Genomic DNA, 60,941 nt, shown 5'->3' with positions numbered 1-60,941 from the left:
AATATTACCTGTATACATTCACCGCCGATGTGACCAACGATCCCAAGTTACATGTCGTTTACGAGTTTTGTTAAATAAATGTGTGTTGGCGTGATTTCCAAAATGAACATGGGTACAAGTTTTATCTGGAGCTATTGTTGTTGCAGATGCATTCTCTCTAACACCCATTTACCTTATCCTCCACTAATTGTACCAATATTACCTGTATACGTGTACCGCCGATTTGACCAACGATCCCAACGATCGCGGGTTGCATGTTGTTTACGAGTTTTGTTAAATAAATGTGTGTTGGCGTGATTTCCAAAAAGAACATGGGTACAGGTTTTTTTCTGGAGCTGTTGTTGTTTCAGGTTTATTCTATCACCCCATTTATCTTTTCCTCCACTAACTGTACCAATATTACCTGTATACGTTTACCGCCGATTTGAGCACACGATCGCGACTTTTGGATGTCAAACTGCAATTTTTAAGATAGTCATTGACTAACCCGATACTTTTTTAACGCAGCAAGGGATCTTTCATATGCACTTTTCTGCATACCACGGGCTTTATCAGTTGAACGGATCCACTGAGGTGGTTCATTAAAGCAGCAAACACCTCTAAAAGCGCAGTTGATATGTAAATCCGTCCCTTTTCCAGGAATATATATATTTTAGAACGGTTCATACCAACATTTGCGCATATGGTTTGTCGATTTAAAAAAATTGATGGAGTTATTATTGAAAAAAAATTTAAACAAAGGGGGGGGGTTTTTTTTTTTTTGAATCAAATTTAGATAACGTTCCGATTCTTATCGAGTCTTACCCATTGTTGGGTCCCAGCGCGAGGAATTCGCACCTCAGTTGTGGGTACCATAACGGCCTAGTTATGCCTCATCGCCGGCCCAATGTACACCTATTTTCTGTCCCACCTTTTACAAACAAGTTCCATCCGATATAACACGCCACATAAATGGGAATTAACACCCTTGCTCTTTGTTGTTAATTCAAGATTCCTTTGGGAGCATTCTGTGTTTTATTTCGAGACATTATGGGGTCGGTTAATTCTTTAACCATTGGTGGTTTTTTGTTAATATATCAAAAATAATTTTACCGTAAAAGAGAAATACATAAAATACTTCAGATTGTAACGGTTAGGTTGTGGGGAGCTTATTATTGGCTTTTAACTTACTGTATTAAATACCTGAAAAAGAGAAAGAAATCTTTGACAGTCCAAATATCATAAATTAAAAACATTTTGTTAAATGATGTGTGGATGAAGGTACTATGCTATAGATCTACACAGTTTTTTTTCAGTATGTGAGTAGATTGATTTCTAGGATATTTGATTTCATTATTCATAACTACAGTCGGAAAATATAACTAGATACTAAGTTATAAAGGTCTTTTTTCATCTTAAAGCAGTATTAAAATTTCATTTTATGTAACCGTAGCGTATTTCCAAACACCTATGGGGGGGGGTCCAGAAAGTGAAAATATAAAACAATAAATATAGCGTGGATGAATCCAATCTTCAGACTGCTGTTGTTTCTCCACTCCTGCTGCACTGAATTTTATGTGCTTAAAAAGGAACAGCTGCGAGACAAAATTTGAATTAAAATGTTGTTGTTTGGGTTTTTTGTTGTTGTTTTTTAAATCGTCACAATATTAGAAATACTAATCAAAGTCAAAACTGATATATTTGAAGAAAAAGACCTTAATAAAAATAAAATAAAAGTAAATAACACCTGAAATAACCCCAGAACCCCTCTATCTGTGTGTGTGTGTGGGGGGGGGGGGGGGCGGGTCGCACACACCAGACAAACCTGCACCCAAATTACTTTCGTAAATCGGGTTGGTAAACGCACAACTGTGCATGTACGGTTATTGGAGAGAAATGGCCTATTTTATGATTACACGTTTTTCCAAATCAAAATCAAATGAACATGTAAATGACAGCCCTATATAAAACGTACACTTGATCCTTTTAATTGGTCGGCGCGAATTGAGTTATTAAAAGACCAAGCTAGACAAAAATACCCATCAGGAACAACAACGGTTAAAAAAGATATATTTAAATTTAATGGTAGAAAAGTTGGAACCTTTAGGTAATTTGAGGGGGGGGGGTATATATATACCCGTCGCACCCCCCCCCCCCCCCCCCTGCGTACGGGCCTGCAGCCCTATATATATATCCCGCAACAACGATCAGTTTTGTAATTGCTGTACCCACGTTTCTTTTTATTCACGCCAGCTCCTAGACAAAATAACATAGGACCGTTGGGAGTTATGAAACGAAAGCATACAGGTATCAGCGTTGGTCAAATCGGCGGTAAACATAATATTTGTACAGCAAGTGGATAAAGGGTAAATGGTGGCTAGAGAGAATACACCGTAACAACAACAGCCCCAGATAAATCAGTACCCAAGTTCCTTTTTGAAATCACGCCAGCTCACATAACTATTAACAAAGCATGACACAAACGACAGGCAATCGTTGGTCAAATCGGCGGTAAACAAGTAACATGTTATTGTACAGCAAGTGGAGAAAGGGTAAATGGTGGCTAGAGAGAGTAACCAGTAGCAACAGCCCCCAGATAAAACCTGTACCCAAGTTCCTTTTTGAAATTACGCCAGCTCACATATTAACAAAGCAGCACACAAACGATCGGCGATCGTTGGTCAAATCGGCGGTAAACAAGTATACAATGTTATTGATACAGCTAGTAGAGAAAATGTAATTGGGGGTTAGAGATGATATACCGGGCCCATAACAACAGCACCAGATAAAACCTGTATCCAAGATCCTTTAGGAAATGACGCTAACTCACATTAATTAAATAAAACAGCTCGCAGACGAAACGATGGTTCGGATCGTTGGACAACTCGGCGGTAAACATGATATTGATATTGGTACAGCTAGAGCAGAAAGGGTAAATGGTGGCTAGAGAGAATATTCTTGCAACAACAACAACAGCCCCAGATACAACCTTTACCAACGTTCCTTTTGGAAATCACGCCAACTCTCATATTGACAAATCAGCACACAAACAAACGGCGATCGTTGAGATCGTTGGTCAAATCGACGGTACACAGAATGATATTGGTACAGCTAGTGAAAAGGTAAATGGGGTAGATATAACATATTGGTACAGCAACAACATCCCCATATAAAACCTCTTCCAGGCACATGTAGCACACACCTCTCCCACTTGTGGACGAATATGTACGGGTTTTTTGTTTTTGTTTTTTGTTTTGTCCTATATATAAATACAGATTTTTTTTAAATTGACTTCTGTTCCCTCCCCCACTAGAGACTGAGCCCCCTCCATTAGAGATTGTGCTCCAAACCCTCACACCCGGATATTGTTACCACGTGCCTGCGTACGTTCCTATCGAAAATCACTCCCAACGCAGCCGAAACGACTAACGATCATTTGTCAAATCGGTGGTAAACATACATGTATAATGCTATTGTTACAGATAGTGAAGAAAATGTAAATGGGGGCTAGCGGGAATATATCCACAATAAAAACAGCCTCAAATAAAACCTGAACCCTAGTTCCTTTTAGAAATCGATTAACAAAGCAGCTTGCAGACCCGCGATCGTTTGGGCCGTTGGTAAATTAAGCCGCAAACATTATATTGCAGGCGCGTGTGCACAGGGGTGTGCTTCTGGGTCTACCCTCCTCCCCCTTCCCGAATTTTCTTTTTAAAAAATATTTTTTTGCGAAGCATGACCCGACATTCCCTAAAAAATCTCACCAGTCTAGACACCGGTACTCAATTTTCTGCACATGCGCCTGTGTACATTGTTTTTGTAACCCCCACCCCCCCCCCCCCAATAAACGTAGCTCGCCAGTCTAGACCCCCCCCCCCCCCCCCCTGCTAACATATTATTTCATACGCGCCTGCATTGGCAAAAACAGAAAAAGAAAAAAAGAAACGAATTAAAAAAACCCACCCTAAATAATAATACATATAATAATAATTTTTGTTAGCCGCTTGTGACAGTCGTCACGTAGGCAAGCCACATGCACATTTATTTGTCGATTTCACTTATCTCTCAAAACCGCAATAACCCCCCCCCCCCCCCCCCCCCCCCCCCCCCCCCCCCACATATGCAGTGACGCTCCTTTTCCTTTATAGTTTTCCTTTTTCAGCTGTCTACAGGGGTTGTCGGTCAGTTAAATTACATCATGTGTTTTGGTTTTAAAATTTATTATAGTCAGTATAGAGTGAATGATTTAAGATGCCAATCGGAATATATCAATAACAGAAGTTTTAGGATAATAATTTAATAATTCTGCTTTTAAAACGTATGTCAACGCTGCGGCATACAAGGTTGTTTTGTTTGTTTTTTTTTTGTTTTTTAAAATTAAATTAAATTTATAACATATCGGCAGTTGACAACAACCGACAGATAAAGAGGTCACAGATTCGCAGCAAAGTGACCGGTGCGAATTTGCAGAATCGCAGCAAGTTGTTACTGGTGTGGAACAAAATAGTCTGATAGCCAATTTGGTTTTAAACATCCGTCCCTCAAACCACCCCCCTCCCCATTTTTTTTTTTTTTTTTTTTTTTTAAATCGGTGGCACATCGAAAAGTCAAACTGATCAAACTGATCCCCATCATATATAATGAATTCTTCCACAGCTGACGCAAGTTGCACGTGAGTCAGTTTCACAATTTATTTATTTTTAAAAATTGGTGTTTCACTTTTATGACTTGAAGCTGTTAATAACAATGTGCATGTAAACATGGTCAGTATAATCATAATGAACAGTTCTACGCGTTGGATGAAGTGCAAACGTAATTCTTGTTGAAATAAATATTTTACAAAATTGCCGATCGGCGAATGTTTGGAAACATTTTTTTTTTCCAAGACCGCCGAAACCGCCGAGCCGACCGCCGATATTGCCACTATGGTTGCTTAGTGTACTGTAATATGTTTGAAATATAATCTGTAAACGTAGAAAGTTTTAACTAATAATGACTGTATATAAGTGAGAAACAATATGTATTCCTCATGGGTGGGTGCCACTTCGAGACCATGTGACCTAGATTTAGAAAATTTGTTTCTAATTTTCATTATTATTCATACTTACCTTGCCAGATGTATAACCTACACCTTCGCATGGGTAAACCGTATATCCTCGTTATCGATTCAAAGTCCGGAATGACTGAATAAAAAAAGACCTCCCTCGGGGTGGGTGGGAGGTAACGGTTGTTGTGCTAGTACTAGGTAAGTATGAATAATAATGAAAATTAGAAACAAATTTTCTAATAGTCTTATTCAACTTACCGTACTAGCACAACAACAATGCTATAACAGACGTGATATAACACCGTTAAAGCACGAGAATTTAACATTAAAGGGAGGAGGTAAGAAAACAAGGAGGACTTACCCATTCAACCAGTAGTGTTCGTCTCAAGTAATGATACAGTGAAAAAGCAACCCACATCATAGGAGGTATAAAATGTCAAAGTGACTTTAAATTGAAGGACTACAACCCCAATTAAAAGTAAACCAAGTTAACAAGGTGAGGAAACCCGCACACCAAGTAATGGTAAAAGACACTCAACTGCCTCAGATAGTCAACCACCCACCCCCCACTCTCCAAACAGGAGGTGGAGGACTATCTCCCAGAAAGACTGCCACTAGCGACAGGACAAAATAAGGGTCGCCCTGCGCACCGAAACGACTTGCTGCCCTGCAATGACTGATTGAATCCGCCGAGTTCCGTCCGGACCAACAGCCATATCATGGAAATAAAACTGGTCAAACGTGTGTCGACCTTTCCAAAACCCCGCACTCATGACCTTGAAAATGTCCAAAGAATCATGGAAATTAAGGGAAGCAGAAATCGCCCGAATCTTATGAGGTCGAACAGAGAAATTCCGCAGAACATGTTCACCCGCCTTCTCATATGCCAGTTTGATGGTTGCAGAAATCCATCTTGACAAAGCATTTTTCGTAATGTCTACCGGTTGGCGCATTAAAGAGAGAAACGCTCCAAATAGAATTTCAAAGCCCGCATCGGACAAAGAAGTCTATCAGAATTATCCGCAGAAAGCGTATGAGATAAACACTGAATGATGGCCGGAGAAAACTCTACCCCTGGCATCTGGTTCTTAGCCACGAAAACAGGATCAGTACTTAACGTAACTGACCCGTCCGTATTGTAATCCACCACATCATGCAAAAAAGCATGAATTTCACTAATACGACGGTAAGCCCCTAGTGAGACCAGAAACAAAGTTTTCCACGTCAAATGACGAAGACTGGCAAATTTTAAAGGCTCATAGGGCTTGCCTTTGAGTGCATGCAGAACCAGAAAAACATTCCATTTAGGCAAATGGAAGGCTTCTCAACCATGTTTTGCAACGACTTAAGCAAGTCATGCAACACGAGATTCGTTGAGAAATCTTGACGTCCACACTGCCTCATAGTAGTGAAAATGGATGACCGGTGACTTCTCAGTGTTTGAACCTTCAGCTGTCTTTCTTGGACAAGAGCCAGAAAGTACTCAGCTAAGTCATAAACAGTAGGCGACAAGGGATCCACATCCCTCTCAGTCGCCCAACGAACCCAAGCACGCCAGTGACACTGGTAGACCCTCTCCGTAGACTGGCGCTTCGAAGAGGAGACGAGCTCAGCAACCCGTTTAAAAAAGCCTCGGTTTCGGAGGGAAACCCCGACAACCGCCACGCGTGAAGTCGGAAAAACTCCGGTTTCGGATGCCACTCTGTCCGACACAGTCTCTGACTGAGCAGATCGGGTATCAAAGGCAACCGCACCGGCTCCTGCACTAAAAGTGACAGGAGCGGAGGAAACCAGGCTTGAGCTGCCCAAATCGGGGCTACGAGCGTGACACGACAAGGTTGCTGTCTGATCTTTGCCAGAACCTTGCCAAGCAGAACCGGAGTGGATAAGGCGTAAAAATCCAGTCCCGTCCAGTCCATGCTCAACGCATCATACTCCAGTGCCAGTGGATCTGGTACCGGCGATACAAACACTGGCAACTGACTGTTCAGGCGAGTGGCAAACCGTCCGGTGCAATATCCACTCCGTCTGAATCGGGGAACGACGACTCAAAGCGTCCGCCAAGACGTTCACGGATGAAGGAATGTGGTTGGCCGATAACACCACTCTCCAATCGTCGCACCATTCCAGAATCTCCAAAGCCGCATGACTCAATGACAGGGATTTGGTACCTCCCCACCGATTGAGGTACGCAACAACCGACATGTTGTCCGACCTCAACAAAATTCGACGATGTCGAATAACAGTCCTGAAATGGAGACAAGCGCGACGCACTGCTTCCATCTCCAACAGGTTGATGTGACGACTCCTCTTTGAAGAAGTCCACATCCCTGACAGATGTAAAGTAAAGACGTGAGGGCCAATCGGAACGGCAGAACTCAAAACTCATAAGCTCTGCCGTCATAGAGAAACCGATGGATTGGAACATGCAGGTAAGCGTCCTTCAAATCGATGGACGCCACCCATTCCCCCACCTGAATCAAAGCGCGAACAGACTGAATCATCTCCATCTTCATAGATGGAATAACGACGTAAGAATTCAGCGGCTTCAGGTTTAGAATTGGTTGCCACTCGCCATTCTTCTTCTGGGCGAGTGCCCAAATCTACCTCCTGGATGGCTTTCTTGTCGATAAACTCAACAACCATCTTCTCCACAAGTACTCGTTTGTCAACAGATGGTACCGCAGGTAACCGGAGGGAGGACGTCAGTGGAGGGGGTGATGAAAACGGAATTTTGTGTCCATTGCGGACAACCGACAAAATCCATGGGTCCAGATCTGTCCAGAACAAAATGGCGCAATCTGCCCCCCACAGGAAGATCTGCTAACGGAACCTCCGTAAGCAGATGTCGATTGTCCACACACCCTCATCCTGGCTGCTTCCCACCCCTGGGCGCCTTGCCCCGAGCGGAACAACAAAAACGTGCCGGCTTCCCCCAAAAATGTTGCTGTTTCGACGAACCACGGGCATTACCCAACTGCACGCCCGAATCAGACACCATAGGGATCTGATAACTGTCAAGAAAAGTCGATTTCTTAACAGGTGGAGGCTTAAAAGTAGACGACGCCTGGCGCTTACGAGCAGTTCGGGACTGAGTAGCAGGGACAAATTTCGCCGCTTCTTGGTCCATGACCAAGTTAAAATTGGTCCCAAAAAGTAAGGTTTCTCTTACTGAGCGACTACGAAAGTAGGTTTTAACCACACCCGTCGCTCTCAGTCCCGCCAGGTAGTGATCCCGACGCAGAAGTAGACTGTTGGCAAAAATATGCCCAGCAAGCTGAGCAATGTGAAGCTGCCAACAAAAAACCTTCGGCGGAAGACCCGTGACTGCTTTATCTAACCCAAATAGGAACGTACCTAAATGATTATTGACTTGAAAAAGAAATTTAGATAACCTCTCCAAAGTCTCTAAATCCGTGAGTGGCACACTGACATTAGGAGATGGGTGGCAGTCTGCCTTCACCCTAGCGGAAATGACCGCTGGATGTGAAAGGAAGGAAGCTCCCAATGTCTTATACGAAGACGTGGACAAAACCTTCGCAGCAGACAACAGTTTCCCGGTAGCTAATGCTGCCGGAAACTCTTCCACCACCGCCCCCAAAATACGATCGCTACCCGCAATCAAAGCATCACTCTCCGCAAGAGATTCATGCGCCTCGTGCGCTAACGGCAAGCTGAAATCCTGCCGCGGAGCGTCCGTTGCTAAAGGCCGGTTTCCAAACGAAACACCCTTGTAAGACTGAACAGTCTCCTCCGACAGAATTGCATCCGCGCACACCAGTCGGACCTGTTCCCGTACAAAACCAAGAACAGCCTGGTAATCATAATCGCCGTCTGGCTTACCATCGGCCAAAATGGGAATCTCATCGAGCACCGAACATGGTGCTGACCCTTCCCCCAAACCACACACTGATTCGGAGGGGGAAATCCTCTTCCGAAGAAGAAATTTTCTCAAACGACGCACCATGTGCTGACCGTAACGGAAACAAAACTACATGGGCAGGACGATGCGGAACGGCCGAATCCGCAAACAGGTCCAACCCTGGTCTCGCTGGAAACCCCGGCGGTGGAGGGACTGGTGGGACTGGTGGAGGTGATTCCCCTAGCCAGGCCATGAAATTCTCAAAAAGAGAAACATAGTCCCCCGAGTCCGCCCCTGAGGGCCACCCAAAACCATTCGGACCCTGAACGAAAGGTTCCGCCCACGCAGTCGTGGGATAACGCCTGGAAAAATCTACCCCGATCTGACAGGTCCGGATTGACCATCGGTGTAGACACAGGCGCACCCAAGAAAGCTGCAGTTTCCCTGATCCCTGCCGAAGCAGAGAACGGGATCCTGCGCCGAATTCTGAACCCAACGAACCACATGTGGATTAGCCAACCCAGTTGACGTAGCCACATGCAAACGATCTAAAAGTTGATGACGCTGTACAGGCGCCCCAACAACAGAAGGGACGCCCACTGGCGTCGCACCTGAAACAACGCCACCCGGCTCCGTGACCGAGACAACCAAGTGGCTCGATCACTGAAGTAGCGCCGAAAGGTGCATTGGCCGAAACAGCGCCCTCGGACACCACGACCAACCCTCCACCAGAAGTCAGGTGAGACAAACGGCGCCGCAAAGCGGACTTCATTCTAGAGCTAATCGACCCCTCCACAGAAGGACAGATAACCCTGCCCCCATCAGCAAGATGGGAGTCGGAACTGAGAGACAGTCATTCCTGCCACGACTGCACTCCCTCCGACTGACGCCCCCGTTACAACCGTAACAGGCGCTGCCTCCACCGACGGAGGCAAAAGCAAATCCCCAGGTTTACTGGTATCACCATGAAGATGGCGAACAGACGAGGAGGCGCCCTTGTGCCTACCACTTGTCTGCGAGCTCTTTGAACTGAACACCAACTTGCCAACCGATGGCAAATCGGTATGGAGCACGACCCTGGAGGTCGCCACTGTGCTTCGCCCGTCCCATTCACGTCTAATTATCCTCTTACGCTTGGTGTCTTTTGACAGCTTTTTAGCCTTCCCCCACGTGGAGGGGGACCAATTCACACAGATATGACACTGGCGTTCAAAACAACAAGAACGGCATGCCCGACATAACAAATGCTGATCAAACTGGGGCAGTTTTTTAAGACAACCCCCCTCGGCACACACAACCAACCGGATGGAACCCGAGGAAGCCGTGTCAGACATTAACCACCTGTGCAAACCACCCAAAAGACCTTGTATGACACAGTAAAACAAAATTACAAATTAATAAACAATTTGACAATTTGACAAACATTTTACTACAGCAAAACTCGAACACGACTGCAATGTAGGACTGCAGAATCAAAACCGAGGATATACGGTCTACCCATGCGTGGGTGTAGGTTATACATTCGGAAAGGGGAGATAATTCTGCAGTGAAGGTTATAACTCAGGGTCATATAGCATTGTTGTTGTGCTAGTACGGTAAGTTGAATAAGACTATTATAACATTAACCGGTATGACAAAACATGACTAATAAAGAGTAAAACTTGTAGTCGATAGTAATCAAACATTTAGTATCAACAATGCAACATGTCTTAAACAGTATTTCATTTTATTTAATCACGTTTTCTAGCTTTACGACAAGCAGCTAGCAGTATGCTACTGAATAGTAGACTGGCCACGTGAACATGCAAATAATGCTTATTCACACCGCGAGGCGGATATACTGAACAAAACTGGTTGAACACGTTTGGTTCTAAAAATCGGGATGGAAAAAAAATCTTTCGCAAAAAAATTCGCCAAACCGAAAATTCTTTCGTAAATTATTTTTTATTTTTCGCAATTGGCGACTTTGGCAAACGACAGCATGAGCCCTGACTGACGGTCTTTCAAACAAGACCAACAGCACAGCTACAAAACGTGTGTCTTTGCATCATAGCTGAACATTACAACCATCCTGCGCACAAACTCTTTTTACGCTGGACGTCACATAACTCAAGTCGGAAATGTTTATTGAAACAACACGAACTCCCAACCGATACAAACCACATGCCATGTTCAGAAAAGAAAAAGAAGAAATAAAAGCAAACACAAAGTTACAGGGTAACAAAAACTTACAAAAACTTTTGCCTGAGCTTAACAAACAGTGTCTTCTCAGGTGGACTGCAGAATTGAGAATGAGGTTACAGGAGATAATTCTGTAGTATGAAGGTTGAATAGCATATTTGTTGTGCTAGCACAGTAAGTTGAATAAGACTATGTATTTGCAATATTTGGCAACAGCCATTTAAAAATTTAGCAACCTGATCAGAAATGGTGTTTACTATTTTTGTGACCACTAATTTTTGTCCTTTATGTCAGTCACTAGTAGTGATCTTTTATTAATATTGGGGCGAGATGTAGCACAGTGGCAAAGTGTTCGCTTGATGTGTGGTCGGTCTGTGATCGATCCCCGTCCATGGGCCCATTGCGCTATCTCTCGTTCTAGCCAGTGCACCACGGCTGGTATATCAAAGGCCGTGGTATGTGCTATCCTGTGTAGGATAGTGCATATAAAAGATACCTTGCTACTAATGGAAAAAATTTAGCGGGTTTCCTCTTTATGACTACAGTATAACCTCGATTTAACCCAATCAATGTTCCAAAATAATTTTGGCGTTATATCGAGTTGGCGGTATAGTGAGGGTGCCTTGGGTTTACTACCAAACTTAATTTGTTTTTAAGCTGCTGAATGTCAAGAATATGACATGTTTTAAATGTAAATAACAGTAACAAAAGTAACAACAACCAGGTAACAACATTATTATTTTATTTGTCTATAAACATGGCAAGTCAATACACTAAAACGTAAAATGCGCACGTGTATGCATTTCAATCGATCTGTGAAATACATTTATTTTTGTTCTTTAATCTTTTTTGAAAAAGTTCAGAATGTTTTTTTGCTGAGCACCTGATAGAATTATCTCATTCAGTCGTGTTTGGAAGGCTGTCAAAATGTTAATATCTGAATCAACAGAATGTTGATTCCTTTCTACAAAACGTATCACCGTGTTCATGGCATCCCTGGCACTAACCGCCGACGGAATGGGTTCCGGTTCAGCGTCAGACTCTTCTTCCTGGTCATCAGTTGTTTCGTTGTGAATCTGTTCTACACTTTCAAGAATCTGCTCGTCATTGATATTAGCAAATGTCTCTGCTTCGTTGTCAATGTTGACAAACTCGTCAACATCCATTCTCAGCTGTTCGTCGATTGAAAGCTGGCCCGTGACGTCACCGACCAGATCTCGCAACGCTGTCGTTTCATTGGCTGGTGCTTGATGCAAGTCGGTATGAGGGTCCCGAGGAACGACCCCTGTGTGAATCCAACAATTTTTGATGGTGGTGGCACTGACGATATCCCAAGCATGTTTCACAAAACGAATGCCGTCACTCAGTGGTAGCTGCAGATCTTTACCGGTCTTGTTCTCATCAATACACTGTACCAGTCGTTGAAGTTGCATTCGCCTGTACTGTCCTTTGAAAGCTTGGATAATGCCAGCATCGAGTGGTTGAAGATGGCTCGTCGTGGTTGGTGGCAGAAAGTGAATTTTAATGTTTGACAGTTTCTTTGGGATGATATGGCTTGGTGCATTGTCCATTAGGAGCAAGATTTTTCTTTTCTGTCGTTTCATCATGATGTTCACGTTTGTTAAATAACGTGCAAACAGTTCTCCGTTCATCCATGCATTTTTATTTGCCTCGTAATCCACGTACAAATTCACGTTAAAGTTTTTAAAACATCTAGGTTTCACTGATTTTCCTATCACTAGCGGTTTTAGCTTATCAGAGCCGTCGGCATTGGCACATAAAACAATCGTTATCCTGTCCTTGGATTTTTTGCAATCAGCTGTTTATCAACCCCGGCACTTTCACCTGAAATAACATGCTGCGCGATGCTGTGTCTCGACTTGAACCTCTGCAGCCACCCATTAGAATACGCGAAGTCGGAAATGTTTAGTTCATCACCAAAGGACCTGGCTTTATCTCTAAGAATTTCATCTGTAATAGGGACATTTTGAGCACGGGCATTGCTGAACCATAAGAATAATGCTTCTTCCAAATCGGTGTGTTTTGCCAATTTCAGTTTTTTTCGGGCCGGTTTGACATTTTTATCTTCCCACTTTTCCTTTTGAAGTAGAATATCGAGGGTACACTGTATATGTCAAAATTACCAAATGTTTGACATCCAATAGCCGATGATTAATATATCAACGTGCTCTAGTGGTGTCATTAAACAAAACAAACAAACTCTTTATTAATATTAGTTGTTAATTCTTCTTATATATATATATATATCAGAGAGAGAGAGAGAGAGAGAGAGAAAGGATTCGTCACGAGTATTTTTTAATATGGAAAATATCAACCGAGTCTACCAATTAACTAGATGAGGTTGATATTTTACATATTAAAAAACACGAGTAGCGACTTCTATTTATCCTATAACATTTCTAAAATAACATTTTAATTCAATTTTTAGTAAATCACAGTACTAAAGTCGCAGCCATCGGTAATATGTCATCACGATTAGTTTGACGTCAGGCATTTTAAACAAATCTTTGAAAACATTACGCTCATGTACACGGGTCTTGTTGGCTTGTAAGCAAATGACCCATCCACAGCAATACATTACCTGGAGACCTTGCAAATGTGCATACCATTATTAACCGGGTTAATAAAGTAAATTATCACATGGGTTTATGACATGGATATCATGGGTAAGTTATAGGATAAATACATATATACTCTTCAAAAGAAGAAACGCAAAACCACATTGTCGTAACATTTGGAGAATTGATTTAATTATTGAATGGTGAGTCCGATAATTACCAAATGTTGCAGGATTGTTCACAATTCACTCTAGTCCATTGTGAGTAAGTGATAGGACACACCACCAAGGTCAAGGTCATCTGGAGTCAATACCGGGTGTGGCCTCCGCGTGTGTTGACAACTGCCTGGCACCGCCTGCCCATTGAAGCAACCAGAGTACGGATGACGTCCCGGGGGAGTGTGGCCCACTCGGCCTGCAAGGCTGCTGCCAGCTCGGGCAGGGTCTGGGGCTGTGGTTGTCGCTGTCGGAGGCGTCGGTCCAACTCGTCCCATAGATGCTCAATTGGGTTCAAATCAGGTGATGTCGATGGCCAAGGAAGGACATTAATGTTGTTGTTCTGTAGGAAAGCCGCTGTGAGACGTGCTGTGTGAGGCCTGACGTTGTCATGTTGGAACACTGCGTTGGCGTTGGCCATAACTGGAACGATGTGTGGCCGGAGGATCTGGTCAATGTAGCCCTGTGCATTCAGGTTGCCCTGCACGTGGACCAGGTCAGTTCTGCCAGTGTGTGAGATGGCTGCCCACACCATGACACTACCCCCGCCGAATCTGTCCACTTCCTGCACGCAGTTTGCCGGATAACGTTCACCACGACGCCTATACACGCGACATCTTCCATCATGACGTCGGAGCAGAAATCGGGACTCGTCACTGAACCACACCTGTCTCCATCGCAGTTGAGGCCATTGTCGATGAATCTGGCACCACTGCAGTCGGAGTCGACGGTGTTGTGGTGTTAAGATGACACCTCGAACTGGACGTCTGGCACGAATTCCTACCTCACGTAGGCGGTTCCGTACGGTCTGGTCGGATATCCTGCGCAAACCTGGTATTGCTGCGGCTGTGGAGGTGGCAGTAGTCAATCGTTCCCGAAGGTGGCGTACCCGGATGTAGCGGTCCTGCCCGGGGTAGTGACCCGTGGTCGACCGGATCTAGGGAGGTCACGTGTTGATCCATGTTGCTGGTAACGGTCCCACAGTCTGGAGATGGTGCTTGGGGACACATGGAATGCCCTGGCAACGGCCGTTCTGGATTCGCCTGCGTCTAGTCGGCCGATGGCATTGTTTCTCTGCGGTTCACTGAGACGTGGCATGTCCTGGATTGTCAACTGTCGGCCAGATACAGAGGCCAGGCAAGCGAACACCCTGCACTTTTATACTGTCGGTGTTCATGTTGCACGTGCAGACAACGCACGTGCAGTGGTGACATGGTTTGCACGTGGCTGCGTTTTTGCGAATATTCACATTTTGGAACTTTATTGTACAATAGCTGCGTTTTATCGAATGTAACCGTGGGAATGTGTTTGGGACATGCAATGACCTTATATTCACAAAGCATGAACCGGTAGGAAACATAAAATCGGAGTTATAACCCATTTGTACCCTTTTGCGTTTCTTTTTTTGAAGAGTATATATATATATAGAGGATAATAAACTAGTTACCAGTTATTATAAAATTTATGTCCAGAGTGAAATAATGTTCAGTTGTTATGAAAATTATTTCACGTGGGGCATAAATTTGTTTGTTTGTTATTCTATTTATTACCTCTGCTATTTTTTCTCTAAAAGCCTTTATTTTTTATGCACATGCACAAAGGCCAACCTGTATAGAAACGATGTAAACCACTTTACGCACTGTTCTGAGAATTACTATAGCTTTGTAATTTAATCACGTTCATAGATAATTGTCAAAAAGAAAAGTTCATTTTTTAGTCTGCTACAAAATCTATAATGAATTGAATTAAAATGACATTTTGTTATAAATTTAACACCAAAAACTGAGGGTAAGAACGCTGTACTGACTCTCAAACGATGCGGTTGTATTCCGAGAACGTGGTGATTTCTATCCCCCCCCCCACCCCACCCTAGGGGCTGTGTTGCGTACGCTTGGGCCTTTGTCCAAGTATCGCATAGAACATGACGGCGACTCAGCGACTGTCACGCTAATCTACGGCGTGGACAAGAAGCGACGCTCACCTAGCAGAAGACGGAGGAGGCGACCTAAGACTACCCAGGGGGGACCTAACTTGGTGGCTCAACCGCCAGGGGCGGCCCCTCCTGTTCCGAAACGGAGGACGAGACCGACAGGGGCGGTGCAGGGTGATCCAAACCCGGTGGCTAAACCACCGGGGGCGGTTCATTCTGTGTTGTCGCCCCCAGCTACTCGACCGAAGCACTCGCCAGGAGCGGCCCGGGGGGGGGGGGGGGGGGGCCAAAGCTGTCAGCTCCACTGACAGTGGCGGTCCCTCCTGTAGACGTACCAACGCAGATGGAGACGGGACATGTGGTCATTAGTGACCCCCCAGCCAGCTCATCAGCGCCTCCGGAAGTTGTTGCGGTTCCAGCGGGAGTCCAAAAGGAGGAAGATGTCTGCGGCCACCATACCAAAGACATCCGACCAACCCGATTGGACTCTCGTCTGCGACAAGCTGCCAGCTAAATACCGAGGAGCAGTCTATGGTGACTTTACCGATAGCACTCTAATCAAGGGACCTTGGAGAGAAGATCATTGGCGCCAACTTCCAACTGGACAAGGGAAGTACCAGCTACAAGGAGCCCTTCACTCGGACCAACTCTACATGACGGCACAGCAGGACGGACTGTACAGGCAGGGACTCCTGATGCCATCGATGCCCAACGCAACCATCCACCGCATCTTGAAGATGGTACTGCGGGACATCTATCCAGGAGCCATCAACAGAAACATCGCCATGTTGACTGAAGGACTCCCCAACTTCAGGCCTGAACAGTCCATCACTTCGCCATGATTCCTCTTTTTGGGCTTAGTTGGACTTTAAAAATTTTCGGCCGCGGCTCAAAATTCTTATGTTTATTTTTTTTTATAAATAGTCCAACACACTTTACTTTGGTGCCCAATCAATTGCTCAAATCACTTTAAAACCTTTTAGGCCGAGCAATCAAAAAATCTTTGGATTTAAATTCTTAGTCCAGACATGTGTAGAAGTGTAGAATGTCGTTAGGATTTTAGGACTTAGGTCTTTGACCGACCACTAAATTTTTTATTCAAAATTCTGCCCACCTCAAACTTACCCCTCCCCCCTCCTGGCCCGGACTTAGTCACTGGCGAAAGTCAGAGATTAAGCCCGTGACAGGCGTGCGTGAAACCTTTGTGGTATATACGCACGTGTAAAAGCTTTCACTCACTCAAAAACTGAGAGCTGTAAAATTAACACAAACTCTTTAAACTACTGACGTCATTTTGTATTTGACAAATCGTGATGACATCATATTTAGTACCAACAAGGTTATTTGTTTGTATATAGCGTCACATTGTCCAATAGTATTATTCGTTAGACCAATGCAGAATATTTCTCACTGAGAAAATGTGTAAAATATTTTCCCTGTTATGAGTGACCGCTGGGGTAATAAATATATATATAAATTCTACAACACCTGATATACATACAGAAGTAGGGCTAATGAATATTCAATCATAGATAATGAATTTTTAAAATCACCAATCCCATCGTTAGTGGATTTTTAAAATGTGACTGCTTGCTAAAATGCCTGTTCATGTCAAGGGTTATCTTGCACCATTTTCTGACAGTGTATTGCACTGGACATTTGTAAACAAATCCTAAATACTATGCATGATGAAAATTATACTGATGAAGAACAGTAATGACATCGTACATGCATATCACACTTTACAGTAAAAATTATGTTTCAAAGAAGGAAGCTGCTAATTAAAATTTGGTGATTATTTTAAAAATACTTTGCATTCAAAATAAAACCTTTTCCCATAACATCTGACAAAAATATGCGTTAAACTACTAATATATAAAAGTAGCATAAACATTTAAAAGTGTGTGATGTGACAATTACGAATCTGCTATTAGCATATTAAATCTGGTATCTCTTCACAAAACTGTTTCCAAAAGAACATAAATAGTCGTGAGAGTATTCAATCATGATCACTGTAAAGTGTTTTGTCTACAGAGTATGGTTTCAACACCATCTGTAGTAAGACTGCCAGTTTCTTTTAGCATGCACTGGTACATGCACTACAGCTTCCACAGCTTCCATAAACAAAGGAAAATCTGAATGAGCACAAAGATGTGCATAGAATGATATTTAAAGCAAGGAACCACATACGTATTACACACTAACTTATTAAGCACACAACCTATCTTCCAATTGAAGCCTTTCAGATTGGCAGCATTTTTTATCAGATGTACGACAACAATATTTGTGGATACATTCCTAAAAAGCGAACAAAGATGCCCGGAGGTCACAACAGGGTTAAGGCTAAGGTTTATTTAGTTACCCTGTTAACAATTTAAAGAAAGGCACTGCTTTTGAGGAATAAGTATACAAAAGTGTTGTACTAAACAAATATTGTGGATACATTCCTAAAAAGCGAACAAAGATGCCCGGAGGTCACAACAGGGTTAAGGCTAAGGTTTATTTAGTTATCCTGTTAACAATTTCTTTGAAATACTGCTTTTGAGGAAAGGGTTAAGGTTATCAAAAGTGTTGTATGACAACAATATTTGTGGATACATTCCTAAAAAGCGAACAAAGATGCCCGGAGGTCACAACAGGGTTAAGGCTAAGGTTTATTTAGTTATCCTGTTAACAATTTCTTTGAAATACTGCTTTTGAGGAAAGGGGTAAGGTTATCAAAAGTGTTGTTACACAAAAACACTTCCAAAAGACTTTATATATAGGATGTAAATATTTACGAGATGTCAAAACAAACTTCTACTGCAGTAAGATCCTTCAAAAGAATATCTGATGTGCTGAGCCTAAACTTCATATTAAATGTTTACTGAAAAATAAAACTGTGTGAATTATATTTTGTAACGTTACAGAAAAAGTGTTATATGAGACCCTAATCCTCAAAGGATTTCCATATTGGTAACATATCTGAATTCTCCAATCCATTATCTCGCAATCCTCCAAGTTTTGCATTCCTAAATGCCCTGACAAATATTTTACAATGCTTTTAAACTAGTCACCTTTAAGCAATTCTATAAAAATATAACTGTCGTGGAAATGGGGATAGGGTCACAAAACGGGTGGATACACACAGAAAGCTGTGAGTCCTGCAATGCTATCATAAATTTTCCATTCCTAGGGATGTACATGTAGTCCTTGATAAAAATCACTATGAGCATTCGTCCCCCCTAGGTGGTACCAATTGGGCAAATTTTGGGTCCTGGCTCATGGACTAATAGTAACAGAAGGTGTTTTCTGATAAGTAGATACTAGTATCAGCCTTATGTTTGACCGCACACGAAGAGGATTAAAAATAAAACATAAAAAAGACAAAAGTAATAATTATTATTATTATTTACATGTATTAATAATAAATACAACACATTAATAGATGTGGTACTGAAAGTTTTTTGCTTTCTTCCTTGTTCATTTAATTATTAATAATTATTATTATGGGGTTTTTGGTGGGGTTTTTTAAAACAAAACTTGGCCCCTTGTCTGGGAATAAGCCCAATGAGTTGTCTTTGTTCCCCTGGGCTTATTTCCGGTCAAACATGATAGCGGAAGTGGTCAGGTTCTTCATAATGATTACATCTTGGGTGATAAACTGACTGTACACCGACTTTATGAAAACGGAACTTGATTATCATGGCACACCTGTTCTCGGGAAAATCTTTGTAAATTGTGTAAAAACTCATAGAAAAGGTCTTTAATTAATATGAAGATGTTAGGACTATGTTCAGTTGCAGCGAAAAATGCGAACGTATGTCTGAAGTTGGACCAGAACTAATTGTAAACATGACCGTGTTCGTGAAAAATAAAATCGGAAAAACATTATTTGACAAAAAGTCACGTCGGTCAGGTTTATAGAAATACTGACTTGAGCATCTTTATCGTCAGATTTTGTTTTCGGCAGTTTGGCGATATGAGAAATATTTTTTTTGCTAGATGATATTTCCATTAGCCTATGGCGAATTGGCAATCGGTTGGCATGAGCATAGCAATGGTGCTTTATTTTGTATTGAAAAATAATATATATTTATTGCTGGCTTACTGGGATGGATATTATTACAGAACATTGCGATGCATCTACAAAAATCAGGTACGCTTTATTCTTCAGTTCTAAGACTAATTCCTGACATGACATGTTAAGTATTATGTAACCACCGGCTCACCAGAGGGTGCATTCACTGGGATGGTACAAAATGGCTGTGCCCGTAATATATAATAGCCGTCACATTTAACCATTTTATTAATAAAATAAAATAATATACTTGTTGATATTAAGCAATAATGTGCATTATATATCGCTGAATATGCATACCAGTTCAAAAGCCTTGCTTAAGCATTCTTTTAACTTAAGCTAAATGATGAAATTTAATGCCTGCAATTGTTTCTGGTTTATAGTATTTTATGTGTTGTACTGTAGGTGGATATTTATAGGACATTAAACAAGCTTCCATTTCGTATCATGTTTATGTCCAGAGTGAAATAATTTTCAATTTTCAATTGTCACAAAATGGTAGGGAGTTTAATATCCTATTTATTACTAATAATCAGACTTAATATATATCACTCCATTTGTTTGGCTGACGGTCCTGTAAGGTTGGATTGCACCAACTGATGACATCATCATGTGACGTTATGTCCCACTTGGCATTCTAGTAGGACGTATAACTTAGATATGAACCAAGACAGTTTTAACCATATGGGCAATAATTAGAGTTACAACCCTTCTCTAGAAAAATAATGCATCTCTTCCTGTATACTTACAGTTCACAACAACTTGGGTGTCACTCGAGTTTGTCAGATTTCTGTAGGAACCAGCAGCTACTGTTACGTTACATCTGTACTGTCCATGATCAGTTCTGTTTAGGTTTGTTAATGTCAAGTTTCCACCATTCGTCACATGTCCTCCATAGATCCACGTGACTCGCTGTGAACTGGGATTGCTGACTGCTGTGCAGGTCAAGTTCAGGTCATCACCTTCCTTGTGAGGGTTTGAAGTCAACATCTTTATTTGTATTCTGGGGGAATCTGAAACACAAAAGTAGTAAATAAATAAATAAATATTTGCTAATAATATTAATAAATAATGTACTATACGTCACAGAAAAATTGTATGTGGTTTTCATTAATAAATCCAGTTTGCCTTAGTATACAAACAAAAGGAAAACTTGTTTTACAATTTTTTTTATAGCTGGTCAATATACCAATAAAACAACATGTAATACTTCCCCCAACAGGGTACAATGTCATCTGGTCTTGGATTTTAAAATTATATTGTCTTCATTGGTTTATTCTACTAAACTCTGTGTTTGATTATTCTTTTGTTAATGTGTCTCTACTATTTGAAAATCAGTTTTCTATGTATGTAGGATAACAATAACAACAAGAGTACCGGTGAGGTACATGGTATGCCCATCAGGAGTTTGATGGAAAACCATAGATATTAATGAATATGTTATTGGTATGATTCATGAGAAATGTTTGCAATGGGATGGACGAACAGTTTGTTTTAGATCAACCACCATCCCAAGTTGTTCCTACATGTGGTTTGATGGTTCAGTATGCATCTGTATGCAAGATATGATCTGGACAAGGATTTACTGTTATGCACAGTCACCATGAAAAGTAGGTCACAGTGACCTAGTAATAGTATGTGATACACCGCCATCCCAAGTTGTTCCTACATGTGATTTTCGATGGTCCTGTATGCATCTGTAAGCAAGAATTGGTCCAATCAAGGATTTACTGTTATGTGCAGTACTGTGAAAAGTAGGTCACAGTGACCTAGTAATAGTATGTGACACACTGCCATCCCAAGTTGTTCCTGTATGCATCTGTATGCAAGATATGGTCCGGACAAGAAAAAGTTAACAGACGGATGGAAGGATGGACAGACAACGCCATACCATAATATGACCCATAGATGGGCATATAATAATAAGCTGAGAAATAAAACAACCAAAAAGTTTGTTTCGATAATAATTTAATTGACGGTTCTCCGATATGCAACTATATCAATATGTGTCTTCTGAGGAAATTTGGGGCCAACCAGTCTATTCAAATAAAAAGCATTCGTTAAACTTCAGCCAATTTCATATATCAGCATGCAGTTACATTGAGATCAAGTGCTCGATTGGACGATTGGAATTTAGTAGGAACTATTATCAAACTTCCACCAATCAAGCAAAATTGTAGCTTAAGTCATCTTTAGCCCTCCCCTTATTGATATGTTGCAGAGGAGGACTAGAGAGGACTGTCTGTATTACTTTGGCAATAGTCAACCAGCTACGGTGTCTAAAATACCCCCCCCCCCCCCCAACCTCCCTAATTCTAATGCCACAGAGCTGCGTTAGTTTGATTATTTTAGAGTCCAATCATGACATTAAACTTACATGTTGTTAACCAGTACCAACATGTCACATGGGCACACACTTTGCTTTATGTCACCACAAGAAAGTACAGTGCAGGTTCGTTTCTCACAGAGGAGTTGGGTTTCTTCGCGTAGCATTGGTACTGGTTAACAACATATAAGTTTAATGTCATGACTGGACTCTAGAATAATCAAACTAAAGCTCTGTAGCATCAAGATTTAGGAAGAACTGTGTACTTTAGACCCAGTAGCTGGCTACTATTTGGTTATGGATGATTACCCAAGTATTACACACAGTCCTCTCTAGCCCTCCCCTACAACATATCAGTAAGGGGAAGGCTACAAGTCACTCGAGCTAGCAAAATTGAAACATAAGCCCTATATAGGTATTCAAAATAGCTCCCCTCTTGTTTTTAGAGCACTGCATAAATTGCATACAGCAGTCCTGCATTAATTTACAATAGTCTATCATTTAAAAGTAAGCCATCTTCAACTCTAACCACGCTACCTCCAGGTCGAGAAGTTTTGAGGAATTCATTCTGAGCTAAATGCATCTCTCATTTGGAATTCTTGTGGCATAATATTCTTGCACATTATAAACTTGTGCATTAAACAACATTGCTGAACAACTGGTATGTGGTTCTGTCTATATATCAAACACATAAAAAAAACCCACTGCTCACCAAACTGAATAACTGCTAATCATTAAGTTCCCTAGTAAATCTTTCCATATATAACATTTATTGATGAAACAAATATGCCACTCATAAACTAATCAGTTACATACATGTACAAGCTACTTTTACCAAAAAGGCAGCAATTAAGACACTGGCACTCATCCTTTGTAGATGTTTTTCTGGTACTCGTCTAAAGAAAATCAATCCTAAAATTTCCTCCAAGGATTGAATGTTTTTTTAAATGAGTGTAAGAAAAAAACATTTACAAAAGGATGAGTGCCAGAAATATTTTTTTATATAGTTCAATGACTCTTATAATATTAGTACAATTATTATAAAATTCACTGCATTTTATTTTTGTACTTTTATGTCACTCCATTTCTCAGCTGATATATATTACACCACTAAAAGGAATGCATGCATCGTTACATATTACGTGATGTCAGGTACTACCTTTGCTCGGAGAATGATGTAATCAACAGGTAGCAAATGGCTGTCTACCTCCTAAACAACGAGTCCAACTGGCCATTGAAAATGGAGCATTACTATCTAGGGGATGTGTGCTACACAAGTTTTTCTAGCACAGCTTTCTGGCACCTTTCTACTGGTTGACTGAACTAAAAAAATATTTATATGCACTTAACCTTTTCATGTCTGTGCTGGAATGACGTCATGGACTGGGCCTTATGATGTCATGAAGCAGGGTTACTTTATTTATGAATTGTTATATGCTATTATCTAATTTCTTTATACACGCAGCTCTTTATATAAAGAGAGTGAAATTATGTATTTAAAGTATTTTTTTCTTAAACTACAGCATGTAAAGCAAACAAATTAAGAGTTCAAAAGTAATTTAAATAACGATTTCTAGGCCTGACCAGTTTTATGTTGAAATTGTCAATTTCGCCAACCAAGGGGTTGGTTAGTAGATCTACTATGTCTAAAATACATAGTTTCCTATATCTGATGCCACAAATCATTAGTTGGATCATGTTTTAGTTTACTTATGGTATAAAATATATATGATGTTGACTAGTACAAACGCTACAGGAAGAAACCCGATGCGTCTATCTGAAAGACTGTGACCTTTCAGTTAGGGGTATCGGGTTTCTTCTTGCAATGTTTGTACTAGTCACTGACATGTAAATTTAATCTCATAAATGCACTAAAAAGTGACCCAACTGAAGGTATATGAGATCACAGATAGGATACTGTGTGTATTTTAGACACAGTACTTACAGACACCTTGATCGGCAAACTTGTCAAAATGGAAAAGGTCTCCATTGCTACTGTTTGTGGTAAATTCCTCACTTATACAGGAGTACATCTATAAATACATCATACATAAATTTATTACATCATGGTGTATGTACATGTACATTACACTATTGAGGGTGTTTACGCAACAGACAGGGCCAGCTATAGTAGATATAGTAATAGCAGCACGCCGTCACGTCAATAATGTTATTTAATTAGTGGTGCGCTGCATGCTGTCACATTACGAAAGGGTTAAGCTTTCCGATAGACAAGCTGGTACAAATCACAGCCTTTGATATTTCATTTGGAATGATGGGAGTTCATTAAAAATTTCTAAAATAACCCTGCTGAGCTGCTAGAAGATAGTTATGTTTTTAAAAAAAAGTTTTAAAAAACCCAAAAACGTTTGAACAGTACTCAATGACCTCACTTTGCATCTTCTAACAGCAACAATAAATTGGGTGCATGATATCGATGCTTCTGTTTTCAGAACACTGGAAAACTTTCAATACACAATTGAAATTGTTTTGTTTGAAGATGACTAATGTATATAACAGTGTTTCTACAAAATACTGTAATAAAAAACCCATATCATTTACAAAATATTGTCATGACATGACATTCTAGTACATTAAGAGCTCTATATTGTATGTTATATCTACTGTGTACAAAGCCAAACTGAAGGTACAGATAGTGACTGTCATCACCTTTAACAAAAAGATTGTTACAGAATATTGTTTAGCAAATGGATTTTCAACACAATGTGAACTCGTACAGTAAACATTCAACATTGTATAATAACCTCATAACAGTGTACTACTTCTAACAGTGAAGTGAATCAGCTATAACTTAATTCTACTTACAGTGCATAATAACCTCATAACAGTGTACTACTTCTAACAGTGAAGTGAATGTATAATAACCTCATAACACTGTACTGCTTCTAACAGTGAAGTGAATGTATAATAACCTCATAACACTGTACTACTTCTAACAGTGAAGTGAATGTATAATAACCTCATAACACTGTACTGCTTCTAACAGTGAAGTGAATGTATAATAACCTCATAACACTACTGCTTCTAACAGTGAAGTGAATGTATAATAACCTCATAACAGTGTTCTACTTCTAACAGTGAAGTGAATGTATAATAACCTCATAACACTACTACTTCTAACAGTGAAGTGAATGTATAATAACCTCATAACAGTGTACTACTTCTAACAGTGAAGTGAATGTATAATAAAACCTCATAACCTACTACTTCTAACAGTGAAGTGAATGTATAATAACCACATAACAGTGTTCTACTTCTAACAGTGAAGTGAATGTATAATAACCTCATAACACTACTACTTCTAACAGTGAAGTGAATGTATAATAACCACATAACAGTGTACTACTTCTAACAGTGAAGTGAATGTATAATAACCTCATAACACTACTACTTCTAACAGTGAAGTGAATGTATAATAACCTCATAACAGTGTACTACTTCTAACAGTGAAGTGAATGTATAATAACCTCATAACACTACTACTTCTAACAGTGAAGTGAATGTATAATAACCACATAACAGTGTTCTACTTCTAACAGTGAAGTGAATGTATAATAACCTCATAACACTACTACTTCTAACAGTGAAGTGAATGTATAATAACCTCATAACAGTGTTCTACTTCTAACAGTGAAGTGAATGTATAATAACCTCATAACACTACTACTTCTAACAGTGAAGTGAATGTATAATAACCTCATAACAGTGTACTACTTCTAACAGTGAAGTGAATGTATAATAACCTCATAACACTGTACTGCTTCTAACAGTGAAGTGAATGTATAATAACCTCATAACAGTGTTCTACTTCTAACAGTGAAGTGAATGTATAATAACCACATAACAGTGTACTGCTTCTAACAGTGAAGTGAATGTATAATAACCACATAACAGTGCTCTACTTCCAACAGTGAAGTGAATTGGCTATAACTTAATTCTACTTACAGTGTATAATAACCTCATAACACTACTGCTTCTAACAGTGAAGTGAATTAGCTATAACTTAATTCTACTTACAGTAAAATTTCAACATTGTATAATAACCTCATAACAGTGTACTACTTCTAACAGTGAAGTGAATCAGCTATAACTTAATTCTACTTACAGTACACATTGAGCTGCACTAGCTGGTCTGGACTCATACAGTAAACTTTCAACATTGTATAATAACCTCATAACAGTGTACTACTGTAGAATACTTTATTTTCGCGAGATCAAATTTTCGCGATTTAATGAAAATCAATAAAATCAATAAAAAAAACGAAGTAAAGATGTCAATAATTTTGTTTTAAAAACAGCTTTTTAGTGTTAGTATTGTTTTATTATCATGTATGTACTTATCATGTATGTACTTATCATTGTGTTCTTGATTTAAAGTTTTAAAGTTTTAAACAGCTTTTGTGTTTTGTGATTTGTTCCGTGACAGTTGTATAGTTGAATGAGACTACATATTTTTTATCTTTTTTGTCGGCCTTTATTTTCAAGTGGAATATATTTTCACGAATTTCATTCACACGCGAAAAACCCGAAATAAATTCCACGCGAAAATAAATTATTCTACAGTACTTCTAACAGTGAAGTGAATTAGCTATAACTTAATTCTACTTACAGTACACATTGAGCTGCACTGTGTTAGACTCAGGTCTCGATTGTCCATCTCTGTCTGTGAAGAGATTCCCAGCTGTACACTTGTACTCGTCTCCATTACTACTACATACTAACATATTACATACTAATATACTACAAACTAAAATAGTGTTACTCACAGTACACATTGAGCTGCACTGTGTTAGACTCGGGTCTCGATTGTCCGTCTCTGTCTGTGAAGTTATTCCCAGCTGTACACTTGTACTCGTCTCCATTACTACTACATACTAACATATTACATACTAATATACTAGACACTATAATAGTGTTACTTACAGTACACATTGAGCTGCACTGTGTTAGACTCAGGTCTCGATTGTCCGTCTCTGTGAAGTTATTCCCAGCTGTACACTTGTACTCGTCTCCATTACTACTACATACTAACATATTACATACTAATATACTAGATACTAAAATATTGTTACGTACAGTACACATTGAGCTGCACTGTCTTAGACTCAGGTCTGGATTGTCCGTCTCTGTCTGTGAAGTTATTCCCAGCTGTACACTTGTACTCGTCTCCATTACTACTACATACTAACATATTACATACTAATATACTAGAGACTAAAATAGTGATACTTACAGTACCCATTGAGCTGCACTGTGTTAGACACAGGTCTCGATTGTCCGTCTCTGTCTGTGAAGAGATTCCCAGCTGTACACTTGTACTCGTCTCCGTTGTCTTCCTTTGATGGTGTGAAACGTGTAGTTGAATCCTGTGTGTTCTATAGTATTGTTATTTCTCATCAAGTGAAAGGTAGCCTCTGGGTATCCTTGGTCTCCTCTAGTAAAAAAACAAATCAGTGAACCTGCCCTGTCTTCAAGCCATGGATGTGATGAATTCGAAGACAAATTCGGTGTGCCAGGAGGATCTGAATTATAAAAAAACTCATCTGACTATATTTAAGTATCTAAATTAAAAGTTATTGCAACTCATGATTTAGACAGCGAGAAACAAAACGAGTAACTGAGTAATATATAACTGTCACCCGACCCCTTGTTTTGGCATTTTCCGACGCCTGTAATACACTTATTTGCGTATATTGTAAAAGTAAGTGAACGTTGATGTATTTTGCAGATGGCAGAATGTAACTAACCAATAAAACACTGAATGCCGAATAACACTCAGTAGTTTTTGTTCACAAAAATTATTTTAATAATTTTTATCATTTTAAATAAGAAAAATATTAAAAGCAACTAATGCAAATCAGGAACATGCTCAAGGCAGGCACTCTATTTTAATTTTAATGCACAATTTTTCTAACATACGTTGTTATGTTTTCAGGAATATCAAAGTCGATCTCCTATAACATTATTATGTTTAAGATTGTGTGATATTAATAAAAAATAATCTTATTATATGAATTAACTTTTTGTGACAAAATGTTCTCGTTCCAATCAGTGCACCACAACGGACAAAAGCCATGGCATGGCTTTTCTCTGACTGTGGTAAAAATGCATATAACACATCTGGTGAGGTACATGATACGCCTGTCAAGAGTTTGACTGAAAACCTAGATATTAATGAATATTTTTACAGATATATATGATTCAATTCGAACTATGTGAAACTTTTGCAATGGGATTAATGAACAGTTGGTTTTAGCCCAAACTACTGATGATACTGAATCCATTGGAGAAGATGCCATCTGATTATGAAGTTATTGTTCTTTAGTATAAAGGGACAATGGAAATTTGTTTTAGGCATTTCTTCAAAGTCTAAACAAGATTTTTCCTATGATGTTCAGAAGTGTAGACAAATTATTTGCTTTATCTGTATCACTGTGACCTAGTAATTGTATGTGACAAAACTTTGACCGCCATACCAAGTTGTTCCTACATGCAAAGATTTGAAATGGTCCTTGCGTGCATCTGTATGCAAGATATGGTCGGCCAAGAAAAAACGTCAAAGACATACATACAGATTTTATTACGACTCCCATGGGTTAATAGTCAATTTTCTGGAAAAGTGGAATAGCTGATTGCTCAGTACTGGATAACATAAAGAGGGGTCATAGGAAACATATCATATCCTTACGTTGCTACTTCCCATCAGTCATTACTTATTGATATATAATGACTGTGTGAACTAAAGTATGTAAACTCATGTACATATAAATTATAATAAGTTAATTTTCTATTTCTCTTTTCTCTGCGGCGGCATCACAAAGTTACCAACATTTGGGAATCAACACGAGAATGGTATTGACTGAAACCGGAATTGACATTATTTTAGTCCCAGATATTGTTATGTTTGGTATGATCAATAAACGAAAACAGTAACTTTGTAAATTGGTTGATTATCAACATTATCTTTTGTATGAAAGTACAGAAAAAAAATATTAAATATCAAGGGATTTAAAAATATATTGCGAAACAAGTTTGAAAAAAGAAAGCCTTTTTTATAAAAAAATTGCAATTACAAATTTTTTAATTACCAAATTGAAACACCAGGACTTAAAAAAGGCGTTCAAGATTCCAGCTGTACACTTGTACTCGTCTCCATTACTACTACATACTAACATATTACATACTAATATACTACAAACTAAAATAGTGTTACTCACAGTACACATTGAGCTGCACTGTGTTAGACTCGGGTCTCGATTGTCCGTCTCTGTCTGTGAAGTTATTCCCAGCTGTACACTTGTACTCGTCTCCATTACTACTACATACTAACATATTACATACTAATATACTAGACACTATAATAGTGTTACTTACAGTACACATTGAGCTGCACTGTGTTAGACTCAGGTCTCGATTGTCCGTCTCTGTGAAGTTATTCCCAGCTGTACACTTGTACTCGTCTCCATTACTACTACATACTAACATATTACATACTAATATACTAGATACTAAAATATTGTTACGTACAGTACACATTGAGCTGCACTGTCTTAGACTCAGGTCTGGATTGTCCGTCTCTGTCTGTGAAGTTATTCCCAGCTGTACACTTGTACTCGTCTCCATTACTACTACATACTAACATATTACATACTAATATACTAGAGACTAAAATAGTGATACTTACAGTACACATTGAGCTGCACTGTGTTAGACACAGGTCTCGATTGTCCGTCTCTGTCTGTGAAGAGATTCCCAGCTGTACACTTGTACTCGTCTCCGTTGTCTTCCTTTGATGGTGTGAACGTGTAGTTGAATCCTGTGTGTTCTATAGTATTGTTATTTCTCATCAAGTGAAAGGTAGCCTCTGGGTATCCTTGGTCTCCTCTAGGTAAAAAACAAATCAGTGAACCTGCCCTGTCTTCAAGCCATGGATGTGATGAATTCGAAGACAAATTCGGTGTGCCAGGAGGATCTGAATTATAAAAAAACTCATCTGACTATATTTAAGTATCTAAATTAAAAGTTATTGCAACTCATGATTTAGACAGCGAGAAACAAAGAGTAACTGAGTAATATATAACTGTCACCCGACCCCTTGTTGCTTGGCATTTTCCGACGCCTGTAATACACTTATTTTGCGTATATTGTAAAAGTAAGTGAACGTTGATGTATTTTGCAGATGGCAGAATGTAACTAACCAATAAAACACTGAATGCCGAATAACACTCAGTAGTTTTGTTCACAAAATTATTTTAATAATTTTTATCATTTTAAATAAGAAAAATAATTAAAAAGCACTAATGCAAATCAGGAACATGCTCAAGGCAGGCCTCTATTTTAATTTTAATGCACAATTTTCTAACATACCGTTGTTATGTTTTCAGGAATATCAAAGTCGATCTCCTATAATACATTATTATGTTTAAAGATTGTGTGATATTAATAAAAAATAATCTTATTATATGAATTAACTTTTTGTGACAAAATGTTCTCGTTCCAATCAGTGCACCACAACTGGACAAAAGCCATGGCATGTGCTTTTCTGACTGTGGTAAAATGCATATAACATCTGGTGAGGTACATGATACGCCTGTCAAGAGTTTGACTGAAAACCATAGATATTAATGAATATGTTACAGATATATATGATTCAATTCGAATTATGTGAAACTTTTGCAATGGGATTAATGAACAGTTTGTTTTAGACCAACTACTGATGATACTGAATCCATTGGAGAAGATGCCATCTGATTAATGAAGTTATTGTTCTTTATTACAAAGGGAAATTTTGTTTAGCATTTTCTTCAAAGTCTAAACAAGATTTTCCTATGATGTTCAGAATGTAGACAAATTATTTGCTTTATCTGTATCACTGTGACCTAGTAATTGTATGTGACACACCGCCATACCAAGTTGTTCCTACATGCAAGATTTGATGGTCCTGCGTGCATCTGTATGCAAGATATGGTCTGGACAAGAAAAAACGTCAACAGACATACATACAGATTTTATTACGACTCCCATGGGTTAATAGTCAATTTCTGGAAAAGTGGAATAGCTGATTGCTCAGTACTGGATAACATAAGAGGGGTCATATGAAACATATCATTACGTTGCTACTTCCATAGTCATTACTTATTGATATATAATGACTGTGTGAACTAAAGTATGTAAACTCATGTACATATAAATTATAATAATTAATTTTCTATTTCTCTTTTCTCTGCAGGCGGCATCACAAAGTTAACCACATTTGGGAATCAACACGAGAATGGATATTGACTGAAACAGGAATTGACATTATTTTTAGTCAAGATATTGTTATGTTTGGTATGATCAATAACGAAAACAGTAACTTTGTAAATTGGTTGATTATCAACATTATCTGTTGTATGAAAGTACAGAAAAAAAATATTAAATATCAAGGGATTTAAAAATATATTGCGAAACAAGTTTGAAAAAGAAAGACTTTTTTATAAAAAAATTGCAATTACAAAGTTTTTAATTACCAATTGACACCATGACTTAAAGGCGTTCAATCACGGATTTAGTGGGCCTTATTTCTCTAAATATGGATTATAAATGGAAATCACATTCATTTGGAATACCAAACCTCGTTATTGTATGATCCATAACATTTTACTTGAACTATGATCGAGGGAATTCCATGACACACTTTATTTTTAAAATTTGGAAGTCTTCGTGTGAAAAGTCATAAAAATATGGCAAAACAGACTCGTAGTGATGAGACTGTATATACGACAACCGTATAATATATTTTAGAATTTTATATAAACAACCGCCATATATAGAGACTTGGCAAAGGAGGGCCGGCTATATAATAAAATAATAATAAAAAATTATTATTTCATGACGAAAAAATAACTGCGAATATGCTGAAATAAAATAATAAACAGTCGGAACATGAACTCACCATTTATTATTATTATTATTATTATTATCTGGCGCGTGTGCATGGAATTTAGCAGTCTAGACGGTTATAAAGCTATAGTGCTTGATTCAAAACGTACAACATGTTTTCCAGCGTCACAAATGTGGCATACGACCAGCCAGTCATTTTTCGTTAAACATTTGCATTCGGTTTAATGTACAGCGTAAAAAAAACAAAACAAGAAAAAGAAAAACTAAAAAACCCCAAACAAACAAAAACAACAACAAACAAAACAGTATAGGGGCCTACTGTAGCATGTTTTGCCGTCCAAAGGTTGGCTTAATTATTACTTAACCCAGTTGAATCCAGTTCTACGTGCAGGGACAAGTACAGCCTGCTGTTTGTGCGTGTGTGCATGTACATTAATTTCATTTTTATAGACACCCCCCCCCCCCCCCCCCCCCCCGATAAAACACCGCCCCCGCCACCCAAAAAGGTAGTGGTATGCTAATAATAATAATAGTAATAAGTTACTGGTATAAAAAAAAATATTTTGAGTTTTATTGCCCCTTGCAATTTTGCGCATTTGAAATATGACTAAATACAGCAAAATAACCTTTTAGTCATATTTATTTGCAGTAAAATTAACTTTTTTTAAAAATTGCAATCGGAGAAAAATTATTAAGTTCAAGCCCTGTTGTTAGTTTGTGTACTGTCCGAAGTTAGTTTCTCTTTCAGTTAATCTACCTCAACAGCTGATAATTTGTAATTGTTATATTTATTTATTTATTTATTTATTATAAATTTGTTAGTACTGCATGTAGGGGCAATATTACGCTATTCGAAGATTCATATACCCCCCCGTCTCTCCTGTTCAGAAAATGCACTGTACGCACTATACTTAGTATGCATTCCTTCTATTCCAGATGGTTCGGTAATATGGATCAATCTAATACTTATTTATTGTCTACATACATTTTTGCTGTGAATATAGCCAGCCCTCATTAACGGAGGCTATATACACGGCCGTCGTATATATAGTCACATCGTATATAAACACCGTCTAGTTCAGAGTATTCTTTCAAAATGTAACAATTCCTATCCCAAGTCAGCTGTTATGGCATATTTTGCATAAAATGAATTTGACAACGTGAAAAATGAAGGTGTTTGTGATCCAGATGTCTAGAGTTGTTTTGCGTACGACTAACGATATATTTACCTATAGATGCAAAGGTCTAACTAGTCGGGATTGTCGACGTTTAACATGCTTCTGTTACTAAAATAAATTAATGTATAAGCTTATTATCATTCAGTACATGTTTTTATTAATTTTTAATAACTTATTTTTATTGTTATTTTTTTCTATTTACCCTACGTCGCAGAAGACGGTAAAGCGTTCTTGTTACACGAGCTTGGCCAGTCGTTTTGACACTGCGGTTGTTCGGGGATGCCCGTCACGTGACTCAAAATAATACGTCACACCTCTGCTTTGCCGTTATTTTTCTCTCAATTATGAACCGTTGACATAATTCAATTATTTTTATAAAATAATAATAAGTGGAATATACTGGTTATGTAGATGGTTTAATAAAGTACTTTTAAGTACAAATCAAACGTATATATTGTCATATAATACTTTGTTGGGTCAATAATTAGGTCAACCATCCATGACAGAGCGCCTTTAATCTCTTTAATTGAAACTTGTTTCCTAACAATAGCTTACTTCGAATTCCAGGTCTTTTCGTTTTGTACTAGTATAGATTTAAATTCCCCCATGTATTTATTTATTTATTTATTTAATTTGTTTATTTATTTTGTTTGTTTGTTTGTTTGTTTGGTTTTTTGGGTTTTTTATTTATCAATTTATTATGATGTGTTTTAACCATTATATTTTCTTTCTTTTTCTATATATTTCCCAGTCCTTTCCATTCTATGAGTCATAGCAATTTGTTTTGTTTTTTTGCCAATCTTTAATTTATACAGAAACATTACAAATGCTTTTAAATGTATTAAAGTGTTATATATGACTGTATAACATTATTATACCACCAATTAGATATATGTACTTGTATATAAATTATATCACTTTGATGTAAGGCCAACCTTGAAATGGTCAGAATGGACTGGGGAAAATAAATTGAAAAAAAGAAAAAAAAAGGTATTTCCCATGTAATCACCTATTTTGAGGTACCAATTGTAAAATATTATAGTGTGCTGTGAGCCGTTGCATTAAAAAACAAAACATCAACATGCCATGAAACAAAACAAGACTTGCATACATCATTTACATAATAACAACAAATGTAACTACAGTGACTTGTTAAGTCTGACATTCCTTCCCACTAAGATGTACCCAGGATAACCAAGTCTTTGCTGACAATCACAGACTCGCAATGAAGGAAGGAAATGGTTTATTTAACAACACACTCAACACATTTTATTTACGGTTATATGGCATTAGACATAATGGTTAAGGACCACACAGATATTGAGGGAGGAAACCCACTGTCGCTACTTCATGGGCTACTCTTTTTGATTAGCAGCAGGGATCTTTTATATGCACCATCTCATAGACAGAATAGCACATACCACAACCTTTGATGTACCAGTCGTGGTGCACTGGCTGGAGACTTGCAATGATGTCCTTCTCTGTTGGTGACACAAAGAAAACCGCAATACACTTTTAAAACTTTGAAACCAGTTCTACAATGTTGTTTCTTAAATTTTGGACCATGCAGTTAACACTTTTACAGCAACACACTGACAAACCGAGAAATCAAGTTTCACACCCTTGTGTGATTTTTCAACTGTTACTTGGCTTTATTTTAACTGTTTATCCCTACTAAAGTCTCAAATGTCTCTTAAACATTTCTCCTCCTCTGCTTGATGAAAGTTATTATTTGGACCAATAGCATTTGGTAAACTGGACTTGATCTAGCAAACATAGCATAATATGGTAGAATACCGTTGTTTTATTCTGGGCTATGACAATTTTAGGAAATTCAATATCCCACTGTTTTTCAGTTTCTGCAGTTTTTACTAATGATTTTTTAAAATTCTATGAGCACGTTCCACAGGATTAGCTTGTCGTCTGTACACAGACCTGTGTGTAACTAGTTTTAACATTCAATTCTTTGAGAAAGCTCTTTAATTCTGAAGACATAAACAGTGAGCCATTGTCCATATGCAAGTATTTGGGAGGACTGAAAATTGAGAACATGTGATTCAGTATTTGACTGCAAAATATTGAAGAAATGAAATAGAGTTCATTTTTATTAATGATTATCAATCTTTGTAGTGTTACTGATCTGTTGGTGTACCACAGATTTAGATGAAATATTGATGTCAGTAATATGATTCAATAAATCAATTTTGGCAACATTCAAAATCATCTGAGCCATAAATGTTTGGTACACAAGAACAAAATTCTAGTATGGTGTGAGACCACATAATTGTATAGCCTAGAGTTATTTTTTCTTAATTTCCCTGGTCAGCATTCGTGTTATCCACGTAGGCGTTATTGAATTACAATACTTTTGCTGTGTCACAAGGTCAGTTCTATTAGAAACATTCTATTTGAATTTTGCGCTTATTGAACATCGAACCCCCTAACACAAATCTATCAACAGCATAGTGGAATGGACAAAAGCTTTCTCCATATATATATGAGTATTTACCTAGAGGCTTTTTCTGATTGACACAAGCATGCATACTGTCAGATCAGCAGCCATGTAATTTCAAAAATATGGGTTGGAGAACATATGATGAGAAATCCTGGCTGAGGCAGGAAAAGTACCCAAGCAATTCCTGGGCCGAAATAAATGTCCAGTTGTGGGTGTTACAGATTGTTAGTAGTGCTCAAATGCCTTTATCCTACTCAGATTTAAATACAGAGATAGGTACTATTTTGACAAGTGCCTGCCTATGGGTTGTAAGATAAATTGTTCGATCTTCTACATTCATTCAATATGGGCTGTAGAACAAAAACTACCAGAAGCACATCTGTTGCATTGCATTGATGATTTCCTTTGTGGTGGGGTGGATACAATGCAATGTAAATGAACCTTGAACACGTTCATCCATATTTGCTCTGATCTTGGGTTGCCAGTTGTGGAGGAAAACACTGTCAATCCAAGTAACAACTTAGTATTGTTAGGTCTAGAAATTGATACTGTTGAAATGCAGGTAAGGGTTCCATTAGAAAAAAATCAAAGAAGTCAAAACTATTATTCATAGATTTATGCATAAACAAAAGGCCTGTTTAAAAGAAATGTAATCATTGATTAATTTCATCAACAGAGCAATAAATTAATCCCAATGTCCCAAGCATTTACATGGAGGTTAATTGATGCAACATGCAAAGTACAGAAACCTCATTATAAAATTAGATTGAACAAGGATATTGAAAGTGATTTAGTAATAGCCTCTATTAGAAACATACTTATCTGCCCTTGATTTGTATGTGTGCTAAGTGGCCCAAACATGCACTAAATTACTTCCGGCGCGTTCACGCTGCAGTCGCTTCCAACAAAGGCTCTTTGTTGCTATTGAATCGTGAAGTAGTCGTCGACTTGTTCTTTTATTTTTTGACGTTAATAAAGTTTCCTATTTCTATTATTGTTTGTCAGATTGTGTGCAATCTCCTTCTCTTACAGAAAAGAAAATGTACAATACATACGACCACGTATATATATATATATATATATATGTGTGTGTATATATTTTATATATATATATATACATATATATACATATACACACACACACAAACACACACACACACACACACACACACACACACACACACACACACATATATATATATATATACATGTATATCAATTATCAGTATTAGAGGGCAATCAACATAAATATACATCACACAGTCCAGTGTCATTGTCAGGCAATGTGTAATGGACACAATTTTACACGTATATGTACAATGCACTATATATATAATCACCAGCAAATAATACCTATCTAGTCGAAAAGTACCATGATAACAACGTTTAGCTCACATAATTGCCAGGATGGATCCTTGAAATAGTCTGTGATGTAGGAAGATGCTAATGATTTGAGAATTGTCAATTTTCATAGAACAATGAATATGCATTGATCAAGGCTAGTCCGGCCAGTCTGTCTTCTCACATGGTGTTTCGTAAATAGGTTTTGACATGCCGTAGTCGAAAGAAAGCCCCCCAAAATAATACAAAAGTAATTAATGTTTGCCATTGTTATGGCACTGTATACCACTTTTCTAGATCCAGTAGCAGCAACGATGGTTTATATACATGTATGTGTGTGTGTGTGTTCCCTCCTTCCTACGCCATTGGAATAGGTACATAGATAAAACCTTTTTTAATGTGCATGTTCGTCTGGTTTATGTTTTTGGTTGTGTGTGTGGTGTGGGCTTCTTTTGTACGCTGTTGTTTATTTGGGAGGCAGATTTGTTGTTGTTACTTGGGTTTTCTTCGGCGGGGGGGTTAAAATTGTTGCAGGGGTTTTATTCTTAGAATATAAGGGTTTTTTGGCCTGCCACTTATGCTTATAATCACCTATCTTAAATAATTGGCATGCAAGACTAACATAGATATGTTTATACAAATATTTTAAAGTAAATAAAACAAGTACTGTTACTAGGTAGATGTTTTTAGGTTAAATTAAATATTTAGTTGTTATTACAGCAAAATGTACAGATTATAATGCATTGTATATACATGTAGGCCTAATTAATTTGCAGCAAACGAAATATTTAGTCAAACAAACACGTGTGCAGAAAATTGTGTAGAAAAAGTCTAGACTGGCTAGTGGTGTTTTTAGGGAAGGGGTCGGGTAATGAGTCCCCAGAGATAGCATTTTAAAAACCCAAACAAACCATAATATAGCATGTGGGGAAGGGACTGTTCTGATCGGAATATTACATATAGTCCGTCCCATCCTCCTACAAAAAATTTTTCCGGTGAGATGCACTATAAATATATTACATTTCAAATGCCATAAATATATTGTATCTGGAAATGTAGTTTATTTGTTTTACTGTTGTTCTTTCCTGTTGAATCGTTCTAACATAATCTGACACAGTAAGTTTGATCTACTTACAGTAAATGGTCAATCTCCTGGATACAATCTCAGTGTATCCTCCATACTGCCAGGATGGGGTACACATACATGTTTTGTTATTCTCAGTTCTGTTGGCTGTAAATGATATTGTACAGGTTCTGGTTTCTCCTCTGTCAGTGTTAGAACAAGACGTAGACTCTCCAGGACAGGACCAAGTCAGATTTGGTTTCGGGTTTCCACCTGTTGTAGAACAGTGCAGTGTTATGTTGTCACCCTCAAACACAGGGAACACTGTTCCTGAAATAACTGGAGCTTCACTTGGTGGATCTGAAACATTAAGCTTACTTCTGTATTGAGAATAGAAATATTAATTTTATTTCAGTGTTTTGCAACACACACTACATAATATATATATACAGTATAAATTTTGGTCTCTCAAAATTAGTGATTTAAATCTTACTTTTCAGGTACTTAAACAAATTTTTTACAATAAATTAAAATGTTTATAATATAATTATTGAATAAACATGTAGTACACTTTACAACTAATAAAAATTATAGCAATCATAAAACTGCTTTATTCTTTGGCAAATTCATGTAAATATATCAATTTCAGTATTATGACCAATTTTAATCAATTCCAGGAGTGGACCTATGAGGGTAATGTAATTTAATTGGATGGGATTGAGGAGTTGGCTGGGGAATGACTACATTTGAGATTATTAACTGAATGGAAACAGGGTGTCAGGAATCAGAGATTTAAAAACGTTTACATGTAAAATAAAAATTCCCAGTGGGAGTAGTATAGGCAGGTGGGATATGGGTAATAAACTATTAACTGAGGTTGCTCTAGTAGTTGAATTATTTAAGAAACTACAGGTAGCTATGGTTTTAATATATTTTAAAATTCAGCTTCACTCCATCACCAGAAAGTCAACAATCAAGGGTTTGCGGGGACTACTTCTATGCAGAGCTGTGTACATTGTATACTGTGTAATATCTAACTTATACAACAGTTTATGTCAACTGTAATACTCACAGAAAACTGTCAGATTGAAGTGTTTACTTTTCGATTTTGGTATAAAAGTATTGTTCGCTGTACACGTGTATACTCCTGCCCAGGTCCTGTTGATGTGTGTCAGTGTTAACAGAGAGCTTGATGAGATTTGTTGAGTTCCCAGTGTCCAGGAGTAGTCACATGGTGGATTACAGTCAGCAGAACAGTTCACAGTCAGATCCCGTCCTTCTGTGATGTAACCAGGTGGTGGAGGATTGAATGTGACAGAGTCTGGACCATCTACATAAAAATCAAATCGTCATGCATTAACCTTCACACGCACTAGAACCAGTAATAGCTGAAAGGCAATCAAATGTGAAATAATTAGATACTTTAGTACTATGCGTATTATGGCAAATCTGTATCATGCTATATCTAGATATAGATTTTCTGTATAATATTATCTTTTATACTACTTAAACAAACTCATCAGTAGTGTATGGTATGGGTCTGAAACAATTAGAATATTTGATACAGGCCCGTAGCCAGCATTTCCAGTGGGAGGGTTCGAACAAATATTTGCTGGGATCTTTTTGGATATGAAGCAACCTGAAGGCACTTCGAGTTTGTATGGCGGAACAAGGGCATGCAACAACAGAAAATTAAAAATCTCTGAATGCCTAAAACACACATAGAACATAACTCTTTTTATTTTAAAATAATGATTTTCGACTATTTTGTACACTGTACTTTATTAAAAAAAAAAAAAAATCTTTTTTAAGATAATAAAATTCTAGCACACAACAGGAGTTAAGGGTATTATTGACCCGAAGTATCTGTTAAATATTTTTGGCAATTGCTTATTATAACCTAAGTAACAGAAAAGGTACGTGTAACTCAGAACTATGATCAGTTCATTTAATAATGAACATATGTATGAAAAACGAAAGACATTCCCTTCTTAAAAAATATTTCATCACAAATCACAGCCAACACATGCATGCAGCCCCTGTTAAGAGTACATGTGTAGTCCTCAAACGTTTTCAGTAAAAGGTATTTTTGGAGTTCCTTAAAAAAGGCACAAGAGAATAAATAATGATATTCATCGCCAATATCATTAGAGTTACAAAGTGTGCATAATAAATTTTCTACAGGGGTGTTGTTCCATCGTGCTATTTCAATCGGAAGGTAGTGATTCGATGGTCTAAATTTAAGTATGGTGATCCACAGTTTTTTTGGCATTATGGTGAGGTATTTTTCTAGTGTTATGTTTTTCTTTAAAAATTAAGTACGTTTTCCCTCTAGACGAAGATGTAATATTATTGGCCATGCTATCAATATAGCAGAAAGTACAATTAAACAATTTTGCTACATGTAGGTTCCTTGGTTTTGATTTTGCCACATTAGTTAGAAATTCTCAACGATGTACACTGCAGCTTTGATAATTAAGTGGAGTGCTAAATGATGAATACAAGCAAATATTGTTTGATGGGAGAGTTGCAAAAGTTACAATCAAGTATTTGTGCAATAGTAAAAAAAGAAAGAAGCAAAGTGGATGTCAACTTCTGCGGGAGGGTTCAGATGACACCCCCCCCCCCCCCAGGACCCCCCTAAATACTGGCCTTTGATACAAGTTAAGTTTTATTCTAATGTTTATTTTAGAAATGTTAGTCCATGATTAAAAGCAGAAAAGTTTGAAAAAAGCAGTCACAGCTATAAGGAAGGTATTTATTTCCAATAAAACTGACGATATCTCAGTCTACTATCCAGTATCAAATTAAAACAAAATAAAAACTTTAAAAATTATATATACACATTTGCTTACTTAATTATAACGTCTTCGTGGTGTATTTTTAATAACTGGAAGAGTAAAAGGATACATACATTTACAAATGCATTAAAACAAAATGGAGGATGGCGCAATTTCCATACGTGTACGTATAAGTAGACGTGTACGGAGATGCATACATTGAATATACTCAACGTATTTGCAAAGAATGTGATTTATTGCGGATTACGTATTGGGAATTACGTAGGACCATAGGTAAAAACATAATATTATAGGAAACGTTTTCTAAGATATGGTCCAATGCCTAAAATCATGAAATAAATAAATTACTCAGTGTAAACATCCAGACAAAAGTTCTTACTGTGTGTTCCGGCTGTAACCAGTACCAACGCTACACGAAGAAACCCGACGCCCCTATGCTACCAATTGAAACATGTAGCGGGTTTCCACTCTAAGACTGTATGTCGGAATTATCAAATGTTTGACATTCAATTAAGGATTGTCTCGTATTTATTTTATGTCCATCAGAGTATGAACAAAAACAAAAACAAAACAACAACAACAAAAAAACATTCACCCGGAAACTTATGTGAGAACGTAAAAGAAATAACAGACACTCCTTATAATTAAAGTTTAACCATACTTGCTAATAATAGAAACTTGAAGAAAATTCTCTTCTTAACCATTTAAGCAGTTTTAGACTATTATTATTTTAGACTGTGATAATAATATGATTGACAAATCTCAAGCAGACTTCAGACCAGATTATTCTACTGCTGATCATATTTATTTCACTGCAAGCTCGATCTTGTGCAAAAATATGTCTGGAAGAAAAAAGGTCCATTTTATTGTCTTTTTGTAGATTTTTTTAAAGCTTTTGATAATGTTAATCATATATTTCTTTTAAAAAGTCTTGCTGAAGTTGGAATATGTGGTAAATATTTCATCAATGTATACTAAACTAAGTGCTTGTGTAAGAACCCGACAATGATGCATATTGAGTCCACAAATGTTCATTATTTTTATAAATAGGCTTGTAAAAACTATGGAAGAAAGTGTTGTGGACAAGGAGTTTTTATTTCAAATGACTGTAAATCAATATATGCTCTTATGTTTGCTGATGATGTATCAACTGTTTCTGACAATCCTTTACAGCTACAGAAGAAAATTAGTGCATTAGAAGTGTTTTGTAATACTACAGGTATGGCTGTGAATTTAAGAAAGACCAAGGTTATTGCTTTTAGAAATGGAGGTCCTCTAAAGAATTATGAAAAATGTTGGGTTTTTTAATGGAAATAGTATTGAGGTTGTCTCATATTATAGATATTTAGGTACTATGTTTACACCAAAACTAATATGGACTAAAACCCAAACTTGTCTTGCAGCCCCTTACCGATATAACTTATACAAACTTATAAGTGAAGTATACTTGACTTATATGCCACTTATAAGTTACCTATATATTGGTATAAGTGAAGTATCAGTGTGTATAAGTATAAGTGAAAAGAATGGTTAACTGATACATCACTGATACCCCACATATAGTTCACCTATAAGTGGTTTATCAGTGGTATAAGTGAACTGGAGTTAAATATTTTTCTTGTTGTTTCTATAAGTGAAATATAAGTGAAATATTAGTTTGAAGATAGTCCTTTTGCAAAGGAAATGATGTGTTCCAAATGAACGGGGAAAAACTAAGTCCAAAACATTTTCATGGTTATTTTTTTAAAATTCATAACTTCTCACAGGATTTATCAAATTCATTGGGAACAGTGGCTAAACAACCAAACATACATGTGACATATTTATATAATATTTACAAAAAAATAAAAAAAATAAAAAAATATTGATATGACTAAAACAGGATCATCTTGTAATTATCCCATACTACCTCCTCACTTCCAATAGACCTCCCCGACACACCACCTGTTACAATAAAGATCTGTAAAAAAAATAGCTGTATTATTGTAATACACACATATATACATGTATGGCAGTTGCTGTTGTTTTTTTGTGGGTTTTTTTTATTTACCAGATTGTGTGAAGATACATGTAGGCACCAAAACGAAATTATAATTAATTGATATAACAGATTGTGCCCCCCCCCCCCCCCTTACTTCCTTTCAGGTATCATCACCTTTGGTCTACTATTATTTATTAAGACTGATTTTTTTTTTAATCTGAATTTTCATACACTTAATAATAATAATTAAAAGCAATTGTTTGTTTATTGTTTTTTTTGTTTTTTTAAATCACAAGGAAGAAAAATAAAGTAAGTTGGTGTATCATTCCCATCCCTGGTCGTCACAAATCCAATTATAGAAAGTGCAATCCGTAGGCAAGATTTTTAGGGGGGGGGGGGGGGGGGGGGGGGTGGAGGGGTGTTCTTCGTGATGGGTCTAAGCGCAGCCAAAAATAAAATTCACCTTAACATAACGTTATCTAAATTTGACAGAAAAATATGACTTTTGCAGCCACAAGGTAAAAAAACCATGCGGCAATTTGGTGATATTCCTTGTAAAGATTTATTTAAGATATTTGGTTCTATGGTAACGCCAAGTTTATGTTATGGTTCAGAAGTATGGGGTACTAATTACTGTAAAATTATTGAAGATGTTCAGGTTAAAATGTGCAAATGGTTTTTAAAATTAGGGAAAAGCACCAGTACTATTATGGCTTTAGGTGAATGTGGTAGAGCTTCTTTACAGCTTATTTACACTGCTAGATATATACTCTGTCAAAAAGAAACGCATAGGCGAAATATTCATGGAATTATCACTTTAATACAAAGTGGCATAATTTCATTATTTATGATCCTATCACAGTCAAATCTGACATGAGTATGTGACAATGTTCTTGCTATGGACTGACGGCAGTGGAGGCGTTTTCGTCACCAAACAGCGTCAAACGAGGGTGCTGAAATCAGTACCTTGTGTGGCCACAAGCAGCAGCAATCACTGCGCGACATCTCCTTGGCATAGACTGAATGAGTCTCTGAATCCGGGCACATGGAATCCTAGCCCATTCTTCCTGCAGTGCATCTGACAGTTGTGGAAGCATCTGAGGCTTCGAGTTTCTTGTTCGCAACACACATGCGATATTGGACATTTGCAGGGCTTGCCCTGTTGTTCATCAAAGTCGCAAATTGCGAAAAATAATTAAAATTGGCAAAATATTTTTCACTTTGGCGAAAAAAATGGAGAACGTTTTTTAATGTCAATTTTCAGTCACCAAACATGCTTCAACCAATTTTGTTCAACCGATATGCCTCGCGGTATGAATAAGTGCCATTTGCATGTCCGGGTGACCAGTCTACTAATTAATAGTGAACTGCCTCACGGAAAGCTACAAAATGCGATCAAATAATATGAAATACTGTTCAAAACATGTTGCATTGTTTTATTACTAGCTACAAGGTTTACTTTTTATTTGTCATGTTTCTAGCGTTTTGTATCAGATAATGTTGTAAAATCTAGGTCACATGGTTGAGTTCATTTTACTGAAGAGGGTGTGTTGATGAGGATTACATATTGTTTCTCACATATATACAATCATTATTAGTTAAAACTTTAAGATTAAATTTTAAATATATTCAATGGGGAAATGATAATTTATTGATGCCGTCTAGTGATATAATATTAGCACTGACATGATACATCCCTCCGCCCCTAGCAGAGAAATATACAAAAGTCTTGGATCATGTTGCAATGAATTTATGAAACTGAAAGAGTTTTTTTCCAGTTGTAAAAGTCTGAAAGACAGTCACACACCTGTGTTTTGAGAACAATAACATATAATGACATTTTCTTTGTCTTTGTTCTGGATGACTGGCTATAATCTTGAGTTGGATACCAAAACAATTGTAAACAGTATTCAGTATAAAACAAACATAGCCTATACATTAGGGGAAGGGGAGTTACGTACTTTAAAAAAACAAAAACATGAAAGACCAACTATCTCATTTGTATTCATAAAATAAAATACCGCCAGTGTGGCTACTTTGTTTGTAAATTGTTTTTCTTCTATAAACATGAATTTATTATCAAAGAGATTAAAGATTCAGGCCCATAGCAAATAGCCTATATATATATATATATAGTAATATATTTGTTATCACTATTGGACATAAAGTGCTCAACACAATGTTAGTGGAGCAGGTACACTAAATTTTTAGTATTCACTAATAACTCATTACTCGGACTAATGAGTTATTAGTGAATACTAAAAATTTAGTATATATATATATATATATATATATATATATATATGGCCCATTGGGTCTGTGGAATTGGTACGGTATTGGAGGGTTGGGGATGTATGCAGAGCCTCAAGTGGGGTGGCACAGGTTACATTTTTTATCTTTATATAGAGCAGAACAAAAACATTGGCTACTGAACCCACTACATTTTCTCATTAGTAGAACATACCACGACCTTTGCTATACCAGTTGTGGTGCAACATGTAAATGAGAAATAGCCCAATGGGGCACCGACTTGGATCGATCCTAGACCTACTACGCATCCGACCAAGTGTTTTACCACTGGGCTATGGCCCGTCCTAGACATCAGGGGCCATTCAAATATTACGTAACGCTAGAGGGATTGTGTGGGTGCAGGCCCGTATGCAGAAATGTATATGGGGTGCGTAATCGACGGCCCTTTGGGCCAGAGTTGCTAGTGGGGTCCGGAGGCATGCCCCCCGAAATTTTGTAAATCTAGAATGCAGAAGGTGCATTTTCTTGCATTCTGGGAAGTAAATTTGAAATGTTTCTTTGTCTCAAAATATGTCAAATATATTTTTTACACATCCACGGACAGACCTCGGCAGACTATAGGGGGTGCGTACGCACCCCTCACCCACCCACCCTGCGTACGGGCCTGGGGTGTATGTCCAAATGTTTTGTAGCATTACAGGTGATGGGTGAGTGTACTGAACAGCGTTACGTAAAACACTATTTTTTTTTTTTCTAAAATATTTTTTTTATTTTGTTTCATAAATGCTATGTCACGGCAACACTGTTTAAACTTTAATGTATTAACGTAGGTAGTAATAGCTAGTTAAAAACACAAAACAATGATTACAAATCGATTTGAAATACGTGTGCAAGTAAACTCAGCTTAAAACGTATGTCCCAAACATCTGATTGTCACTCTGTAGGCAGTGTGCAGATTTGTTTCAATAAACTTCATCAATGGGCAACTGAAAATGGCTTTAGATTCTCAAAGGCAAAAATGGTTTGTATGCATATCTGCCAGAAATGAGGTCTCCACTTAGATCCACAGTTGTTTTTGGACAAAAATCCAATTCCAAATTCTGGGGGTTATATTTGATAGGAAGCTATCTTTTGTGCCCCACCTTAAATATGTTAAAAAGAAGGGCTTAAAAGCTCTCAATTAACATCAGTACATACATATATAGGTAAACAAAACAAAACTCACAGGTTTGGGAGAAAATCATGGTTTTATTTGGAAATGGAATACACAAATGCATTCCCTGCATTCAATGATTGCACACAATGAATTTAAACACAAAATAATAACCATATATTCATATACAAACTATACTATTATTAATACAAAACTACAACTACATACATGTAATTCTTAAACACAGGTATAAAGGGTGGGACAGTGGGAGAAAAGTAAAATTCGCTTTTAATAATTAACGTCTATGCTCAATGAAAAATCAAATTAAAATGGCTCTGCTTGAAACCTGCAGAGGTTTTCAAACCAAACTTCCATCCGATTGGTCGGGGCATCCCAAGCAATCCATTGATTGGCGAAACCCAGCATCTGATCTCATGAGGGAATCCCCAATTATTTCTCTCTTGCGTCAATATAAAATATGATACAGCCTCATTAATTTGTTTCTTTGCCATAATAACTACGAGCAGACATAACATCATTAAAAAAAATTCCCCTTTACTTTTAAAAAGTTTCCCCAATGCAATGCATATGCTACGCGCACTGTCATTGGTCAGTCGACATTGGCTGATTTGCACAGCTGGCTAAAAATATACAAATAAGGAAACCTAGCTGAGGAGTCACAGCCAGAACGGCCTATGCCCAGTTGATCGATGAGCCAAACATCACTGTAACTTAGTGTAAGTGGTCTTTCTTTCACAGCACGCATAAGTGCAGGCTTAATTCCTGCTATTAATAACATTTTATACACAACAGACACATGTAGTTGTAAATAATAAACTCTATTCTGATTCATACATATATCAACTATCATTTATAATGACATACAGATAAGTTTACTTTAAACATCATCACTATTAATATGCAATACATACATATATATCATAATGGTCAAACAATACAATTGATAAACTACAATATACTATACAAACTACTTTCTTGGGACTTGGGGGATGATTCAGCAGCTACTATAATTATTGTATTATACCAGGTCAGGGAGCTACCCATTAGGCGGGAGCTTCATGGGGTGGTGAACTCCTTTATGATGTTAAGAACAAAACCGACTCCCTGTCGACTTTAGGGAGCTACCCATTAGGCGGGAGCTTCATGGGGTGGTATTGTCCTTGATGACACCAGATAATTCACCGACTCCCTGTTGAGCAGTATAGTGTACGAGTAGTAAGGCTGATAACTGAGGATGCATTGTAAACACATTCAGCGGGAGCTTCATGGGCTGCATCCATGTACATTGTAATTACTGCCCATTTGGCAGGAGCTTTATGGGCATTACTATTTGTGAAATATCTATGTTTAAGAAGTTACATATTTATCCATAGAATTAATATCTATGTTATCTTATACAGACCACTTGAGGCGAAAGATGCCCAAATGAAGGAGAACTTGAAAATGTCTGCTGAATTCCCCCCAAGTTATAGTTATAGGAAATATGTGACATACCTACATGTATAACTTTATAACAGTTATGTAGAGTCGGTGCATTGTGGTTTATAAATTTGTCAATTTAATGCAATGTTCAGTTTTTAGTAATTTGGTGTGACTTACAGCTTAGTCTGTACGTAGGTCCACCTAGTCCTGAATCACTTAAGACTATATCCTTGACATGGAGTATTGCGCCTGTTTGAGTACATCAACGGGAGTTCTGATGTATCGTTGATAACAGTCAGAAGACCATCGACCTAAGGTTTTGATCAAGTGGTCCTCCACTCTGGCTTTAGCAGCCGAGGTTGCCGCACCAATCTGAAAAGAATGGCCACTGTATCCAGATGAATCTATTCCTAGGAACTGGAACACCTCATTTAAATATCCCAAAAATATACTTCTAGAGAGAGCTTCTCCTGTTGTTGTGATAAACAGTGGGTCTGTAGATCTGTTATGGAATGGTAAAAGTGATCGCACCTTGTGATAAGTTTTAAAGGCCTGATAAGGACAGGTCACTCCCTTGTTTTGGAACACTTGCACAGTCACACCCTTTCTACATGGGTCTGTTTTTGATCTCTTAAGACTAACCAACACACTACTGCTCTCATGATGAAACTGTAGATCTTCCACACACAGGTTAGTTGTAGGGTCAAAAGAAGAATTTCCTGTTGTAGTAAATTCCCCACATCTCAAGAACCCATAGAAGGCTAATGTGAACACTGCACGCAACAATGAACAGGTGTAGTTGTCAAACAAAGTTGGAGTTAATGCTCGACACATTTGTTCCAGTATTTTTCTTGTGATCGGAAGTCTTAACTGAGATGGTTTCCCCTGTAATTTCTTTACTGCCTGTAATGTTGCTGTAAGACGTGCTAGCGGAAGTCCTTCTTTTAAGAAAGGGTTGTGTCCCTTCCACATATAATGATACCTAATGCCGCAGAGATACATTTTTATTGTGCTTATTTGTAATTTTAGATTTGTGAAGCAGTGTGCTACATAATAAATTAAAATATCTTCTGATATCGGTGGCATAAGTGTTTGGTTCCATGTAATACCATTTAACAGTTGAAATCGTTTGAAACTTTCAAAACCTGTCTTGTATGCATCCCTGGTTTTAGGTGCTACTGAGTTCTCCCACAACATGTGAACAGTTTCCCTTAGGGTAACATTACCACTGAGGGTGGAGGGCATGGGTGCGGGTGTCTCTCTGCTCTGGGTGCTGCATGAAGGAATCTGGATATCTGTGAACGAGACAAGAAATCAGCTAGGGTATTCTGTTTACCGGGAACATGTTTTGCATAGACACAAAAATTGTTTTGCATAGAACACAGAGTAAGTCTACACATCAGTCGCATAATCACTGGTGATTTAGATCGGCCTTTATTGATGATATGTACTGTTCCAATGTTATCAGAATAAAAGAGTACTTTCTTTTTCTCCCAGAATTTGCTCCAGAGAATAACTGCCACCACTATAGGATAGAGTTCCATGAATGACATGGATGCTGCTTTATTCCCTGCGAGCACCGTCTTTAACTCAGCTGTCCACATTGATGAAAACCACTTTTCCTTAAAATATCCACCAAAGCCTATAGTGGAAAATGCATCAGTGTACAACTCAATGTCTACGGCTTGTGTACAGTGACGGTCATAAAACATGGATATACCATTCCAATGCTCTAAGAATTCTTTCCACATGGTGATATCCCTCTGACATTCCTTATTTAAATGTACATGGTGGTGCAGTTTAGTAACTTGAGTCGAGAGCCCAATTAGATATGACACAAATGATCTTCCTGGCAAAATTATTCTTGAAGCAAAATTCAAATGTCCTAAGAGTTGTAATAATTCTCGTTTAGTACAACTACGTTTACCTACGATGGTATTCAAAAATGTCATAATTCTACAAATTTTCTCCTGAGGTAAACGAGCTTCCATTTTGTTTGTATCCAGTATTATTCCTAGATATTCAAGAACAGTAACAGGACCTTCTGTCTTGTGTTTGGCTAGAGGAATATTAAGACGATGAGATATTGTGGTCAGTAGTGCCATGGTTCTCTCCCATTCCCCGTTTGGTCTGTCAATAGTTAGAAAATCATCTAATAAATGAAATATTACTTCTATTCCATAGTTGTTATTGGCAATCCAACATATAGCCTGTGATAGTTTGTCGAATAAAGCTGGACTAGAATGACATCCAAATGCTAACCTGTGGTAAAAGTAAAACCAGCCCTTCCATCTAATCCCAAATAGGTGCCACTGGTCTTTTCTAATGGGAAGTAATTTAAATGCATCACTAATGTCCGTTTTGCATAGCAAAGAATTCCTTCCAAAGTTTTGAATAACTTTTATAGCATCATCTACTTTAACATATGAAAGTGAACATAGTTCTTTGTCAATTGTTTCATTAATGCTGATATGGAACGGGTTGTCATGAGGAGCAGACAGATCTACAATTAGCCTTTTCTTATTTGTGTACTTTCCAGTTGCCACTCCAATTGGACTAACCCGAAATACATTGAATGGAGGAGAATCGAATGGACCTAAAAGAAAACCTTTACTACATTCTTTTGATATTAGGTCACTTACAATATCTGGTTGTTGTGTGGCAGTCAAAAGATTTTTACACTCTAATACACACATAGGAAAGCGAGAAACTAATGTGTCAAATCCATGTTTACAGCCATTGCACAGTTGTGTAACAAATTCTTTGTTGGGATGATGTTGTAACTCATATTGCAATCTGTCGACATTGATAGGGCTTGAAACAGATGGCAGTCAATCTGACTTTGCTAGACAAGTGGCTGCACTGTGGGTAGCTTTTGTCACCTTACATTTTGAACACATGTGTAGAAATGGGCATTCATGACGTGTACATTTCCCTTCATTAAAGTTATTGCACACTTCTTTCCCATTCACTGAAATCCTTGTTCTACCTTGTTTGTCTCTACTCTTTGTTGAATTTGCTGTTCCTATTCATGCCCATGTAGCTACTGTATTGAATGCCAGAATTTAGTCTGTCACACTGTTTGGTAGCATGCATTACACTAGAGCAAAGTTCACAGGTTCTTGCCCTTCTTCCTGCTGTTACCAACCCATACAATCTCATGTCCATCAGTGACCAGTCTACTTTTGTATTATTTTGTCTCAAGGCTTCAGCACATTTAGCCGAAAAAAGTTTATGGTAGTCATAGAATGCATTCCCATGGCTATTGTGTATGTTAATTATGATACCTTCATACAAATCCATTTCCTTTTGGCGTTGGAGAAAGGCATCACACATAATTCGTTTATATTTTCCGAATGCAGTGAGATATTCTGAAAGGGACAGAGTATCGGATAATCGTCGATCAGCTATTCTATTGTGTAAGTTTCCTGTTTTGGGGCTTTCCAACTCGTATCCCGGAATTAACAGCATACATAAGTTTACATCCTTACCTTCGATAATCAGCCGCCTCAGGCTTGGTGATACTATGTCCATATGTGGCAAGAGGTCTGGGGGAACCCCATATGTTTTGTTTGTCCCACTTTCTGCCAGACTGTTCAGCGCTGACTGCAAGTTATGATTCCCAGCCACGAGAGCTGATCCACTTGCTGCTTCTGGTGTTCTGCCATTTACAGCTGTTTGTAACTGTTGAATCTGCTGTTGAAGTGACAACATTGTCTGTAAAATCAGAGGTGCTGCCATGTTGTTCAAGTCACTTGGCTGAAGCACACTTCTCTCAGGCTCTCTCTGTGTAGACGGTGGTATAGTATCTTCATGTACTGGAACACATTCCACCTCCTGTTGAGAATCTATCTCTGTTGGAATACTTCTTTCAACATCATCTTCTGGTGTCCCTGGCACATTACACTCTTTGTTTCGGTTCTGCTGGAAGAGTTTCCTCAATGTAATTTTTGAAAGTCCAACTGGTATTCTAATTCCTAGCTTTTCCAATTCATGTTTTTAATGTCCAGTAGTCCAGTTTTCAGGATTGCACGAATCATAGGGTTTTTTGGATCTAGAACACGTTCTTTTGATTGCCCTATCCATGTTAAAATTGGCAAGATTTTGAAATTTTAAAGTTCTCAGAATTAACAAAATACTGTAATCAGAGAGTTGTGAATGTCTTGATCTACAGTAGCTACAAGAACAATGCAACAACAATAGCCTGGCACTAGCTCCCAGGGACCAGAAGATCATGTGACTAGATTAGCCAATGAACTTGCACCGTAAGCTTACAAGCATGCATACTTGACCTCTATCTCTGGATGAGCACCTAGTTGGGTTGCCTGCAGCTCCTAGCAGTCTATTTTTACCTCTAGCACAAGTAACAGTGTACATGGGCTTGCCTGTAGATATACATGTGAATACATGTAACTGGGCTTGTACTGACCATAGGTGTAGCAAGCAGTTGGCCATGCATCATGCTTGTATAAAACTGGTTTATATTTTATATAAACCCTGAATTTTATCATATAATATCTTACATTTTCAGTGCAATCAAAGTATGTGATATTTTTCCGATCACATACTTCAAGAATTTGATAACTTTGCAAATTAGATGTAAATTAGTCGAGGTCTCGGCACTAGGTTTATTGACATTTAAGCAAACGTATTTGGGTGACACTCCATGACTGACGTATGCATTCATAGTCATCAAATAAAAACATTTCAATGGCAGTTTGACACTGAAACTGTCCAGCGTTCAGAAAACAAAAAACGTTAGGCATAACTTTATTTTGATGTAAGGACATCCAAAATGACGTCATTCGAGTTTGACGTCATTTCCATTTAAAATACACCGCGCCATATATTCTTAAGTCATTTGAATATCTAGTAATGGCGGACTGGAATTAAAGTTGCGTGTACAATTTACAAAAACACGTTGTATTAAGCTTGAGCTTATATGATAAAGAGATTATTACCCCCGTGTATTTTGATATCGTCAATATCATAAATTAGGAATAAAAATAATGTATTATGCTCGCCAGAGGCTCGCATAATACAATTTTTATTCCTAATATATGATATTGATGATAGCGAAAAACACTCTGGTAATAATCTCTATATATGAATAATATTTACATTTACATATTTGTTAGCTAATGTATGTGAGACACTTAAGATTTCAATCGGGCGGATTTTACGGTACTTATAACCACCGAGGGTACAATGACATCATCCACAAGGATATTTTTCTTTTAATATGGTATATTAATTTACATATTTGTTAGCTAATATATATTTCATCTAAGTAAACACCTTGTTATGTAGACACTAACAATTAAATATGTATATGATAGATTAATCCATTATCTAAATTATCAGGGTAGTTTCCAAATTATATGTATTTGGTTTTTTTGTTGTTGTTTTTTATTAAATATATGTGAATAACATTACTGTATGTTTACTATCCATGCTAGGAATAGTTCTAGGGAAATGAAACACTTAAGAATTTAATAGGCAGGATTTTAGTGTACCTTAACCACCGACGGTACAAGATCATCCACAGAGGGTACTTTTTCCTCAATATGGTATATTAATTTATGTATTTGTCAGCTATTGTATATTTCAGCTAAGTAAACACCTTCTTATGTAGACACTAATAATTAAATATATATATATATCCATTATCTAATTGATAAGGGTAGATTTTCAAATTATAAGAAATTATTATTTTTTATTTTTATTATTATTAATTTTTAATATTTGTGAATAACCTTACTTTATGTTTACTATCAGTGCTAGGGATAGTTCTAGGAAAATGAGACACTTAAGATTTCAATAGGGTGGACTTTACGATACCTAACTACTGAGGGTACAATATCATCCGCCAAGGGTAGTTTTTGTAAAATATGGAATATTAATTTACAACGTCTTTTTTTGCATATTTGGAATCGCCATCCCCAATTACATATTGTCACAAAAAATCGTAGCTGTGTGCCTAATAGCATCGCTTATACAGAAGGATTTAAATGGTCATAAGTGAATCACAGATAACAATTTGCACGAAACTAACACATACGACTTTCCTCTGATTTGCTTGCTGTCCATTATGTGAACAGGACTGGTCGTATATGTGGTAGATACACCCTTTTTAAATACAGTTCGTTATATAATTATGTCTGACATAGGTCATACATGTATGTACCAAATATGACCCCATAGGCATCGGAAACGGGGGGGCCCCAGCTCTGAAACTAGGGAGGCCACAATATGCTTTGCCCCCTCCCCCCCAGTTTAAAATCGGTAGAAGTAAGCATTTGAATGAATATTTTTTATTTCTACACCGACCAATTTTCTAGAAAGTTCAGAAGAATGTAGCTTATAATTCATCATATACTCTTCAAAAGAAGAAACGCAAAACCACATTGTCGTAACATTTGGAGAATTGATTTAATTATTGAATGGTGAGTCCGATAATTACCAAATGTTGCAGGATTGTTCACAATTCACTCTAGTCCATTGTGAGTAAGTGATAGGACACACCACCAAGGCCAAGGTCATCTGGAGTCAATACCGGGTGTGGCCTCCGCGTGTGTTGACAACTGCCTGGCACCGCCTGCCCATTGAAGCAACCAGAGTACGGATGACGTCCCGGGGGATGGTGGCCCACTCGGCCTGCAAGGCTGCTGCCAGCTCGGGCAGGGTCTGGGGCTGTGGTTGTCGCTGTCGGAGGCGTCGGTCCAACTCATCCCATAGATGCTCAATTGGGTTCAAATCCGGTGATGTCGATGGCCAAGGAAGGACATTAATGTTGTTGTTCTGTAGGAAAGCCGTTGTGAGACGTGCTGTGTGAGGCCTGGCGTTGTCATGTTGGAACACTGCGTTGGCGTTGGCCATAACTGGAACGATGTGTGGCCGGAGGATCTGGTCAATGTAGCCCTGTGCATTCAGGTTGCCCTGCACGTGGACCAGGTCAGTTCTGCCAGTGTGTGAGATGGCTGCCCACACCATGACACTACCCCTGCCGAATCTGTCCACTTCCTGCACGCAGTTTGCCGCATAACGTTCACCACGACGCCTATACACGCGACATCTTCCATCATGACGTCGGAGCAGAAATCGGGACTCGTCACTGAACCACACCTGTCTCCATCGCAGTTGAGGCCATTGTCGATGAATCTGGCACCACTGCAGTCGGAGTCGACGGTGTTGTGGTGTTAAGATGACACCTCGAACTGGACGTCTGGCACGAATTCCTACCTCACGTAGGCGGTTCCGTACGGTCTGGTCGGATATCCTGCGCAAACCTGGTATTGCTGCGGCTGTGGAGGTGGCAGTAGTCAATCGTTCCCGAAGGTGGCGTACCCGGATGTAGCGGTCCTGCCCGGGGGTAGTGACCCGTGGTCGACCGGATCTAGGGAGGTCACGTGTTGATCCATGTTGCTGGTAACGGTCCCACAGTCTGGAGATGGTGCTTGGGGACACATGGAATGCCCTGGCAACGGCCGTTCTGGATTCGCCTGCGTCTAGTCGGCCGATGGCATTGTTTCTCTGCGGTTCACTGAGACGTGGCATGTCCTGGATTGTCAACTGTCGGCCAGATACAGAGGCCAGGCAAGCGAACACCCTGCACTTTTATACTGTCGGTGTTCATGTTGCACGTGCAGACAACGCACGTGCAGTGGTGACATGGTTTGCACATGGCTTAAAAAATAGAGCTCTCTAAAACATTTGCCAACCACTCGGAAAATTAAATTGAAGAAAAACGAGCATTAATTTTTAATGTGGCGAAGCATTGTAACAATATAGCTTATTTTGAATTTGAATGACGTCAGTGTTCCCATGACATCACTTTACATCTCCTTACAATAACACTAAACTGGGTCATGACCTCTCAGAAACGATCTCCAACATATGTTGTATGCGCTTTTGATACACAACGGTGATCTCCTACACGGTTTCCATTTTAAGAATGCTGGAAAAATTCCAATGCAAAATTGCTATTGAATTTTTTGTTGTATGAACATTACTAATGCACCTGAATGTGTTTGAAAAAATCTTGTGATTAAAAAAAATTGTACATTTTACCAAATATGATTTTCAAGTAAAATTACGGTACGATATGCTATATTTATTGTGTACGAAGCCAAGGATGCGAAAAGTGACTCTCGTCGACCTTAAAAAGGAGTGGCGGGGTGTGTGTGTGTGGATCATGGGTGCACATTTGTAGATCCTCCCTGGCCACTAGGGGACGCTGCTGACTTATGTTATTAAGTGCCCCCCCCCCCCCCCCCCCCAGTTGCTGCCATCTTCTGATGCCTATGGACCCATATGCATTCTTTGTTATTGGTTTGTGATAGAAATTACAAATGCGAAGTACAATATGTCAATATTTTTATGTGCTTGAATCCTAAAAAATAATATGACTTTTGTCGTTGCGAGAGCTTAAATTGGTCTATTTTGAAAAAAATATTTGACACTGCATACAACGAACCATTTGGCAACAGACAAGAATCGTGTCTGTATATATAAATAGGAATTGCAATAACATTAATGTTTGTATGGTTTTCTATTTTATGTGCACCATAATTATAATAATAAACAGTTTTTTTGTGAATTTTCTTGAAAAACAAATATCTATTTTGAAGTCTTTTTAATCGAAGCAAAGTTTCCAACATGTAATTTGTATCTGTAGATATAATTTTAATTCATAATAATGTTGTATGTGGCATATGTGACCAAAGTGCAAGCATAATTACATGATTTTGGATGTATTTAATAGTGATCAAGTTCCATCTATCAGCTGCCTTTGAAGATCTATAGGATTGCCCTACATGTAGGCATTATGGCGAGCCATAGGATTTCAAATTTCATGGGAAACACTTTTTGGGTTCCGTGCCCTGAGATCATGGGAACCCATCGGATGCTGTTTTTAGGTTCCATGAAAACAAGTTATGGGAACCCATTTCTTATACCATAATGCAATGGATTGTCAAAACGCTATGCAGGTTGTGTAATATGTTCGAATCTTATATATAATTACATGATTTTGGATGTATTTAATTGTATGTTACGGTGTTCAAGTTCCGTCTATCAGCTGCCTTTGAAGATCTACAGGATTGCCCTACAGGATTGCCCTATATTGCACATACAAATGCAATTGTAAGTTATCCAGGACAAAGTCCAGTAACAGAAGACAGTGTAATCAGACGTAAGGTTAAAAGGCAAATAAAGTGAATGTGGCCTCAACATAAACGATAGCAAAATCTATGAATTTTGATTAACTTTACAGTTAACGAATATTTGCTACAGAATGTTAAACGTGAACATGACACACACACACACACACACACACACACCAAAACATTAGCACAACATAGCACACACAACAGAAGCTGAACATGACATACATGTAGCACGCACAACAGAAGCTGAACATGACATAGCACACACAACATAAGCTGAACATGACATAGCACGCACAACAGAAGCTGAACATGACATAGCACACACAACAGGACATGAACATAACATAGCTCACACAACAGGACCTGAATATGATATATAGCATACACAACAGAACTTGGCACATCAATGACAACAAGACCTGAACATAACATAGCAAAAAGCTGAACGTGAGAAAATAATCACTATAGAAAATGAACGTGACATAGCACTTGCAACAGTTTATTTGTTTGTTTTGTTTAACGACACCACAAGAGCACATTGATTAATTAACCATCGGCTACTGAATGTCAAACATTTGGTAATTATGACTCTGTAGTCATCAGAGGAAACCTGCTACATTTTTCCTAATGCAGCAAGGTATCTTTTATATGAACGTCCCCACAGACAGGACAGCACATACCACGGGCCTTATCCAGTCACTTGCGACAGAACCTGAACATGACATAGCACTCACAACAGAACCTGAACATGACGTGGCACACAAAACAGAACCTGAACGTGACATAGTACACACAACAGAACCTTAAGAAGAACATGACAGAACACACATACAACATACCATGATCATGACATAGCACACACAAGAGAACTTGAACATGACATATTGCTCACAACAGACCCAGAAAATAATTTAGCACACACAACAGAAACAGGAGGATTGATCACTTAAAGGTAGAGTAAACTCAAACAAGAGATTTATGCATTGGAAAGATGCATACCCGGACCACCAACACATACTGACACTTTAACAAATGAAAAACGCGTAATTTTAGAGTCAATAAAAAAAACATGATTATTCATGCTAACTGGGGGCAGCCATTTTGTTTTGTTTTTGTGACATCCGGTGGTATAGCTTGGGGCGAAGTGACATCAGCTCCGTCCATCTGCTCTATGCACAGTGTAAACAAACGCTCTAATTTACGTCAAGGCGCTTCGCTTTCATCAACCTGACTTGTAAAACAACATAAATGACTTGATAGTATAATAAACTATTTAACTAAATATATTTCAATTTGCATCAATAGAACGAAATGGAGTTATAGTATTTTACTCTTTTTGTTAAAATCCAAAGAAAAAAATTCATATTATTAAGCCTATTAGTATGCTATGTTCGAGCAAAAACGACCACTCACGATACCCAAGTGATAATTTTCTTTTCTTTGGGACTACGTAATTGGTAAGTTTTGTGATTTTAGATGGTGAAAGTCCACTTAATCAAGGGTTTTACAGAATTACTTACAGTAATAAAGCAAGATGGCTGATCGATTACGATTAGAGGGATGTCCGTGCCGTTAACACACAATACCCTATTTTCTTAATAAAAGAGGCACGTCTTTTTAGTGTGTCTAGACACAGTGTCTGGCGACCGTCTAAATATACACCTGACAATCAGGAACCACAGGTACAGGCCATGGAAAGAAAAGACCAATTAACTAAGAAAACACTCTGATTATTATTTCAGTACGTGGGTTAATTTATGTACAAATCATAATACAGTTATTTCAACACTTTGACAATGGTGGTTTATTATGTATTAAAAGTAATATATAATTGTTGCTGGCTTACTGGGATGATTATTATTACAGAATATTGCGATGCATCCACAAAAATCAGGTATGTTTTGTTTCTTCAGTTCGAAGACTAATTCCTGATGTGACACGTTAGGTATTACGTAACCACCAGCTCGCCAGAAGGCGTATTCACTGGGATGGTACAAAATGGCTGCGCCCGTTATATATAATAGCCGTCACATTTAACCGTTTTATTAATTAACTATCCGATTATACGTGTTGATATTAAGCAATAATGTGCATTATATATCGTTGAATATGCATACCAGGTCAAATGCCTTGATTGTCCCTTCCTTTATCACTCAATAAAACATGGTGAGAACACTGTACATAACATAGTCTGGAGATATCACTGAACACACATCATACATAACCTGGAGAGATCTCTGAACACAGTAGAACCTGAAGAGCTCACTGAAAATGATAGAACCTGGATAGATCACTGAACACACAACAGAACCTGGAAATATCACTGGACTCACAACAGAACCTGGAGAGATCACCGAACACACAATAGAACCTGGAGGGATCACTGGACTCACAACAGAACCTGGATAGATCACTGAACACACAACAGAACCTGGAAATATCACTGGACTCACAACAGAACCTGGAGAGATCACCGAACACACAACAGAACCTGGAAATATCACTGGACTCACAACAGAACCTGGAGAGATCACCGAACACACAATAGAACCTGGAGGGATCACTGAACACACAACAGAACCTGGAGAGATCACTGAACACACATGATAGCCTGGAGAGATCACTGAACACACAATATAACCTGGAGAGATCACTGGACACATAACAGAACCTGGAAAGATCACTGAACACACAACAGAACCTGCAGAGATCACCGGACACACAAAGGTACCTGGAGAGATCAATGAACACACAATATAACCTGGAGAGACCACTAGGTACATAACAGAACCCGGAGAGATCACCAAATACACAAGAAAACCAGGAGTGTGCACTGAACATACAACAGAACCTGGAGAGTACACACAACATAATGTGGAGAAATTACTGGACACACAACAGAACCTGGAGAGATCACTGAACACACAATAGAACTTGGAGAAATTACTGGACACACAACGGAACCTGGAGAGATCACTGAACATGCAATATAAACTGGAGAGATCACTGGACACACAACAGAACCTGGAGAGATCACTGAACACACAATAGAACTTGGAGAAATTACTGGACACACAATGGAACCTGGAGAGTTCACTGAACATGCAATATAAACTGGAGAGATCACTGGACACACAACAGAACCCAGACAGATCACAAAACCAGGAGTGTACACTGAACACACAACAGCACCCGGAGAGTACACCCAATGCACAGCAGAAGCTGTAGGGGTTACTGTTCACTCAATATAACCTGGAGAGAATCCTGCATACTCAACAGGTGGACATGGTATAGTGTTCACTACTTCTGGATTTCATATTCAGTACACACCCTCATTGGAAATGTAAACTCTATATCCTTTAAATGAGTTTCACTTGAACCCAGTGTGTCCCAAACCAATAAGCTGCTAAACATAGTTTCTCGATTAAGGATACCAGCTTCAGTTTGCTTAATTATTCTGGTTTGTCTGTTGCACTAGTTGATAAACCAGGTAGTCTTGAGGCACACCCTGAGGCAACAGAACCAGGAACTATCTGCAAAAGGACTCCCATGACTCGAAGAACGTGGAAAGAACATTACACACAACATGACATCAGCTTTTCTGATGACCCATTCAGGAACGAATACTTGCCTAGAAAAAGAGGTTTTGTATGGACAAGTCGTCTGATTCTGATGCACCATCATCAAACAACGAAAATGGAGCACTAGCTACCACCACAGTGTTTCTGCCAGAATGAAATTTTCGGGTATGGCTCTATGGAATTGAATGCAAACACAGTCAACAGTGGTATGGGGGGTCCTCCCTCAGAAAGAAAATGGGTTACGTTTAGGGTTAGGATTAAGAAAATTATACAGCAATGATAAGAGTAATTAATTTTGTCAAAACTTTACCTTAAAAAAAAAAAGTCTGCAAAAATATTTGGGTATGGCACCATACCTTTTTACCCTCTGTCAGAAACTCTGCACCAGACTTCGTCACACAAAATCAGGGATGGGTCAAAGAAAACAAGGATTTCACGAGTCA

General features: G+C 38.2%; 2 protein-coding genes across 2 annotated transcripts; both read right to left on the bottom strand.

Moving 5' to 3' along the window:
* Positions 1-11,908: 11,908 nt before the first annotated feature.
* Positions 11,909-12,721, bottom strand: LOC121391975 (tigger transposable element-derived protein 6-like). The gene has a single exon (XM_041523408.1). It carries the CDS (start codon positions 12,719-12,721, stop codon positions 11,909-11,911), a length of 813 nt encoding a protein of 270 aa, XP_041379342.1.
* A 6,656-nt stretch (positions 12,722-19,377) lies between these two features.
* LOC121391974 (carcinoembryonic antigen-related cell adhesion molecule 5-like) lies at positions 19,378-52,206 on the bottom strand. The gene is made up of 7 exons (XM_041523407.1): positions 52,177-52,206; positions 51,239-51,668; positions 39,192-39,449; positions 38,192-38,479; positions 29,885-30,172; positions 20,603-20,866; positions 19,378-19,502 (listed from the first exon to the last, which is right to left on the bottom strand). Exons 1-7 carry the CDS (start codon positions 52,204-52,206, stop codon positions 19,378-19,380), a joined length of 1,683 nt encoding a protein of 560 aa, XP_041379341.1.
* Between the last annotated feature and the right edge of the window lie 8,735 nt (positions 52,207-60,941).

This window comes from Gigantopelta aegis, unplaced genomic scaffold, assembly GCF_016097555.1.
Source record: "Gigantopelta aegis isolate Gae_Host unplaced genomic scaffold, Gae_host_genome ctg3200_pilon_pilon:::debris, whole genome shotgun sequence".
Lineage (NCBI taxonomy): Eukaryota > Metazoa > Mollusca > Gastropoda > Neomphalida > Peltospiridae > Gigantopelta > Gigantopelta aegis.
Note: the sequence above shows the minus strand (reverse complement) of the source record. Positions and strands in the feature narration are given on the sequence as shown.

Coding starts and splice junctions, on each gene's coding strand:
- LOC121391975 (XM_041523408.1), bottom strand. CDS start 12,721: ATGAACGGAGAACTGTTTGCACGTTATTTAACAAACGTGAACATCATG.
- LOC121391974 (XM_041523407.1), bottom strand. CDS start 52,206: ATGCATGGCCAACTGCTTGCTACACCTATG. Junction 51,669..52,176: donor AACTGCTTGCTACACCTATG/GTCAGTACAAGC, acceptor CTCTTCCAGCAG/AACCGAAACAAAGAGTGTAA. Junction 20,867..29,884: donor AGTGCAGCTCAATGTGTACT/GTAAGTATCACT, acceptor TTTGTGTTTCAG/ATTCCCCCAGAATACAAATA.